Source organism: Tasmannia lanceolata, unplaced genomic scaffold (assembly GCF_043159265.1).
Source record: "Tasmannia lanceolata isolate RefF3 unplaced genomic scaffold, GAP_Taslan_0.1 ptg000011l, whole genome shotgun sequence".
In the NCBI taxonomy this organism is placed as follows: Eukaryota; Viridiplantae; Streptophyta; class Magnoliopsida; order Canellales; family Winteraceae; genus Tasmannia; species Tasmannia lanceolata.
Window position 1 is genome coordinate 18152705 of NW_027518688.1, and position 71279 is coordinate 18223983.

General features: G+C 43.0%; 4 protein-coding genes across 4 annotated transcripts; 1 reads left to right on the forward strand and 3 right to left on the reverse strand.

The window, feature by feature from the left end:
• Positions 1-376: 376 nt before the first annotated feature.
• On the reverse strand, positions 377-19954 carry LOC143886529 (uncharacterized). Its single transcript, XM_077390540.1, has 7 exons — positions 19551-19954; positions 5141-5275; positions 4861-4936; positions 3923-4017; positions 1357-1524; positions 1095-1258; positions 377-950 (listed from the first exon to the last, which is right to left on the reverse strand). Exons 1-6 carry the CDS (start codon positions 19849-19851, stop codon positions 1098-1100), a joined length of 936 nt encoding a protein of 311 aa, XP_077246655.1. The 5' UTR covers positions 19852-19954; the 3' UTR covers positions 377-950; positions 1095-1097.
• Positions 19955-26311: 6357 nt separating this feature from the next.
• On the forward strand, positions 26312-27097 carry LOC143885955 (uncharacterized). Its single transcript, XM_077389983.1, has one exon. The coding sequence runs from the start codon at positions 26312-26314 to the stop codon at positions 27095-27097; it is 786 nt and encodes a 261-aa protein (XP_077246098.1).
• A 13732-nt stretch (positions 27098-40829) lies between these two features.
• LOC143886198 (bZIP transcription factor 27-like) lies at positions 40830-42724 on the reverse strand. Its single transcript, XM_077390149.1, has 3 exons — positions 42073-42724; positions 41364-41441; positions 40830-41266 (listed from the first exon to the last, which is right to left on the reverse strand). Exons 1-3 carry the CDS (start codon positions 42532-42534, stop codon positions 41195-41197), a joined length of 612 nt encoding a protein of 203 aa, XP_077246264.1. The 5' UTR covers positions 42535-42724; the 3' UTR covers positions 40830-41194.
• Positions 42725-47807: 5083 nt separating this feature from the next.
• LOC143885956 (uncharacterized) lies at positions 47808-49626 on the reverse strand. Its single transcript, XM_077389984.1, has 5 exons — positions 49183-49626; positions 48612-48999; positions 48335-48526; positions 48099-48124; positions 47808-48047 (listed from the first exon to the last, which is right to left on the reverse strand). The coding sequence occupies exons 1-5, from the start codon at positions 49624-49626 to the stop codon at positions 47808-47810; spliced, it is 1290 nt and encodes a 429-aa protein (XP_077246099.1).
• Between the last annotated feature and the right edge of the window lie 21653 nt (positions 49627-71279).

Below are 71279 nucleotides of genomic sequence, written 5' to 3' on the forward strand. Positions count from 1 at the left end.
CAGTGGCTTTTCAAGATAAAGAGAATGTGAAGTGCTCATAGAAAAATAGATCAGAAACCAGGGATGCAAATAGCAGCTCCATAAACACACTGCATCAGCAAAAGGTCCCCTTATCTCTAACCAATCACTTCAAACTTGGGGAAAAAAATTGAAGCATTACAGAAAAACAAGACCTGGGAGTTGGGGAAATTAGCCGTTAAGTTGTTGGATGAAAATAGCTTTTCCAGGGTAAAGCGGGTCAGAGCACGTCTGGTATCCAAGGAGTAATGGGTAGACTATGAGGAAACATTTGCTCCGATTGCAAAAATGACCAATGTCAGATGCATTGTCCCCAACTGTACAATCCAGATCCTTCAATAAAGCAAATATAAGGAAATACAACTGTAAAATAGAAGAAATTTTCTATTAATGTGTCAATTTTAACAAACACTAACAGTGCTCAAATAAGCACTTACAGTTCCAGATAAACAAAGAAAAACATGATAAAGATAAACCTAATCTAAACTACTTGCCTAATCTAGCTAGTAGCCTAATCTAACCAAACTACCTCTCATCTAATCCTAATCCTAGATGATCCAAGGGTCACACTTCCCCATATATGATCTGACAAATCTTAACAACATTCAATTCAAATTCATCCTGTTTAAAGAACAGTATGCTGACAATGATCCACAAAAAATGATGTTTTGAGCTGACAATGATCCATACAATAGTTTCACCAAGCACACTAAAGAGATCATTAACCTTGCTTTTAGAGTTCATGCCAACCATTCAAAGCATTTTTTTAGAACCGATACTAAAAGGTCCTTTTTAAGGAGAAAGAGATTCAATGCATTCGTTGCTGAGTTCCACATAAAGAGTTTCCTGCTCAAGCTATAAAAGGGACTTCTGTATAATGTTATAATAATTAAAAACATCATTTATTTCCACAATGCTGTTGAGCCTTCGAACTGTGATCAAAATTCCAAAATTTCTCGAACAATGAATTTAGCAGGATTGTAGGAACGGCATGCATAAAAAAACATATCAGTACCCACCCCATAGTGATATCAATTCACCGAAACTAAAAGTGAAAAAGGAACGTAACTGCTTGCCTTTTAAGCCTTGATCCTTGATGACTCTCCAACGGCCGTTTCCATTCTTGTATACCATTCGCCAATGCGTGTGTTCTCAACCATGTCTCTACCAGCCCTGAGGTATCTAATTGGTCTTAAGACACCAAAGACAGCAAGGTCTGCTAAGTTAGGTTTAGAGCCACCTGTAGAGATGCAATAGGCCGACAGTTATGATACTGTCATGAAGGAAAGCTTAGGAGGATCTCATACTTAAATGGGCTAAAAGATGAGATAAATATACCAAGAAAATCCCTGCCGTTGAGAGCTCCAACCCATGTTTCTGCAGCTTCGTACAAAGCTGCACGCTCGTCAGTGATGTTATGCTTTTTCTTCAGCTTCTTAGACACAAAATACATAACTGCTGCTCCTGCATATTTCACTGCTAACCTCTCTGTGTAGCTGAAATTGCCTACACTTTGAAGAGGATTACAAGAGTGAGGATAAAGATGTTAGCTACAAAAAAATGGGAAGGGAAAAGCGTGATTCTATGGTTAGCAAAACGTGATTCGGCCAAAAAATGGGACGGGAAAAAATTGAGTTTAATACGGTATTGGCAATGTTTTGAAAATCGGAATCGAATCGTAAATCGTAATTGGGGTCGAATCGTATCGGATTGTAAATCGTATCGTAAATCGTAAGATTCATTCAAAAATATAAAAAAAATATGTATAATAAAAAATTATAAATAAATTAAAGAATAAAAATAGCCAATTATTCATTTTTCATCCAAATTCATTAATTCAAACAGAAACTACCATTCAATATCGTAATACAAATTGTTTCCTGACAAACTTGACACATACTAATCATCTAATTCTCATCCAAAACCATGAATCTTGGTTAATAATCTTAAAAAAAAGGCACATGATCATATCAATTCTCAAAGTCTCAAACATCAAATGAGAAATATCAATCATAAAAGACGGGAATCGATGTTGTCCTTATTATGGTAGTCTCCCACGTCGACTCCCACCTCGATGTGAGTAATGCCCTCAACAAATGCTCTGTGCTCGATTGGTTCGATTTGTTCGATGTCCTAATCCTCCTCTGTCTTCTTCCTTCTAATGAGAGGGATTTCAAAGGCTTCTTGTAATGTAGAAAGGAAATAAGGCCTTTTGAAAGAAAGACATATTTTCTTTTATACAAAACTTAATTTGGATAAATCGCATAAATCGTACGAATCGTACGATTTACGATCGAATCGTAAGATTCAATAAAAAATCGTAAGATTCATACAAATTAAGATTCATCATGGGATTCAAATCGTTTTGCCTAAGAATCGTAAATTGAACCGTAAATCGTAAGATTTTCAAAACAATGGGTATTGGTACAAAAAATGTAGTAAAAAATGGAAACAGAAAAACAAAACATTTCAAATTTTATCATTTACAAAATATAGCGGGGGTAAAGTTGGAAAGTTGGAAAAAATGCGTTTAAAGTTTCCCCCAAAAAACAGAGTTTTTTTTATTGTAAAACTTTTCAACAGAGTATTAAACGGCAAACCAATTAAACAAGTTATTTTCCGTTTAAAACGGAGTTTTGCGAACTATGGTTATCGTGATATATAGAAACATGGCAGCAATGCTGCTCACAATGCTGTATCTTCAATAACAGAAGTGATACTATAACATCCCCATGTTTTGACATTGGCAGCCCCATATTTTGAATCTCACTGGCCATTGACAGGTTGTTGGGAACTGTGACAGCCAAGGAGAGAAGCTTTAAAGTAAAGGAGGGCTGCCAAAATAAAAGTGGGTGACTGGGTGTGGAGTGTTTCTTAAACCTCAGGCCCGTATAAAAAAATTAAAGGGGGTGTGGACATCAGCTCCATTTCAAGAATTTGTAGAATGATACTGTCTCTTCTCTTGTTCCTCATCAATCATGTGTGGAGATCATATTACGATACTCTATTTTTCATCTCCATATTATATTATAGTATATACTGATAGTGCTTATAATTTATAAATCCACACTGACATGTCAGCATTTCATGTTTCTGGGTCTTGCCATAGCTTAACCCCCGTCCCCGTGCCAGTTACAACCCATATGCATACAGCCATGTTACATTTTGAGCTAACCCTTCTGATTCTTTGGTTTCTTACAAAATGGAGAATCCCTAAATACTCTTTAGGTTGTTACAGAAGTTCCACTGTTTTAGGTTGTTTCCCTGCAGAACTCTGACTTACCTAGCAAAAAATCCAACTCACGCTCGTTCTACTTACTCTCTCTGTGGGGTATGCTACTTCCCCTATTTTAGGGTAAAAGAGGGACAAGGTGGAAGCAACTTACCACTTTTAGAGGGGTAATTTCCCCCACTTACGGTCATCAAAACAAACATCATTTTTTGCATAAAGGGTAAACGAATGTTATATCCCTTATTTATCCTCCCTGGAACAGACCATTATTGAAAGACCTATTGCTAATCCAAATGATGGCCAGACTTAAGTAATCTTATTTGACTGGTTTGAAAAATCAATAACAGAATTCAATGTTAGTCTGTCGACTATCCCATTACATGAGATAGTTTGCATCACTATGTGGGAGATTATACTCCATCAAACATGTGATTTCCTTTGTGGAAAGAGCCCACCTAGAAAATGTGTCACCGCCCACGAATTTTCAACTAGAAAAATCATCAAACAAATTTGATAAGAAACTTATCTAGCTTCCACAATCACTAACAGGCAATAGACACATCATAACAAGAAATATAGAACTTGGCCAAAAACATAGAACAGAGAAGGTGTGGCACTTCAATGCTAGCAGTAAGTAGTAGTATGACTGAAATACAACAACCGAATTCTTACCATGGTTTGTGATATAGTCAAAAGATTCAAGAGCCTCAGAAGTATTCCGGTATATGTTTGGTGATAAGACATGGACCAAGTGATCATCGACCCACCTAAATATTGACAAAATGTATCAGTTTCTGATTATACCAATAGAGAATGTCTCACTTGGCAAGGGCAAAACAATAATAATGGGGAACTTCAGAAAATAATGTGGTACTTTCTGAAAAAATAAAAGGAATGTTAAATTGAAGGGCTACCTGGCAAAAACCAATTGGAAGGGCACCTTCATTGGATCCATGTCACCGTTATGCATTTATAATGGCACTGAACAATGTAAAAGTAAAGAAATAATATTGGTGATGTGGATCCAATGGAGGCACTCTTGTGGCTGTTTTTTGCAAGGGCAGCCTTCAGTTGGCATTCCTCTTGTGGTACTTCCGTACAATAATATCGAAAGTGCTTGAACATAAAAGCAGCAACATGTGCAATCACACGGAAAAAATGTGGTTCTCACCAAGTAGAGGCCCAACAATACTACCAGTCTATGCTCTGTTTTCTTTTGTTTGACCATCTCAGCCATTGGGCTTTTGCCTTTTTATTAATAAAATATCATCAATAAAGAAAGTAAATATGAACATAACATTATAATGACAAAAGGCAAAACAGGTTGAAAAGCGAAAGGGACAAGACACGATCAAGGTCTATTAAACGTCAAAATAGTACCATTAGCAATAGCCACAAAATCATAAAAAAGAGGGATTACTCAACAAAGGTATATATTCAGAAAGCTCAAGTTACGATGCCAACTAATTCCCAAAGATCAATAAGGATAAAGCGCTTCATATATTAGTTGGTCTAGTTTAAAAAGTGAAACCTAAACTACCCGTGTTTAATATAGAAATGTTATGTCTGAAATGTTACGCTAAAAAAGAACAAAGAGCAAGACACCAAACCTGCGCCACTTGTCTTCTTCATCATCAAGAACCGTTTCCACGGGATGGATCTTATGGTTTAACTTTACAATAATATCTGCATCATAACCATGAGCTTGTACTCTTTAGAGAAGAAATAATATAAAATAAAAGATGGCACATAATTTTTAGTGAGAAACTGCTTGAGGCAATGGGAAAACTTGGAATATATGCTTATCAACAATTCACTAAATAATTAAATATTAAAAGATAACAGTGATGCATCCACTTTTCTGTTTGAAAAAGATTTGATAATAAATACCTGATGAATCAACCAGCTGTTCACCATCCACTGTCAGTATTGGGACCTTCTTGTAGTCGGACCACTTGATTTCCTTCTTGCTAAGGGGGTTGACCTCCACAACTTGGTATGGTATATCATGATAGTCTAGGAATGCTGAAAACAAAGAAAAATAGTAAATTATGGTAAGTCAACCTATCAAATGAAACCATATTTTCAAGGTAACAATAAGAAAAATATCGATTCTCTTTATGCTTGTCCACACCCACACACCATAACACCATATCCCATCTTTTTGTGCCTTTAGTCTACCCATAGGTCTTTACTAGTGTCAAGACATAACGAAGCAAAATAATAAAGAAATTGATCTCGCGCGCGCACGCACACACAGACGCGCACACACACATGCGCACGCACATGCACACACACACACACGTGCGCGCGCACGCACACATATAGGGAAAACTGTTTCTGAGCTCTGTGCCCCTCTCAGCTACACTTAAAGAAAATTCTGCTGACCAGAAATAACTTAACAGAGAACAAAACCACTGAATAAGAAGCCCATCCAGGCCAACCCTGCAACTATCTCCCCTCATTAAGCCACTCAAGCAACCATAACTTCAGATTAGCAAGAACTTATAAGATGAACAGTAACCCAAGATAGCGAGTGCATGATTACAAGCATTAATCGGTGTTAATTCAGAATGTAGCATGACTGTCGCTCATCAAAGTATTCATGTGTGTGGAAATTCAACCTCAAAAATTCATACATAAACATAAATATAAGGATATAATGACAAAAAACTGAGAAATATAAAAAAACCAAAAGAAAAATTTTTGGAGAAAAAGTAACTGAACGAAAAATAGAAATTTGTCTGTTGGGAGATTAGCTGTACAAGTTATTTATTCATAGGTTGTACAAATGAATTGTCCCATTAAATAGATTCGCTTTTGTTGGGGTTCCACGCAAAAGCAAAATAGTCCCACATCGGACAAGTGGAATAGATGGGGATGGGTTATAAGGGAATGGGCACCCTCCCTCTAACAACTAGCTTTTAGGGGCGAGTTCTACTCGGTTAAATTCCCTACAAGTGGTATCGGAGCTCAGGTGGAGCGATCGTCAAGGCCGGGTGGAGTGATCGTGGGTGTTGTGGTTGGATCACAGTTAGAGCGATCTTTCAGAGTAGAAAGATTGTCCAAGAAAGATTCTCGTTCAAGGTGGAGCGCTACACCGTGAAGTGCGGAGTAATCTGAGAAGACGGTAAAATCAAGTTCTACTCAGTTCAACATTGACAAATTTGACGGAAATGGCAGTTTCACCCTATGGTAGATGAGGGTGAAGGACATCCTAGTTCAACAGGGCTTGGCTAACGCGTTGAAGGGAAAGGATGTGAAGCAGGAGAAGATGACGGATGCCGAGTGGGAAGACATAGAGTTGAAAGCGGTAAGCACGATTTGGCTATGTCTGGCAGATAGTGTTATGTTTAATGTTATGGAAGAAGAAGATGAGCCTACGTTATGGGATAAGTTGGAAAAGCTTTATATGTCAAAAAGCTTGGCCAACCGGCTGTATCTGAAGCGGCAATTATACGGGTTGAAGATGCAGGAAGGCGAGGATCTTCTAGAACACATTACAGTGTTCAACGGGCTTGTGGATCAACTCCACAAGGTTGATGAAAAGTTGAAGGAAGAAGACAAGGCCATATAACTTCTTACTTCACTTCCTGATTCGAATGACATCCTGGTGACGACTTTATTGTATGGTAAGGATACAATAAAGTTGGAGGAAGTCACGGCATCGCTCTTATCGAATGAGATGCGAAAGAAACCTGTTCTTAGTGAAAGTGAAGAGCACGGGTTGGTTGTTCATGGTGGGAATCAAAGAGGAAGGTCGTCTGACAAGTGATTAGGAAAATGCAGGTTTAGATCCAGGGTTGGCGGAAAGGGTGTACAATGTTACCGCTGCAAGGAATATGGCCACATCAAGTGGGATTGTCCAAAGCGAGATGACCAGGCGGGTAATGGTGCCACAAATACGACGGTGGAGGTAACAGATGAGCAGGGCGAAGAGTTTGGATACGTTCTCACAGTCTCTACAGGTAATTAGACTTCTCCTCATGATGAGTGGATTTTAGATTCGGGGTGCTCTGTTCATGTATGTTCTAGGAGAGAATATTTTGATACGTTCCAGGAGATAAGGGCGGATATAGTGTCCTTAGGTGACGGGTCTACTTGTGACGTCACTGGTGTTGGAACGGTGAAGATCAAAATGTTTGATGGAGTGGTTCGTACTTTGAGTGGTGTGTCTTATGTCCCAAAGCTACGGAAGAATCTAGTCTCTTAGCCGGTTGTACTCTAGGGGTTGCAGGTTTTCAGCTGTATGTGGAGCCATGAAAATCACACACGGCTGTATAGTTCTGATGAAGGGCGAGAAGTGTGGTAGATTATATCGTCTGGTCGGGGACACGGTGACTAGTGTTCCTAAGATCTCGATGGCTAGTTGGAAATGGTGTGAAAGTGCGTGCACTTGTACGGTCTCTTTCGCAGTTGGTGCAGAGAAGGGTTTTCCAGGTTGCAGACGATAGTGAGAGGATGACAGTACCTGCGTTGGGGAGGATGGATCGAGATCCCTCTCCAAAGTTGACTGGGTGAGTCAACGGGTTGGCAGCTACACATGTGCATTGGCCGTGTTGGTCGAATCGGGATGAGTCATAACCAAGATGATTCAAGGGAGTGTAGTTGGTACTTTAGAAGGCCAATGGTGGTTTGCGGTGAAAATGGACCGGTGGCGGCATCAACGGAAAATCTTCAGGTGGCTGGAAAATAAGCCAAGGTGGAGATTGTTGGAAAGTTGCCTTGTTTCCCACCCAGATGGATTGCTTGGGTGGGAAGGCAAAGCTAAAATAGGCAAGTAGCTTTGTATAGGTTTTCTTTTTTGGAAAACCTAAAACGACAAGTCTCTTTACACAGCAAGGTTGCGAGAAGTGTGGCTTGGGGCATGAGAGAGAGAGAGAGAGAGAGAGAGAGAGAGAGAGAGAAGGGAAGAGAGAGAGAGAGGAAGAAGAAAGTGTTTTCTTTGGGTTTTCTCTTGGGTACTTTCTATTGGGTTTTCTCGGGTTATCTCTTGGGTACGATCTTGGGTTTGAGAAGCGAGGAAAGGGTTGCGGATTTTGGTTAAATCCATTGTAATCCTTGTATATTGTTTTCTCATAGTGGAAGATTGTGTTTCTCGCCCGTGGAGGCTTTGCCGAACCACGTAAATCTTGGTGTTCATCTTGTGGCTTGATTTACTAGTTTTACTTTCTTATTTAATTTGTGCACGATTGGATTGGTTTTACCTGGCGGATTTTCTCAAGAAATGGTATCAGAGCCAGGGCGTGGTAACCCCAGTTTGCCTCTGAGGGCGAGAATGTCCCTCGGGGAAGATCTCGGAAACCCCAGTTTGCCTCCGAGGCCGGGAACGTCCCTCAGGGAAGATCTCAGAAACCCCGGTGTAGTATCTCGTGGTTCCCAAGTTACCACCGCGTGGAGGGGCGAGATTATCCACGTTGCCACCGCGTGGAGAGGGAGATTGTTGGGGTTCCATGCAAAAGCAAAATAGTCCCACATCGGATAAGCGGAATGGATGGGGATGGGTTATAAGGGAATGGGCACCCTCCCTCTAATAGCTAGCTTTTAGGGGTAAGTTCTACCTGGTTAAATTCCCTACACCTTTAAATATGGAAAAGGCCATTGAAAGAAAAAGGAAAGCATGCGATTGATGTTTTTATTACTTCGTTTTCGAAGATGGTGCTACATGTAATTTCCATGTAACCTAAATATTTGTATCAATGGTATTTTAGATCACCTCACTATTAAGATAGATGCTTGTCCAGCTCTCAGACCATGTAAAAGTTTATGAAGGAAAATTTGACAATAATTGTCCAACTCTATTCTCCATTAAAAAAAACGGTGCAATTCTGTTCTAGAAACCCTTGGCACTAAATACAATTTTATAATTTAAAATGGACTAAAATATCCCCAAGGATCTCAAAGAAATGACCCAAAATCCCTAAGTAATATAATCGTACAATGCATGCATAGCACAGAGGAAAGGAGAAAATAGAGTGTACAAAGCAAATAAATCATTTAACATCCACAATGTGCCCTGTTTTAGGAATTGTGGTTCAATCAAACATTGGTCCACTCCATGAATAAATGATGCAATAAAGCTAAAATTCGCCGATGATACTCTTCTTTTTAGCTCCCACGATGTGCTAAAAATAATGAATCTGAAAGCCATCCTTCGATGCTACGAATCAATTACCGGTCAAAGATCAAACTTTTCAAAATCTAAATCTTTTGGCATAAACTTAGAGGAGAATGAGCTTCTCGGTCTTGAAGGTATTCTTGGTTGTGACTTTGATAGTCTTCCTACACTTTATCTAGGCTTGCCTTTTAGGGCAGGTAGAGAAAATAAAAGAAGTTGGGATCACAAAGTGGAGAAGGTGGAGGGTACACTGGCTACGTGGAAAAGAAACCTGGTTTCAAGAGGTGGTAGGCTTACTTTGATAAAAGCGGCATTGGCCAATATCCCGATCTATCAAATGTCGATTTTCCGTTGTCCTATGAGTGTGGTAAAAAAGATTGAAATGATCCAAAGGAGGTTCTTATGGGGTTGGGGGGGGGGGGACGACCAAAGAAAAGAAAGGGTTTCCTTTAGTTAAGTGACAAGTTGTGGGTAAATCTTTCAAGAGTGTTGGCTTAGGTATCAGAAGAATTAAGGAAATGAACTTATCATTTCTAGGCAAGTGGCTATGGAGGTTTGGCAAGGAGAAGAATAACCTATGGGTGAGTCATTGAAGGGAAATATGGTGCTTTGGCCATTGGGCATCGGATGACAGATTCAGACGACCTGGGAAAACAGTATGGAAGGACATTCCAAGCATCAACACTAAGTTCGATGAAGGAATTAGATTCAGGGTATACGATGGATGCATAATCCGTTTCTGGTTAGGTAAGTGGTGCTCAAATTAGTCACTCAAAGCTATGTTTCCAGAGTTGTTCGCTATGGCTGTAAATAAGGAATGTTATGTTATGGATTTTATGGAGAAAAGAGAAGGAAGACAGTTTGGAATCTGATTTTTAGAAGGAACCTTTTTGATTGGGAGTTAGCATCAGTTGCAAAGCTCTTCGAGACTCTTGAAGAAGGCTACATCAAGCAAGACGGGGAAGACAAGAGGGTTTGGACCTGGAATTCGTCGGATGAGTTCACTGTAAAGTCTTTTTATCACCAATTGGTGGTATGCCCTGGGTTTGCAAAATTCGCTAAAGTGTGGTCAATCCAAGAGCCCCTACAGTTTGTGTATTTGGTTGGGCGGCCTCAGCAAGGCATGATTCAGACGGTCGACCTTTTGAGAAAGAGACATATGATTATTGTAGATCATTGTGCTCTCTGTGTTGAAGCAGGAATCTTCCAATCATCTCCTTCTTCATTGGAAAATGGCCAGGATGGTTTGGGGTAAGGTGCTCAACCGCTTTGGAATACACTAGGTCTTTCCTGAAACTTTAGTAGAGCTTCTGCATGGATAGTCGTTGGTTCCTTGGAAAAACAAAGGGAAGATTTTGTGGAATGTCTCTTTGCTAGCCACTATTTGGGTGTTGTGGAAAGAAAGAAATGCTAGATTATTTAGAGGAGTCTCGAGAGGACCCGACTATCTTTTCACCAAGATGATCACTCTTACTATATCCTGCGTAAAAACCCTTCCATCTTTTAGATTTGTCTCGGCTTATGACCTTTGGGAAGGATGGCAAGAGGTATTTAATGAGGCGATTAAGAAGCAAAACATACTCCAAAGTTAGGATCCACCCCCAACCGGCTTATTCAAACTAAATTTTGATGGTTCTAGCATGGGCAATCCGAGCCCGACTGGAATTGGGGGGTGCTAAGAAATGATCAAGGGGAAATTATATGGGCCTTTGCGGGGTCCATTGGAGTGGCGGATGCTTCGAAGGCAGAGGTGCGAGCGGCTCATCAAGGCATAAAACTTTTGGTGTTGAATAGAGTGAATAGAGTTGTTGTAGAAGGGGATTCCCTAAACGTCATAAAGTGGCTAAAAGGGTACCTAAAGAATCCTTCTAGGTTCGATGATTACTTTGACGAGATAGATGATTGCAAGAGATCAATGGAGCTTCAGTTTAATCATGTGCGTAGATCGGCAAATGAGGCCGCTGATAGCCTAGCTAGGTTGGGAGTGTCGGAAGAGCAATTGGCCTTATTTGACTCGCTTCCCCCATTTTTTTTGCTATTCTGTATAACATTTTCTATGTTTCCATTTCTCTTTGTATCTTTCTTCTTTCTTGTTCCTCGGCCATCTCGGTCTTTCTATTAATGAAATTGGCTCAACTCAACTCAACTAAGTAAGCCTTTGTCCCAAACTAAATGGAGTCGGCTAATGAATCCTTTAGAAAATTTTCATGAAGAAGATGAAAGGATCTACCCGGCTCAAACTGCTCAAACTGACCAAGTGACGTAGGGTAAGTCATGGAAGTGAATGCACTAGCTTGCAGGGGAAAATACTTTAAAGACTCTTCAACAAGATAGATTCACAAAATATAATTCAGCACTTATCATTTGCATATTCTTCTCTAAAGTTTCTCGGTAAGGAATTTTCCATGGAACCTAACAGACATTTCAACAAGCACTTGGAGTGAAAGCCATTAGGAAGTCAAGAAACTACACCGGGCCGATGATCGTGGATACCAAATGTGCTTGCTGTTAATCAACATTCCAATCACAATACAATGTTATAAGGAATAACCATGTTATAAGGAAATGGAGGTCAACACCATGGCTTGGAATTAAGAACTATTCCACGTGGATCCCTAAGCCCAAATTCCTTACATTAATACCTCGCATTAAGATTTTGATTCCAATAATTTCAAAGGCAGCAGAGACAATTTCAATCGTAATTCCTCAAGAGATACATGTAGAACCATGCCTTAGTGGATACAGCCATTTTCCAGTGAGAATTCAAGCAAGAGGGCTATTAAATGTTGAAAAAGATAGTTATTGATTCGGGAATTCCTTGCCCAACTGAGATTACTTTGGAGCATATATACAAAGCAAAACAACAAATCAACAAGACAGAGGGTATCACCCGCTTGCCTCAACAATAGAAATTGCAATTAGAAGGTAGGGCCTGAAGAAACCACCTGATTCTAATATGGACATGCACGAACAATGACGAGATGTTAATAGCTTCCATTCATGAGAGAAAGACCTGTAATGCTTAGGTTAGGCGAGGGGACACCCAAATTCGGTACAATTGAGATAACTCCTTGCAAGCTACAAGGCAAGAGATAGAAAGGAAGAAGAAGAGCTTGAATCCCAAGCCCTAAGGTTCTTCTTGCCTTAGACGATTCCAATAAGAAAGGGATTTCTCCCAACTTAGCAAAACCCTAAGTCTCCAATTCAATGTCATGTCAAAAGTCCCCTAACATGACAAAGCCCTCCCTATTTATACTAATCCCTACTACCATAAAAGGACAAAATTACCCCTTATATGGAATATTACATGGAAGTGGTGAAAAGAAAATAGTTTCCCTATGCGAAATAGTACCCACAATCTTTGGCAGGGACCCGCTTTACATCACCAAGTCTAATCCTGACACTAGTTGGGTTTGTCTATATGGATCATTTTCTTTTCTTCCATTCTCTCATATCCAAGGTCATGTTGTCTGTTAAGATCCACCATAATGAAATTGGCTACTAGTCAAAAAAAAAAAAAAAGCTTCACTAAAACATAGCGCATCAGCTTCATCAAACTGCAGCACCAACAAATGATACCCATTGACATATGATAATAAGGAAAGTTCACTTAGAACACAATCTTTAAGTAAAACAATCCACAAAACCAATAGATTTCTATTTTTGGTACTTTCTTAGAATATATCTCAATCCAATTCTCTCAAATGTCTCAAAATCACTAATTATGGTGGATCTTAGCAATCACAAGCAATATCGAATTAGATTCAACGATTGGATCTCAAGATCTACCCTTATTAGAAAAGTTGATGGCTGATATCAACCTGATCTGATTGTTAGATGACAGATCTGATCCACTCAGATTAATTAAAATAACACTCTTATGAAAACACTTAAATAACATCAATTAAAGAAGAACAAAACAACAATTAAAGAATCAGGAAAAAATGATGGATAGGTTATCTTTAAGTTCTAGAAAGAAGAAAAATGACGATTAGATAATACCTTGAAGATGAATAGAGGAAGAAGATAATTGATCGAAGGCCTTACACATTAGAATCCTAGGGCATGACATCGTAAGTCTATTGGGCATCACACCACAATCTATGGGGAACAAGAAGTTCTTCATAGCAAAAGCATGATTTTTAATTATCGTATTATGCCTTCTAAATGCCCTAAGGGATATTTCCCTCTTGACTGAATTTCTCATGATCATATAATAACTTTATTTTGAATGGCTAATCGTATCAAGGCTTCTAAATGCCCTAAGGGAGAACGACCTATTCCGTTCTCCTTTGCACAAGAAAGAGGTATTTCCCTCTTTACCAAATTATTAGGCATGGGTGAGCCCTATTTCATAACTTAAGTCAAAATGATTTATGTGAATTCTTTCGCAATGATCCACGTGTAATTTGACAATGATTGTCCTTTACAACGAGCTAGGAAATTCTGATATCTATCGCTCTTGATAGATACAATCTGGTCGTTGATCACATCTTCAATATCTTGAGTCTTGGTGCAAGGGATAGACGGATAGCTGGTTCCGTCTCTACAACAATGATTTCGCCGTCACCATTCAAACAAACAAACAAAAAAAAAAACAATGATTTTGCTGTTATGATAGTGTCAAATCCTCCACATTGAAAACTAGACTAATTCCCATGTCACTAGGCAACTCTAGGATAAGCATTTGCACTAATCTTTCTGACAATCATGTAGGGACTTACTCATTTAGGATCTATGGAGAAAAGACTAATACTTCACTCTGGTAATAATTGATGCAGGAGAGAAGGTTGATCAATGATAAAGGTCCTTGAAAGGTTCTTGAATGAGTTTATTGAATTCTAGAAAAGTTTCTTGATTTCTTAAAAAAAATAAATAAAAAAGATTCAAGAAAGTTAGATTTGTTAAAGTATAGGTAAAGAATGCAAAGAAATGGTAAATATGCATAAATATTGATTCAATGGGGGAAAGAAGTATAAAAATTGGTTCTTGAGTGGTTACTGGTTAGGGTTTATAGGTTGTGTAAGGGAAGAGATCGTGGGATGGTTTAGACTCTAAAAATATAGAAAGGGTAATGGGGAAGGTGGAAAGGGGATGTGGTAAGCAGTAAATGAAGAGTGAAACAGAATGTGGAAAAGGGGGAAAGGGAAGCTGGGTAAGGGTGTGGGCAGAGGGTTTAAGGCTAGATCTGGATTGAGGATTAATGTGATAGTGATAGGTGGTGACTTAGGAACTAAAGAAAAAATAATAATAATGGATGAAAGAAGAAAATGAAAAGGAAGGAAAAGATCTAGGGATAGAAAATAATCTGGCATCACATTAAGGTTTCCTAGACATAACACCATAGGATCTATGGCATCACACCCTAAGGCAAGAAGGCATCACCTATCTCAAAGTAAAAAAATTAATTTTATTCATCTTCCATAATAAGAAATAAGGCTATATATATATATATATATATATATATATATATATAGAGAGAGAGAGAGAGAGAGAGAGGGGGGGGGGGGAGGGAGAGAGAGTGCTTCTTCCGAAATTCAAGATTAGGGTAGACTTAGAACTCCTAAAACTCAACCATATCAAGTGGTAAACCTAAATTTCTATCCTACCTAGTAATCCTATGTACTTAAAGACTTTTCCATGGACTTTCCTTTTAAAAATAGACCTCCTAAAAGTACCAGGACTCACAAACTAACAAAGACTCCTATATAAACAAATAAACTAACTTTATTCAAGTACTGCAAATACAAGGACTCTCTTATGTTGCAATGTGGGCCATAGTAATCACTTAAGTAACATGATGTCGCCTTTTGTCATGTGGGCCCTTGCGGTCACTTAAAAGTTAAGTGAATTATAGATTTTCGTAATACACTTGTGGGCGACATTTTAAACACCTACAAGTTAAAGAAACCAAATGATATTGGTGGGAAAAAACCATGGTACCCGTACCCCTTGTAAAACTTAAGGGTCTTAAAAGACATTTGAATGACACAAAAATTTGAATATGGGTCCTAGGATGGTCCCCATTACTAGCACTTTCGAAATGTAATTTCTTGTGTTTGCCTTTGGAAAAACTCTCTGGCTTATGATGTAAAATTGTGGGGGTCTTATATGATTCGTTCGTTGTTTCAAAACGTTGATGCAGGTCAAAATGCGGCCAAAGCAAATCCTAGTCGACTCAGTACGATGCGGTCTAGTATTCGGTTGATGAGGTCATAAGTTGTATTGGATCCTTTGGTCTCCACCCAGACTCGATAAAAAAATTGGATCACTTATTATGGATTCGTTGAGAATGATTCTGATCTAGTTCATGAGTCAGAGGAGTTTTGATGAAAAGGCATAACAAAGACTCGGATAAGAATGCGGTCAATGTAAAAGAGAGTCAACTGGCGGCGTCCACAATGACGCGGGGGAGTTTTGAAACTATGGATTCATTGCTTAAGGTGATCTTCTTTAGAACCTCATCATTTAATTCGTTCATATGCATTGCGAATCCACGGGCTTCTTTAGGTGGTAGTGGTACCAAGTCCACGGGCTTCATCGGTTGCACTCCACTAACTGCCTCAAAAGGGCTTTTTCCAGTAGTACATTTGACGAAAAAGTTATAATTAGTATTGTTGCCGCTGGAATCTGGACTGAGGCTCTCGAATGGAGGACAATGCTAAGATGGCTCCCAGGACGAGGATCTACAACCTATGAGCAATGTAGAATCGTTAGAAAGCTGCTGGAGTTAAGACTCTGAGGAGGCTCTCCAATGCCTAAGCCAGAAAGGGCTACATGTACGAATTGAGTTCTTTGCGGGCTCGATGAAAGCAAGATAATGGAATTGGATCCATGCCTTTAGCATTAGTCCCACTTTTATAGAGCAGAATCCCCAGGCAATTAGGAAAGTTGCCTCTCTGAGCTCTCTCCTGATTGGTTGGTTTTCTTAGAATTCCGGTTTCCAAATTTATCTTTGGCGGCTGTGAAATTGGGCTATAGGTTAGGGTTTCTAGGGTTTCCAGCATTGCCATGAAGTTACCCCTTTACCCTAAAACCAGCCAAATCAAGCAAAAAAGAGAGAGACCCCTGTGGACCCTATTCCCGGAGTTTTTTTCCGCCAGAGATTCCACCTCCACCGGAGCTTGCCGTTGTCATTGCTTGCATCACCACCACCGGAGCCGGAGCACCACGGCCTCGTCCACCGTGTGTGGGGAGGACAAGTAACCAAAGACAGTTTCTCTGTTACGAGGAGAAGAAACCCAAAAGGGTTTCTCCGTTACGAACAGATAACAGAAAAAAAAGGGAGAAACCACCCCCCTGTTTTCCCTTTAAGAAAGACCAATTAGCCTCCCTATTTTACCCCTAGGCACCCCCCGCCCAAAAAAATCAGGAAAAAAAAGAAAAATCAGGAAAAAAAAGAGTATTTCCTTTTCTTCTCTACTACACTTTTCTCTCTCTAGTCTCTCTCTCCCCTCTCTCCCTAAATTCCTCTCTTCTAGTTGTAATTCTTCTCTTCTTCTTCTTCTTCTTCTTTCTTCGTCTTCTTCTATTTCTCTCCTCAGCCTACATCAAGGACTACCTCGGCTTTCAAGACAGTTCAAATCGGTTCGTCTAGGTCTGTCTTCAAACTAACCATTGGGATTTATCTGGTATTTTGGACTTGCGAGGTCGAATTTGGCTTCCTTCTACCTTAGCCAGTGTAGCACGGTCGAGGCTTCTAACTGGTGTAGTTTGGTCTTCGGAGGTGCTTCCTTCGGCCAGCCGATGTGGCCTTGGGGCCACCAACATCGGTCCATCTAGGTTGGCTCTTGAGATGACCGTTCACAAAGGTTTGTCTAGGTCTGTCTTTGGAACGACTACCTCAGCGTTTTGAATTTGCACCAAGATTCGTATGGCCTCGATCTTGTGAGGTCAGACTTGAATTCCTTTCCACCTCGGTCCATGTAGCTCAGACAGAGGTTTATTCTTTCACCTTGGGTTGTTTAGGTCGGTCGGTCTGACGTTTATGTTTCATGCCCCCTCAACCGGTCTCCTTAAGCTGGGTCTTGTTTTCACAGTAGATCGATTGAAGTAGTTCGGACTTAAGGAGGTCCAAGTTGCATGTACCAATCTGCTCCTTCATGTAGATCGATTGAAGTAGTTCGGACTTAAGGAGGTCCAAGTTGCATGTACCAATCTGCTCCTTCATGTATTTTGATTGGTGCCTCTTTGGTTTATACTACTTGGATTTAAGTGGATCCGAGCTAGACATGACGAGGTGTTCCTTGTACTGGATGAGTTGCTTTATCTGATCTGTTCTGGTTGAACAGCTTGGTTCATGTGTTTGGGTTTGTACGATCTAAGCTGAGGTGACTGAGCTGGAGTTCTATAACTTGTTGTAGCTTTGCGAATCTTTCATCGGCCTTTTCTGCTCATAAATTAAATTTTCCGAACTAGATTGGAATTTGGATACATTAGTCCGTCTGGGTTGTTCTTCAAGCCCGTCTGATCCATTCTAGCTCGACCAGCATGTGCATCACGCACATTAGTCTGTCTGGGTCGTTCTTCTAAGTGTTAGCTCTTCATTTCTTATTCCTTTTCTCTTTTCAACCAGCTTGATGATGTTTATTTTTTCCAAGTACTAGGGCCTTCCTCGGTTTCGGAGTGGTTTAGATCAGGCCGAGTAGGTCGGCCTTGGAGGCAATCAACCTAGGGTGGTCCCCCGATTTTAGATCGGCTCATCAAGGTTGGCATTCAGTTGCTCGATCAACCCGAGGTAGTCCCCAGGCTTCAACTTCTTCCATAGCTGGTCAATATCATGCAAGTTTTCTTTAAAGTGCCTAAGCTGCTCAGTTTTGGTGTGGTCCAGATCGGACGGAGTAGGTTGGTCTCGGAGGCGATTTACCTTGGGTACAGCCTACCATCCTCAAACTGATGGCCAAACTAAGGTGGTCAACTACTACTTACAAAATTACTTGCGTTGCTTCACAAGTGAATGACCCAAGGAGTGGGTCCATTGGTTGTCCTGGGCCGAGTGGTGGTATAACATGACTTATCACTCCACTACAAAGAGGAAACCTTTTGAAATTGTGTATGGGCATGCCTCACGTCTCATTACTTCTTAAACCCATGGGTCTTCTAATGTGCACCAAGTCAACTGTGACTTACGTGATAGAGGCCTCTCTACAGCTCCTTAAGGATAATGTACATGGTGCTCAAGCCCGCATGAAGCAACAAGCGGATAAACATCGAACTGAGCGAGAATTCCAAGTTGTTGATTGGGCAATCCTGCGCCTACAGCCTTATCGACAGTTATCAATCAATGTCCGCGCTTCCAGGAAATTTTCTCCCTGATTCTATGGGCCTTACAGGATGCTTAAGCGCACTGGACCTATTGTTTACCAGTTAGATCTATTAGAGGGTTAAAAAATACACCCTGTTTTCCACGTGTCATGCATGAAAAAAAATTGGGAGAGCATGAAATTGCTCAAAGTCATCTACCAGGCACGTCTCTAACAGGTGAAGTTAAAACCCAACCACAGGCGGATCGTCAAACATAATAATCGAGCAGTGACTAAGGTTCTTGCGCAGTGGAGAGATTTACTAGTCAAAGATGTATACAATTCCATCCAATATAAATTTCCAGAGTTTATTACTGATCAACCTCGAGGACACGGTTGAAATTAAGGGCGGAGGTATGTTACAATTGCTTTCCTTATTTATGTCATTTCCATATTATATTAGGTTTCCTTAATTTCGTTTCCCTATTTTGCAGATTTATGTTTCCTATTTTGTTTTCCCCAATTTCTATATGATGTAGATGCCTAATGGCTTCGCATTTAGTGCAGCTAGCACGTTGGAGGCTGATTTTCCTCAAATTAACCCACTGTCTTCTCCCTTTTTCCTCTCATTCTATCAATCTCCTTCTTCATTTTTTGCTCTGATAGAACAGTGTGTTCTGTCATAAACCTACCCAAATCCAAAAATCATTACGTAAATGAGAAAAACGCTTGTTCTCATTCTATGATAGAAATTCATCAAAACACATACATAATTTCGCAACAGAAACCCGGCAAGAAAACAATCAATTGGGAACAGAAATTTAAAGAACGAATTCGAAAATTATTGATGAGAGAGAGAGAGAGAGAGAGAGAGAGAGAGAGAGAGAGAGAGAGAGAGAGAGAGAGAGAGAGAGAGAGAGAGAGAGAGAGAGTAGGTTACCTTTAACCTTATTGCAGAAGGGGCATGCTTCATACTGATAGAGAACAACATCTTTGGGAAGGAAATCATGGGTAGGGGGTTCTTTGGCTTGGGCAAGAGAGGAAGCAGCAAAGGAGAATGAGAAGGCTCCGAAGAGGCCAAGAGAGAGAGCTTTGGAGGGTGATCCAAAACTGGGTTCGGTGAATCCCGACCCAGAAGAGATGCTACTGGTTCTGTAGGAGGGAATGGAGGTGAGGGTGTTGTGAGCAGGAAGGAGAGCTTGGCGCAGGAGAATAGAGGTCAGACCCTGAGCTCTTCTCATGCTTGAAAAATGGTAAAATACCTCTCTCTCTCTCTCTCTCCAACACTAATAGGAAGATCTGTTGGTTTGAATGTTAATCTTCATTCATTTATGCCCTCACCAAAATTTTGTATTCCAGTAATTAGATGATGTAGATTATTTCATGGGTGGGATTCAGGGCCCATTAGATGAAGGGTCGGGATCATTGTATATGTAGTAAGTGGGAGAAGAACCATTTTTGTCTCTAGAAGATGTGAGGAAAAGAATGTTTGGACGTAGGAGCCTAATGACCTAGTAAATGGAGTATTAAATTTCAAAATGGATCTATGATCTTGACCATAGTTAGCAAAACATGATACGGCAAAAATACGGGACGGGAAAAATTCGGGTTTAATGCGGCATTGGTTAAAAAAAATGAATAAAACGTGTTTAATACATTTTGGTTTAATAGAAAATCAATCCAACTATTGACTTGAATCAAAGATCCACACAAAGAGCCTCCTTGGTTTAGACTAAATCTCAAAATGATTTGTGGCAGATTGGTGATGTTGAGTAGTTCACAAATAACAGCCGGAGTTCGTTCTCTATGCAACCAAATAACATGCAATTGCAAAATGAAATCGACAACAGAAAGTTGTTTCATAAATGAACCTTTCCTGAACAGTGTCTTCTTATTTGCTCCGACTTCTGGGGAAAGTGGAAATTCCTTCCACGAGCTAAGCACAAGGAAGAAGCAATTGAGAGAATGATACTGAAATTTGGATGTAGATCACAGTAGTTGTTTAAATCCCTTAGTTAGGAGAATCTTCAGCCCACTTCAAATTCCACACAATTTAGCTTATTTAAAGATCATCATTACAAAAGGATCAAGGTCTGAGAATGATTTCACAAGAAATTCTCAGATCTGGTTCTGTATTGAAACCGAGAATATGAGTTTGAAGCCTTTCACTTTTATCAATCCAATTTCATGGCATTTGGTCATGTAAGAATCAACCTAGAAGAAACACTTACAGAAATAGAGGATTGTAAAGAATTGAGTCAAGACTATTACATTTCTGTCATGCTTTCAGCCATTTTAAAAAAAAAAAAAAAACGAACACATGAGGGAGCGATTATGCTATCCTCTTGTAAAAAAAACACAAAACCAAAACCAAACTATTTTTTTCTTCTTTTTCTTCTTCATTTCTTCTCGTACACTGTGGGATCCATTTTCCGGACGCCACATCCGCGGCGGTCGTGCCGCGGGGTATCGAAGGGAGTGTTAATGGGTGACTGTGTTCTCCGTGAACTTGGGACCGAGATTTGAAGTGCACGGAGAAGATAGTCTCAGAGTCGCCACTTAGGTTAGGGCTTAGGACCCATGTCTGCTTTTCCGATGAAATAGGGATAAAGATTTGAATTTCATTGGAGGAGTAGTAACCAAAGCTCTCCTTTAGGTCTGGGCCTAGAACTTGTTATTTTACTTTGTTCTTAAGGCAAGGTCTTTACAGAAATCTGAGTAAGAGATATGGTTACATTCAGGGAAGGTGTTAATCACCCCTCATGTATGGGTAAATTCGGTCTCTTGACTTGATTTGGCGGTTTTAAAGAACTTTATCGAAAAATCTTATCTTTTTATCCTTTATTATAATTAAGCTTAGTTCCTATATGGAAATGAAATGGATTTACAAAGAAATGAAAATAATAGGTTTAAGTGTTATCCGGATTAAGGGCGTGATCAGGATAACTAAAACGAAGAAAACGGAAATGACAAAACATAAATAAAAAATGGTAGGTTTTGATTTCCTCCATTTGTCCAACGCCATCAAAGTGCTAGGCTCTCACCTCTGTCTCTTTTGTCTATAGTGGGACCAGAGACGGGGTGGCGAGATAAAGAGAGGGAATGTAACCCTATTTACAAAGAGAGGTACGTGATTTACATTATAGGATCCGGGGCAAGCAGAACCCTGGATCCTATAACTACCCTATACCGAATTTTATATCATAAATACATAAAGCTGGAAAATAAATGTAATTTTACCGATGAAGTGAGAATGTCTTTCGAAAAGTCAGCGGTGTAACGACACTGATGGGGTCCGGACTCAGCACTGATGGGATCCGGACTCAGCACTGATGGGTCCGAACTCAGCATCCAATTGGCTGCTGGCACGTGGCCCTCACAAGGACCGTTGGAAGGCCAACACCTGTCCCTACTAGGTGTGACACCTGGACCAATCAGGGACTTCCACCTGCCCTCCTTAGGTATGAGACCTGGTCCATACAGAGGCCACCACCTGTCCTGGACAGGTGGCTCAGAACTACCACCTGTCCTAGACAGGTGGCTCAGAATCACTATAAATAGCCTTCACTTGTGCTAAGGTGAGGGATCTGAAAATCAAAACTCTAAGCTTTTGCTCTGACATTGCTCTGCACTCCTGCTCATACTGACTTGAGTGTCGAAGCGCCCGTCCGGAGTACCACTCCGGGTTGGTCCTCTGACCCTTTTCTTTCTTGTCTGTACCCTTGTGCAGCGCAGGACTCCACCAGCCCTTCAGCCGTGACTTGTTAGCCCGAACCATCTAGCCCTACCATAACCTGTTACCAATTTTAGACCTAACAGATTTGGCGCCATCCGTGGGACCCCGCAACAAAAAGCTGTTCGGAACCTCACTTAAGCAATGGTAGGAAAACACGGAAAGCATATGCCAACCTCCCGGACGACCCGGGCTACAGCCCCCCGCGAAGGGAGAAGCGAGCGATTGGCCTCGCAGATAGAGGTCGGGGCGCCAGGGGAGCGCAGTCCGACTCGCTCGGACCGTTCAGACCCTACCCCGACCCCAAGGGAGATGCGGGCCCTTTTTCAAGAGATGATTGCTGTAATTGCGCAGTTTAGAAATCCGGCCACCGCACTCCAGCAGCACCCAGCCGAAACCTCTCAGCCCGCCCAGGGGAGGGGAAGCTCCCGCCGAGAGCACACGCCTCCTCCCCGGGAGCAGACTCGCCACTCTACAAGACGAGATCACCTCTCCCGGGACAAGCATGTGCGTCCCGAGCCTCGCCTACATCACCGGTCACCATCTCCCTCCGTACAAAGGCATGGCAGCAAGAGAGACGCCACGCACAGAGAGGGCTCGCGGCACCGGCGAAGAAGTCCGGCCAGTCAGTCCGGATCGGCTATGAGCCCGCCAGCAAGGAGAGAGAGGCCCGTCCACCGGGCTGAGGAAAGAGAGGACCCGGTGTTGCGAAGGATCCAGCAGATCGACCACCGGATCGAAGAGCTCGCCAGAGAGCAGGGCCGACCTGCCTCCCGGATCTTCACAAGTGCTCAACCATTTTCAGACAGAGTGCTCAGCGCGGAGGCCCCCGCGGGCTGGAAGATGCCCCAGGTTCCGCAGTATGACGGGACCACCGACCCCGTGGACCACCTGGAGACTTTCAGGACCACAATGCTCCTCCACGGGGCGTCGGATGGATTCCTTTGCCAGGCATTCCCCACCACGTTAACCGGAGCAGCGCGGGACTGGTACTCGCGGCTTAAGCCCAGGTCCGTGGACAATTTTGATGATTTTGGAGATAACCTGGCCCGCCATTTCATGAGCAGCAGGAGACCCAGGAAGACGACCGCTTCGCTGATGGCCCTCAGGCAGGGAGATGATGAGGCCTTGAAAGTGTTCGTTGGTCGCTTTAACAGGGAAGCTCTCCAGGTCCCTAACCTGGATCCCTCCGCGGCCACGAATGCCCTTCTGGCCGGTGTCCGATCAACTAATTTCAGGCGAGCAGTGGCTCGGCGCAACCCGCAGTCTCTCGCGGACCTGATGGCCGGGGCGGAGGAGTACATCTCGGTGGAGGAAACTCTCGCCGCCCTGGACTCCGCTGGCAGGAGAAGGTCCGAGGAGAAGAACCCTACCAAGCAGCGTAGGGATGATAAGTCTCAGAAGAAGGAGAGAAGCCCTCCCCGCAGGGAGAGAAGCCCTTCTCGAAAGGGGAGAAGCCCCCAAGCGAGAGAGCATTACACGCGGCTGACCGCGTCCAGAGCACAAATCCTGGCAGCCATTCGGAAAGAGGACTTCATCCGTTGGCCGGAGAGGCAAAACTCATCGACGAAGAAAAACATGTCCCAGTACTGCAGGTTCCACAAGGACCACGGCCACGACACCAACGCGTGCCTTCATCTGAAGGAGGAGATCGAGCAGTTAATCAGCCGTGGGTACCTTGGAAGGTACTTGAAGAATGATGACAACAAAAGTGAACGCAAGGAAAAGCCGAAGCCCAGAGGCAGAAGCCCTCGCGGCGCTCAACCTCTAGGCGACCGCATTCAAGCTCCGGCCCCGGCCAGCCCCCCTCCTCATGTACCTCAACCTCAACCTCATGGTGTTATTGGTACCATTTCAGGAGGGCCGACCGCAGGAAGAACCTCTTCATTAGCCCGCAGGACATATGCCCGGCAGGTGAACGCCGTCCATACCTGCAGCAAGAAGGCCAGGCTAGAGAACGAGATATCTTTTTCAGATGCAGATCTCGATGGCCTGATCCTCCCGCATGATGATGCCCTGGTCATCACCATGCTGGTGGCCAATTGGGAAATGAAGAAGATCTTGGTCGACAACGGGAGTTCCGCAGACGTCCTCTATTATCACGCTTTCGAGCGGATGCTGATCGGAACCGACCGCCTGAAGCCGGCCAACTCGGATCTGTTCGGGTTCTCAGGAGAAGTTGTCAAAGTCGAAGGGCAGATCGAGCTTCCAGTTCTTATCGGGGAGCCGCCCTGCCAGTCCGTCGCCATGGTAAACTTCTTGGTGGTAAGGGCCAAGTCGGCCTACAATGCTATCTTGGGCCGCCCCGGCCAAAATCTCCTCCGAGCCGTTCCTTCCGCCTATCATCAGAAGATGAAGTTCAGTACACCAGGGGGTGTAGGGGAAGTCAGAGGGGACCAGCCCCAGTCGAGGCAGTGCTATGCAGCGGCGCTGAAAGGAAAGAATGCGTCTGAATCTCTGCCGATCGAGCTGTTTGATCTAAGGGAAGAAACCCAAATCACAGTAAACGAGCCGGCCGAGGACGTCATATCTGTCCCGTTATATAGCGATGACGACCAGAGGGTTGTTCAGATCGGCTCTGCCCTGCCAGAGGCCGCGCAGCAGGATCTTGCTCAGTTCCTCAGGGCCAATGCAGATGTCTTTGCCTGGGCTCCTTCAGACATGCCCGGAATCGACCCTGCAATTAGCACCCATGAGCTCGCGGTTGATCAGACCTGCAAGCCCGTGAAGCAGAAGAGGAGGCACTTTGCACCAGATAGGCGAAGGGCCATCAGAGAAGAGGTGGAAAGGCTTCTGAAGGCAGACTTCATTCGCGAGATCCAGTATCCGGACTAGCTCGCGAATGTTGTGATGGTGAAGAAGTCTAATGGGAAGTGGAGGACGTGCATAGATTTTACAGACCTGAACAAGGCCTGCCCGAAGGACAGCTACCCGCTCCCAAAGATTGATCAGCTCATCGACGCTACCGCAGGTCACGAGCTGTTAAGCTTCATGGACGCCTTCTCAGGATATAATCAGATCAGAATGCATGAGCCCGACATTCCGAAGACATCCTTTGTAACCGATCAGGGGACTTATTGCTATCGAGTTATGCCTTTCGGACTGAAGAACGCAGGAGCCACCTACCAGCGGCTTGTCAACAGGTTGTTCAAAGAGCAAATCGGCCGCAATATGGAAGTCTACGTGGACGATATGCTGGTCAAGAGCAGAGCTGCCTGTAATCATGTTGCCGACCTCGAAGAAGCATTTCAAGTCTTGAGGGAACACAACATGAAGCTTAATCCGACCAAGTGTACGTTCGGCGTCGGAGCGGGCAAGTTTTTGGGCTTCATGGTAAGCCAGAGAGGGATCGAAGCGAATCCTGAAAAAATCAAGGCGGTGATGGAGCTGACTCCATCCAGAACTATCAGAGAGGTACAGCGCCTGATCGGACTAGTGGCTGCCCTGGGGCAGTTCATCTCTAAGTCCGCAGAAAGATGTCTTCCGTTCTTCAACGCAGTCAAGGGTATAAAAACCGCGCCCTGGACTCCGGAGTGCCAAGCGGCGTTTGAGGAGCTGAAGCAGTACTTGTCCTCTCCACCGTTACTTTCGAAGCCAGAGCCAGGAGAAGAGCTGATTCTGTATCTCTCAGCGGGACTTTTGACAGTCGCAGCAGTACTGATCAGAGAGGAGTACCACCAACAAAAGCCAATCTACTACGTCAGTAAGGTCCTCCATGATACAGAGACAAGATATCAGCGGGTCGAGAAGCTCGTATACGCCCTCGTTATGGCGGCCAGAAAATTAAGGCCGTATTTCTAGGCGCATACGATCAAAGTCCTGACAGGACAGCCCCTGAGGCAGATCCTCCACCGCCCAGACACTTCAGGTCGTCTTGTGAAGTGGGCCGTGGAGCTCAGCGAGTTTGACATCAAATATCTGCCCAGGCCGGCAATCAAAGCCCAGGTTCTTGCGGATTTCATAGCTGAATGTACCATGCCAGATTCAAACCCGGGGCAGAAGCAACGCTTCCTACAGCAGCAGAACCGGCTATATCCGAGCATCAGGTCGAAGCCGAAGCGGTTCCGCTTACAGGGCCCGAGGATGCACCTCCTCTGACCAGTCCGCTTCCGTGTTCTGAAGAGCCGCTCTGGAAGGTGTATGTTGACGGATCTTCAAATAAAGGTGGCAGCGGCGCCGGGCTAATCCTCACAGGGCCAGATGATTTCGTCCTGAATTATGCCTTGAGGTTTGGATTCCGTGCATCAAACAATGAGGCAGAGTACGAAGCTCTCATCGCCGGAATGAACCTCGCCGCTCAGGCCCGCGCTCAGAAACTGAAAGCGTACTGTGATTCGCAGCTAGTCGTATGTCAGATTCAAGGAGTATATGAGGCCCGTGAAGAGCGAATGATCAAATATCTGCAAAGGGTCCGTGTCCTGGCCGGCAAGTTCGAAAGTTTTGAGCTCATCAGAGTCCCCCGGGCTGAAAATACAAAGGCTGATGTGCTCTCAAAGCTAGCGGCTTCAGGCTACACCGCTCTCAAAGAAATTCGTATGGAGTTCCTAAAGACCTCCAGTATTGATGACCAGCCCGTCGTTGTAATGCAGATCGACGACGAGCCGTGCTGGATGGATGAGATCTTCAGATATTTGCGCAGCGGAGAACTCCCTGGGGAGAAAAAAGAGGCCCGGAAAATCGTGCAGCGGGAAGCAAGGTTTTCATTTGACGGCGAGACTCTGTACAAGAGATCTTACACCCTCCCGTACTTGTAGTGTCTCCGGCCAACCGACGCCCTGTATGCCCTGCGAGAGACCCATGAGGGGATTTGCGGAGAACACCTTGGGGGCAAGGCCCTGGCCATCAAAGTCCTTCTAAGAGGCCTGTACTGGCCTACATTGAGACAAGATGCACTGAGCCTTGTGAAGAAGTGCGAGAAGTGTCAGAAATTTTCTCCCGCCGTTCACCAGCCTGCCGTGCCAATGGCTCCGATCATCAGCCCTCTCCCTTTTGCTATCTGGGGAATGGACATCTTAGGTCCTTTTCCGCCGGCCTCCGGAGGCCGCGAGTTCGTCGTTGTCGCCATCGACTACTTTACGAAGTGGGTAGAAGCTGAACCCTGGCCAAGATCACCGAGCAGAACGTCCAGAACTTTTTCTGGAAATTAGTGGTGTGCAGATTCGGGATACCCCGGGTCCTCATAACGGACAATGGCAAACAGTTCGACTCGAGGAATTTCAGAAAGTTTTGTGCGGATCTGAAGATTGAGCAAAGGTTCACTTCCGTGGCCCACCCTCAGACGAATGGGCAGACCGAAGTGACGAACAGGACTCTGCTGCAGGGGATAAAGAAGAGACTGGATGATAAGGCCGGACGCTGGGCTGACGAGCTGTACCATGTGCTCTGGGCATATCGGACTACCCCACGCACTGCAACGGGTGAGTCGCCTTTCAATCTCTCCTTCGGAACAGAGGCTGTGATCCCGGTTGACATCGGCGTTCCTTCCCCAAGAATTGTTCACTTCAATGAACAGCTTAATGGGGAGGGGCTCCGTGCCAACCTCGACTTGCTTGAAGAGGTCCGTGAGGAGTCACAGATCAGGGCCGCATCGTATAAGCAAAAGGTGTCTAGATACCATGACACGAAGATCCGACCAAGGGAGTTCCGCACAGGCGACCTAGTTTTGAGGAAAGCGGCCGTCTCCCAGCCAAGAAGGGTGGGCAAACTCTCCCCGACTTGGGAAGGGCCGTACCGAGTCAAAGAGGTCATCCGTCCAGGAAGCTACCGCCTAGATACACTTGACGAGCAGCTGCTGCCGCACGCCTGGAATTCCAGAAATCTTCGAATATATTATCAATAGTCTTTTTCTTTTGCCTTTGAAGGCCTGTAAAGAATCTCTGTAATGAAATTTCAAAAAGAAATAAAGTGGAGTTGTCACTAAACTATGTCCCTCACTTTTGAGTCACTAATATATGCCAACTCCTCCAAAAAGACTCTAAGTGTTTGCAGACTTAGCTCTCATTCTAAGTGTTTGCAGACTTAGAGAACAGCGGTGGAGCACTCCGGCGCGTTCAATTTGGTGTGGAGACCAGTTCTGACCACATGGACCCGCCCTAGTGAAGACCACCTCAAAAGACCTGCCCGGCCTAGCCGTCTACATCCGAAGCCGGCCAGGATATGGCGCAATCGCTAAACGCCAAAACACCTGTCCGCCCTAGCCGTCTACAGCATCTGCCGGACAGGATACGGCGCAAACGCCAGGCGCCAAAAGACTCTAAGTGTTTGCAGACTTAGCTCTCATTCTAAGTGTTTGCAGACTTAGAGAACAGCGGTGGAGCACTCCGGCGCGTCCAATTTGGTGTGGAGACCAGTTCCGACCACATGGACCCGCCCTAGTGAAGACCACCTCAAAAGACCTGCCCGGCCTAGCCGTCTACATCCGAAGCCGGCCAGGATATGGCGCAATCGCTAAACGCCAAAACACCTGTCCGGCCTAGCCGTCTACAGCATCTGCCGGACAGGATACGGCGTAAACGCCAGGCGCCAAAAAGACTCTAAGTGTTTGCAGACTTAGCTCTCATTCTAAGTGTTTGCAGACTTAGAGAACAGCGGTGGAGCACTCCGGCGCGTCCAATTTGGTGTGGAGACCAGTTCCGACCACATGGACCCGCCCTAGTGAAGACCACCTCAAAAGACCTGCCCGGCCTAGCCGTCTACATCCGAAGTCGGCCAGGATATGACGCAATCGCTAAACGCCAAAACACCTGTCCGGCCTAGCCGTCTACAGCATCTGCCGGACAGGATACGGCGCAAACGCCAGGCGCCAAAAAGACTCTAAGTGTTTGCAGACTTAGCTCTCATTCTAAGTGTTTGCAGACTTAGAGAACAGCGGTGGAGCACTCCGGCACGTCCAATTTGGTGTGGAGACCAGTTCCGACCACATGGACCCGCCCTAGTGAAGACCACCTCAAAAGACCTGCCCGGCCTAGCCGTCTACATCCGAAGCCGGCCAGGATATGGCGCAATCGCTAAACGCCAAAACACCTGTCCGGCCTAGCCGTCTACAGCATCTGCCGGACAGGATACGGCTCAAACGCCAGGCGCCAAAAAGACTCTAAGTGTTTGCAAACTCGGAGACAGAAGTGGATCAGTCCGGCTAATGACATCCGGTTGACCACTCCGGCTCGGCAGAGAAATGAGGAAGAAGCACAGACAACATACGTACAAAAACAAGATAGCCGTACACACAGTTAGACAAAAGTTGAATTTGTATTCGTATTACAAAAGTGCTCTTTTCGCCGAGCTGGCTTACAAAGATTGAGCCTCTCAGGCCATTACAAAAAATTTACAAAAAATAAGAACAGGAGTTCTGCCCGGCCACTCAAGCCTCCCCGTCGGCCACCTCGTCGGTGACCATCTCTGCAGTAAGGGCTGCATCCTGGCCGGCCTCGGCGGTTGGAGGGATGACCTCGGAAGCCAGAGCGACTTCCTGTTCTACCTCGTTGGGTTGGGAGGAGCCCACTTCACCTTCTTCCTCCTCGTCCTCTTCATCCTCTGGAGGTGCGTACGGGACGTCCAGTCCGTCCAGAGAGATGTCGGGGTAAGCCTTCTTAACCTGCTCAGAGCAGAGGAGGAACCCCGCCTTATAGGCTTGGAGGCCCAGGTTGAAGAACTGTGTGTCCTTCCTCTCTTCGACCTCCCGTACTGCCACTTTTACGGCAGCCTCGACAGCCGCCTTTTCCCTCTGGTCGGCTCTCTCCCTCGCAGTTAGGAGATCCTGTACGGCTTGGTTCTTGACCCTCTGCACCTCGTCCTTGAGACTGTTGCATTCGGCCTCTTTGACCTGGACGATTTCACTAAGTCCGTCCTTGTCCCTCTGGAGCTCGCCCTTCTCGGACTGTATCTGTGTGAGCGTGTCAGAGAAGAGATAACTCTTCTTTGCCATGTCTCTTGAGTATACTTGAAGCTGATAGAGGGCGGAGGCGATCGCCTCTGCGCAGATCTCCGGTGCCTCTTTCTCGACTTCTCGTCGGTCACTCGGGAGGACGCCCTGGAACATCAGTTATGTGGCCACCCGGCTATCACCCAGGCCGGTGTCCGTCTTTTGCACCGCCCAGTTTGGGCGAAAAACATTATCAGCCCTCGCCGCCGTGGCGGCGGGGATACCCAGCACTGGCCCGCTGTGCCGGGGCTCTGCCTCCCGTGCAGACCCTGAGCTCTGCCCGGTGAGGCTTGGCCGGCTCGGCTTGAATGCGAGCTTGTGAGTCGCTCGGCTACTTTTGAGGGGATTAGCCAGCGCGACCATCGCCGGGGTTGACTCCGGCGCCTTCCTTTTCTTGCCCTTAGGTTGGGGCTGCTCATGCGTTGGGGACGATTGGGAGCTCTGCCTTATTCTGTCCATCATGGACATCTGCTTCACCATTTCTGAACGTGAAAAACAGAACAGAGTTAGAACTACAAAAAGGGGGGGCGGGGCGAAGGAGTCAGAGAAAAAGAAAGGAACAATTCAAAATATAAGAGCTGGCCTAAGAACATTTACGTACGTGCCGGCGTCGCACGGCTGACACCGAGCTCCACCAGGACGGCCTCCTCGGAGAATTCCGAGCAGTTTGTTTGACCGCGCTTTAGCTCTTCTTTGATCAAAATAAAGGTCATGTAGTCGTAGCCTTTGAGGACCGGCTTTCGACTAAGACTCTTGGTGTCCGGCGTTCTCCACTCCAACGAGAACGGCCATTGGGAGCTCTGCTCGGTGTCCCAAGCATAGAAAAACCTGTTCTTCCATGTGTGAATGGAAGTAGGTATGCCAATGATCATTTTCACTTCGGGCCGTTGGCTGATGTAGATCCAACCGCCATCCTTATGCCTCTTCAGATGCGCACACATTCTGAAGACGGGCAGGGTGGGGTTCCTACGGACACGGACTCCCAAGAGGTGCAGGAAGCCGACCAGCGTCCTCCAAGAGTTCGGCACGACCTGTGTGACCGCCAGCCCGTAATAATTCAGCACCTCAACAAAAAATGGATGCAAGGGAAGTCTGAGCCCAGCCCGTAAGGCTTCTTCGTATAGGCATAGATCTGCACTATCGTTGCTGGCCCGGTCCCCTTCAACGGCCGCCCTCAAAGGGTACCGGTCAGGAATACAGTATTTCCCTCGGATGGCCTGAAGTTTGCCCGGGCCTAGATGATTCACCTCGTACAGAGCCCCAACGTTGTACTGCGGGTTGGCCTCCATCCGTGCCTCTGCTATTATCTCTACGGGTGCGCGCGGCAAGCGAGGAACTTCAATATGTTCTTCGTCGTCGCTGGTTTCTACCCGGTGCGGTCCGTCCCCACGGACCGGGATTGTGTCTAAGTCCACAATCTCTTCCTCTCCGCTCTCCTCGTCTACTACAATTATTACCTCCTCGTCCTCAACACCAGCCTCCGCAGGAGAGGCCGGTCCCGTCCTCTCCGACGCCCCGGACCCACTACTACTACTAGTCGAGCCGGACTCCTTTGAGCCGGAGTCCGACTCGGAACTAGTGCTAGACATTAAAAAGGAACAAAAGAAAAGCTAAAAGAAATTACCGAACTGAGGTGCTGACTGAAGATCTCCGGGCTCACTGATCCGTGACGGGCAGAAAATCGACTAGCCGAACAGTAGAGAAGGAGAGGAGAATGTAAAAAGTGAAAAATGAGGAGTAAAAATTCTGGTATATATAGGCTTGGAAGAGCGGGAAAAATCCCGCCCTTTTCCCACCAGCCGGAGTGCGCCACGTCGCCTGCCGCATTAAATGCGCCGCTTGCATTAAATGCGCCGCTCCGCATTAAATGCAAGGTACAAGTTCCAAAGCGCTAAGTGATGACGCCTGGAAGACAACATATCTGTCCGCCCTGGCCGTTCAACGCCGAAGCCGGACAGGATATGGCACAATCGCAACACGACAAAATACCTGCCCGACTTTGCCGCCCAGAAGGCTTAGCCGGACAGGATATGACGAGTTGGCTGGAAGGCAACATATCTGTCCGGCCTGGCCGTTCAACGCCGAAGCCGGACAGGATATGGCGCAATCGCAACACGACAAAATACCTGCCCGACTTTGCCGCCCAGAAGGCTTAGCCGGACACGATATGACGCGTTGGCTGGAAGGCAACATATCTGTCCGGCCTGGCCGTTCAACGCCGAAGCCGGACAGAATATGGCGCAATCGCTACGCGACAAAACACCAGCCCGACTTTGCCGCCAGAAGGCTTAGCCGGACAGGATATGATGCGTCCGCTAGACAACAGAGAAGCTGTCCGGCCTAGCCGCCCCGTCCAGGAGATCTGCCCGGCAACGACGCCCAGAGAATTTCGCCGGCCAGACTTCTGGTTCGAATTTTGATCAGACTGGATTGCACAGGGGCTCCTGTCTGGCCGTGCTCCTTCAGGCCAGGCCACAAAACCGGACCAGGCCGCCCAGAGGCCCCTGGCCACTGCAGTTCTTCTGGCCCCCAGATGAGGCCGGCCTCAGATGCCCAGAGGCCTCAAGGCCGGCCAGATGCTGTTTTAACCCTCTTTTTGCTTCCCCTGGCCGCTGTCACGACTCGGAGAACCAGGGGGCAACTGATGGGGTCCGGACTCAGCACTGATGGGATCCGGACTCAGCACTGATGGGTCCGAACTCAGCATCCAATTGGCTGCTGGCACGTGGCCCTCACAAGGACCGTTGGAAGGCCAACACCTGTCCCTACTAGGTGTGACACCTGGACCAATCAGGGACTTCCACCTGCCCTCCTTAGGTATGAGACCTGGTCCATACAGAGGCCACCACCTGTCCTGGACAGGTGGCTCAGAACTACCACCTGTCCTAGACAGGTGGCTCAGAATCACTATAAATAGCCTTCACTTGTGCTAAGGTGAGGGATCTGAAAATCAAAACTCTAAGCTTTTGCTCTGACATTGCTCTGCACTCCTGCTCATACTGACTTGAGTGTCGAAGCGCCCGTCCGGAGTACCACTCCGGGTTGGTCCTCTGACCCTTTTCTTTCTTGTCTGTACCCTTGTGCAGCGCAGGACTCCACCAGCCCTTCAGCCGTGACTTGTTAGCCCGGACCATCCAGCCCTACCATAACCTGTTACCAATTTTAGACCTAACAGACACTATTCGGATGGTGTAGCTCTGAGTCCTCCAAAAATTCGGCAGAACAACAACGCTAGGTGAGTAGGGTAGCTCCAAGTTCACCGACATTCGGCAGAACAACGACACTAGTTGAGTGATGTCGCTTTGAGTCCTCGAAAATCCGGCAGAATACATACGCCTAGTGTGAGCTCCCTAAGTATTTCTCTACTTTCTCTCTTTCTGACAAAGAAACTAGGATTTTTGGAGAGTACTTTCTCGAAAATAACGGAAAACGGAGGAAATAGAGGTTTTCTACTGAAAATTAACTTCAGAATCATTTAAAATCTCTCTGGTTGATTTAAAATCTGATTTTTACACTTACCCCCCTCTCTATATATAGGGCTCAGGTCCTAAATCCCAACCCGCAATTTTAAAATACAAGGTACGATTTTAAATTGCATGTTGCTATTTTAAAATCGCCTGGTGCGATTTAGGGGACCTCTCTAGGTCGGTTGAGGGTATTTTTGGTATTTTAGGGAGTTTCGACGGGCCGCAACTCTTTCGTTTGGACTCCGAATTGCGCGCGGCCAGATCCGTTTGACTGCTTGCTGCAAGGAGAATCCAATGAACCTTATTTCATACTTTGAAGTGGCATAGGCAATTTCGGTGTGTTTGAAATCAGGTTTCTAGGTTTTTCGGGTGTTTCGAGAACTTTTAAAGACCATAACTCCTTTGTTTGGACCCCAAATCGTGCGTGGTTAGATCCGTTGGACTCCTTGCGGTGAGGAGAATCTAATAAACCTAGTTACACGCTTTGAAATTGTGTACGCAATTTTGCACGTCTTTTTACTCCAAATTAAGTTTAGGCAAATGCTGTGTGAAAAAGAGCTTATTTGGTTGTGCTGTTAAAGGCGGGTGCCGTGTGAAAAAGGGCTTTTGGGTTTTAATTTTGGGACAAATTCATTCTTGAGAAGTATTTCTTGTTTCGCGAACCAGAGAAAGATCTAGAGAAAGAGAACAGGGGCCTTGGGTTTGGAGAGAGAAGAAGATAGGACTGATGGCATTTTTATAATTAGGAAAGGGCAAAGGGGTAAATTTGGAAAATTTGAAAAAAATGCTTTTTGCACGTTTAAATCGCATTTTAAACGATCTCTCTCAATTCCACCGTTTTAGTGCGTGTTTGGCGTACCGTTTAAAACGCCGTTTGGCGTTTGAAACACCGTTTTGGGGCCAAATGGCCGTTTGGGAGTGTTTGGGTGCGCAGCCTCCGTTTGAAACGCCGTTTGAAACACCGTTTTGAACCCTCAAAACGGTGTTTTGCAAACGGAGGGGGAGAGGTCCGTTTGCAAAACGCCGTTTTGAACGGAGTTTTGGATTTTGGGTTTTTACATGTTTACCCTCACCAAACCCATTTTTACACCTTTGTTTTTTTGGAAGAGCTTACATTACACCGTACAAAATCTCTGATTATGATTAATTTGGAAGGATATTATCATAAATTGTAAGTCTCTCTAAACAAAATTTGAATTGGGTTTGTTCCGATTATCTTTTTTTCAAGCCTAAAAAAAGTAAGAAATTTTAGAAATATTTTTCCTTCCCTAACTTTTCCACAAAATTCTTGCCATACAAATATGACCATAGGGGCCTTCTATACATGCATAATTCTTTGAAAAAAGACCTCTCTTTTACTGGATTACACGTCTCGTAATGGCTCCGTGGAAGATAGGCAGTGGGCGGAACCAGAGTTTATCGGCCGAACCACCGACAAATAATCTGGATGTGAAAGATAGTGGGGCCACCTGCAAAATTATGAGGATATCGTGTATTTATGAGTCAAAAGGTGGGTCCCACTTTTTTAAGATATGATAGTGGGACCCACTAGTCCACTACCCTACCCATCACCATGTGAGAAACTTGTATGTTTTTTCCTGAATTGAAAATGATTTCCCACCTCCTCTTTAGCATACCCTATACCTTTTGTTTTGTATTTTTTTGGCAATGATGTTTAATTTTAGTAGTGTTTGAATGAGATCCTAATGACCTTTTAATATTTGGCCTAATGAGAGAGTAGTTGAGTTACATTGAGGCCAACCAAACAATGCCCTTTTTGGTCATTTTACCACTAAAACTCTGTTTTGTGGCATTTGCAACCAAACACACAATACCTCCGTTTGCCGTTTAATATGCCGTTTTGATCTGGCCAACCAAACATGAAAACGCCGTTTGGCAAAACACCGTTTTGAACCAAAACACCGTTTTGCAAAACGGCGTTTTAAACGCTATTTCAAACGGTACGCCAAACACACCCTTAAACGGCATCAAGCATTTCAAACGTCGTTATATTCGGCTAGCCATTAATACGTTCGGCTAGCCATTAATATGAGTTTTGTTTGAAAAAAAGAAAACGCCGTTCTGCTAACTATAATCTTGACCGCCATATTGACTTAGGACACTACGTTATTAGTTATTTTTTATTTTTTTATACTTTTATGGAAAGTCGGTGATGGGATTAAGATTTTGTTTCCGTAGGATTGGTGTCGTTCTTTCTTTTCTTTTCTTTTCATTAGGATTAGTATCTTGTTTTTTCTTCTTAAGTTGGAAGTTTTACATTTTTTATAGCATTAGTTTCCTGTTTTTGTTGGTCTCTTAAGTCAACAATAGTTATAAATTGGCTACAGTTAGTTGATTTGGTTGGATTCAGTTTCTTTTATTTTTTCTATAATAGCATGTATGTACATGAAAAGGTTGTGAATATTGAAGAAAGAAAGAACCTCTCTCTCTCTCTATCTTCTTCCGTAATAGATTCAAAGGCGTATTTTCAGATAGCATGCTTCTACTACAATTTTCATTTGATCTGCTGTGTTAGTTGGTATCAGAGTAGGGATTTACCTAGGCTGAAGGAAACTCGAAATGGAGAGAACAATTCTAACGACGTTGATCGTGGAGAAGTCCTTATGATGGCCGAATTTCTTGAGTTCCAATATGAAAATCAACGAGTGCTACAATGTTTGGAGGCAGCAATTGAGAGGCTCATGGCGGGATCGCAGCAACGGCAGATCTTGTGCCAACAAAGGGGCTCACAAGAAGTCTGTTCGAGGGCGCATTCCTGAGCATGTTCCTACTCCGATTAGGCCTTAGACCTATGAGAACTCCAATGAGGATGATAAATATGCTGAAGGAGTGTTTGTGAGATAAGGCGGCAATGGAGGTTATCACGAAGATGGAGATCGGAATACGAGAGATTTTCGTATGAAGATTGGCCTTCCCACTTTCAATGGTGATCTTCATATTGAAGATTTCTTGGATTGTCAAGAAAAGGTCCAGCAGTTCTTTGATTGTATGGGGATTCCAGAGGAGAAAAAGTTAAGCTTGTAGCCTACGAGCTTGAGGGTGGAGCCTCAGCATGATGGGAACAATTACAACTTTTCCGGCGCAGCAAGGAAAGGCACTTGTGCAAACATAGATGGAGATGAAGAAGTTGTTGAGAGCGAGATTCGTACGGCCAGACTATGAGCAAATATTATTTCAGCAGTATCAGAATTGCAGCTAGGGGGAATCGTACTATGCAGATCTATACAGAATAATTTCATAGACTCTCATCGCATAACGATTTAATGGAATCTGAAGGATGGCCAAGGCATTTCACATGTGATTCAATGGAGCTCTTCTCTGATTTTGTCGAGTAGCTAGCATGACTGGTAGGATGATCAGCAAGGACCACCTTGCAAGGCTAATGACTCATGAACTGGATATGGGACAGGCTAGAGCAAACAAAAGACCTCTAATTCTGATGTAGCCGCCTTTTGGACATGGGATCACAGGGATGATGCGTTCACCCCACATCATACAGAACTAAAACATTATGGAGTTGAAACGATGCTTCCAATCCTTTGCCCATTGACAGAGCTCCTTTAGGGCTCCATCATCTTTGACACGTGGAGTTGAAGTTTAGACTGGGCTCACTGATCTCTTTTGCAGAGTCAGTGATTGAATTATAGGGTACCATTTGGGGTGGACTGTAAGATCCCACATCAGAAAGGGAGAGAAAGATCTTGGGCTACATATGTGAATCCTCTTCCTCCCTTTGTAGATGTGATTTCAGCATCTTCAAAGGGCGGGCTCCGTGGAGTGGGTTGGGCACTGTTATGGTATTTGAAAACAAAATCGGGGAGAGTGGAAAAGCCTAGAACCGAACAATATTTACATAGCAAGGTTGGGGCGTGACAGTTGCCAAATTATATTTTCAAAAGCCATGATGTCTAAAGATTGTCGGCTTACGTGGTGTGCTTGTTCACTCCTCCAAAATCCAAGCAAAATTCCCCCAAATCTAGAGAATTTGCAAGGAAATTGCCCCTTCCCTCCCTGGCCCCCTACACGTAGCGGAAAAACCTCGCTCTACCACACGAAAAACCAAGGGTGGAAAAACCCTCATATCCAATAGCCTTCGTTTGGAAAGACATCTGCACTTCACTCATCTCCAGTGATCGGAAGCCTTCACTCATCCACCATAATCGCTGAAAAAACCAAAGGGGAAGAGAGACCTTATAGCGGAAAAAACAAAGGAAAAGGAAGGGCAAATGAAGCACAATAGAATAAAACAACAATATAATATGTTGGGGGCGCGAGGGGGGCGCGCAAGGAATACGAGTTTCGTTTGACAGTTTGTTTACTTTTTAATTTTTTTCTACAATTTTTATTCTTTATTTCTCTTTTCTGAGTAACCAACATAAATTCCGGGGTTTTAATTCCCATCTCCTCCCTGGAATCTACTAACCCCACTACATACATCCAACAGGCTTTATTGTTTCCATGTATATGGGCTCTGATCATGTTAGGCCCATAAATATCACTTTTCTAAGCTTTAATTTTAATCTAAGTAAAGATGTCTGGAATACAAGTTTCTTTTGAGAGTTTGTTTACTTTTTCATTTTTTTTCTACATTTTTTACTCTTTACTTCTCTTTCCCGAGTAACCACTAGAAACCTCGATCAATTACGGGGTTTCTAATTCTCGACTCCTTGGAATCTACTGACCCCACTACTTACACACATCCAAACATGCTTTATTGTTTCCATGTGTATGTGGCCTTATCACTTTTATAAATTTTTTAATCCAAGTAAAGATGTCTCTTGGTCGTGGCTCCATTAGTCAAATGTCACGCCCCAAACCCACCATGGGACGTGACAGCGCCACACATGCAAGATAAATCCCACAAGCATACAAAGCTACAAAGCAATAATAGAAATAAACCTAGCATTCCATAACTAAAATATCAAATTCTAAAATAATGTGGACCCAACATAGCCAAATCAAATCTCAACTCTCCCATGAACTAAAAATAAATAAGCATAGATGTAGTCTTACACATTGTCTGAAACAAAAGAAAATAAGCTAAATAACATCTCCAAGCTCATACAGTTCCGAAACTAAGCTTCTTCTTCCTCGTTCTCCTCATGAGGATCAAACTCTGAAAATATTAATATAAACCATAGTCAGCTGAAAAGCCCAGTACATAATAATGCACTACAAAAGTGGGGTCAAAAGCATGCTATATAGAGGGTCAATAGGTAAACAAAAATAATATCAAGTACACACAAAGTGGCTAATACAAATGCAATAATTGAAAAACAAAGTCCACAAAGTCATTTTTCAAAGGGTCACTTCAAAGAGCGTCCCAACGAAGGGAAACTAGTCTCGAGAGATTAATAAAAGAAATCAATGGTACAAATCCACCCAAAGGTCATCGGCTTAGCCCAAAAAACAAGTTATTTTACTCGACTGCCCGCGATTCGAAACTAGTTTCTAAGTTCATATACCTGTCGACAGGGTTAACAAATAGCACCCACTGACGAGACCCAAAAGCCAACATATAACCCCCATTGGTGCGAGCCTTTGTAATTCACATATAAACCTAAGCCTCCACAAAAAGTGTCCACATATACAAAATCTCCAAAGATACCTACAAAGTTTCAAAGATTGTGGTTCATATTGGTTCCACAAGATTTTTCAAAATAATTAGGTATACAATGATAAAAAAGTTCTTATGTTAGTAAGGATTACATATTCAATATGAAATTCATAGGTAGCCAATGAGTACAAAATTCAATAGATCGTGTTTCAATAAAAGATAAGCATGCAAGACCCAAATCAAAGACTAAGATTATCAAAGGTTTCATATATTCAAAGATACTAGAGAGTTACAAATCACAAGGGTATATTATCGAATGACGAATCATATCACTAAAGTACTACGAAATTACGTACTTCCAATGACGAATACTTTCCTTTTCAAATTCATCTTAATTACCTACAATCAAGAACATGAATAATCTTCATGAGTTTCATCATTAATTTCACTCATATTAGGCAATATATCCTCCTACTGACACAAGATACCCTTTGATGCCTCTTCGAAAAATAATCGATAAACCGTTTTAGGGTTCTTTTTAGTATTTTGAAATTATCATCATTATAGAGTCTCTAAAAATTCTTGAAACTATTTTTAACGGAAAGTATACATTTCCGACATATTCGTAGAGTACAAAAGCGTAGAAAACGGACAAAAAACGAAAAAGTGAATTTTTGAAGTTTCACAAAAAAATTTGTGATTATTCTAGATTCGTTCCCAATTTTACCAAAACTTTTACAGACTATAATTTTATCGTTTTAAATCCGATTCGCGAGTGGTCAGATCCGTTGACTTCGTATCGACGAGAGAAATCCATCTAATCTAATTTCACACTAGAATTTGACACATAATTATTGTAAAAATAATCCAAATTTTTAGGTTCAATCCTTCAAGACAAACTTTTCTAAAAATCAAAATGACTCAATCTTAGGCTCGTTAGGGACTCCATAACAAAGCGAATCCTAAGGACCCCGAGATCAGTCCTAAAGTATATCTTAAACGAAATCAAACATTCGCTTTCATCTTTTTAAGACCTCAGAATTCTTGTTTTAGGCTTTCTTATAGCATAAATCGATAAAGAATATAATTATTCCCTTGATCTTCACTCTCTTAATTCCAAAACTTGGTTTTTTTCTTTTCCCATACAAAAATCTTCTCTTAGAGCTGTAGAAAACGTGTTTAGGATTTTAATCAACACAAGGGATGTATCTATAGGCTTTCTTTGAGAAGCCTCAATTAAATAAAAAAACAAGGACAAAAACGCCCCTTCCCCAAAGGCAAAAACGAATTTTCTTTTGAGGTTTTTTGGGGTAAATTATCCGACAATCTTCCAAGAAGTGGGCATGAAACTGCCTTCAGAATCGTGGAGTCAAACAGCAGATCATAAAGCAATCAAATTCCATGGAGACAATCAAATGAGAAAGTAAAAAAAAGACAAAGATATGATGATACCAATAGACAAGATACACTCTAAATCTTTTCAGCTAACAAATGGTCTTTGGATCTTTCTTCGAGCAATAGTGAAAAAGAAGGAAAGAAGGAAAGAATACAAACATACCGATAGAAAACATCGACCTATTTACTGTAAATGGTCTTTGGGTCTTTCTTTGTTCCATTTCTTGGAAAACGCTTGAGAGAAATTAGGGCAAAAAGCAGGAGATAAAAAGCTAAAAAGAGCACCAACTTTCTTGCCAGATGGGAAAATACATTCCAAAGCTCCGGTTCTTCACTTTCAAACACTCAGAATACAACCACCAACACCCATGGGAGAGTTTTCCTTGACAAGAAAACTCAAATACCAAAACTTTTTTATCATTTTCAACTGCCTGTACAAGATAAAGAAAGATATAGAAAAACCCAAGAGAAAGGGCAGTCCAAATACTTCTCAAAGTGGGGCTGTTGATGTTCTATATAGCCTCTGCTTTGTGGGAGGTTGGGCTGATGCTGCTGAACATAACTGCCACTTGAAATCCAAAGCAAAAGCATCAACTAAACAGCATAATAAAATTGGCAAGATGGGTTTTCCAAAATGGGTCTTTCTTAGTTGTTCTTACCTTCTGCTGCTGTTTTCTTAACTTGGCATTTTCCTCCCTCAAATGGGCTACTTCAAGCTCTAACTCATTAGTATAAGCCTATAGAACAAAAACACATTCAAGTAAAACCATATATGATGGAGAAAAACAAGAACCCATTTCATTTTAATGACGCCGGGGGGGGGGGGGGGGGGGGGGGGTGTGGAGAAGACTCGCAATCCCCTAATGTTTTCCACTAACCAATGCCCAGAGCGCACTAGTTAAGGAGCGTTGGAAACTGAATTTTACACATGTTTTGATAAAAAAGACTAAATATGTGTAGAAGTCTGAAAATGTGCTAAATGAATGCAAAATTTAGTTTCCAATGCACCTTAACCAATGCCTACTACTCATCTGGTTAAGGAGCATTGGAAACTGAATTTTACACATGTTTTGATAAAAAAGACTAAACACATTTGTATTAGTCTGAAAATGTGTTAAATGATTGCAAAATTCAGTTTCCGATGCACCTTAACCAATGCCTAATACTCAACTCAATTAAGCCTTTGTCCCAAACTAGTTGAGGTTGTGGCTAATGAATCTTTTAGAAAATTTTCATGAGGAAGGTGATTAACCATTGCCAGTGGGTGCGTACATGTGTTTGGGATCATCACCATCACAGATCTCTGATCAGTGACTGATGGCCACATGATCCAACAGAAAGCAGTGCAAAAGGAAGAGAAACCCATGCCTGTCTTCTGGCTCTAGATCGAGCAGCTGATTCCCTGTTCTTGATCATGCGCTTGTAGCGTTGATCGGTGCTGTTATTCTCAGATTCCGGCACTCTCTTCTTGCACAAAGAAGACAAGCCTAATGACGATCCAATGGCGTCGAAGGGAGAATTAGAGAGAGTAGATATATCAGCATTGGCGGAAAAACATTGTGATTTGAGAGGGAGAGAATTTGCATATTGATGAATGCCCGTGGAGTCCAGATATTGAAAATCAGGGGAGGAATTCAAGCTCAAAGAGGTGGCGGGTGGCGATGTAGGTGAAGGGAAGAGACTGATGTCAAGGTCAGGGGATTCTTTGAAGGGTCTTGGAAGGAATTCTTGGAGGATTGTTCTTCTAAAGGTGTTCTTTGGACTATTATTTTCTCTGTTGGGCTTGTCTTGGAGGCTGTTTAGACTCATGTCTTTCCACACTTCTTCCATGGTTTTTTGTGGGGAGGATTATGAAGGAGAAAGGGGAAGGAGAAGAAGGTGGTTTGGACTTTGGAAGAGGAGGATGAAACCCTGATCACATGGTTGTTGCAAGAAAGGTGATGGAAAGGAGGGGTTTTTAATGATTTATAGTAGTCTTATAGCACTGAATATGTTCCAGAAAACGGTTCAGATTACAGCAGGCCTGAGAGAGGGAGAAAGAGAGAGAGAGACAGAGATGGGTTCAAGGTTTCGAAGGGTCTTATAGCACTGATGTTGGCACTACCATGTTTTAATAATGGAACTATCAGCTTGTCTTTTCTCACTCAAACAGCTGTCAAATGTTACTACAGTTCCCAAAAAGATCTCACTAGCCAATTGAAACAGAAAATACGATCTGAGTTAGTGCAATTATTAAAACATTGTAGTGCCAATATGAGTAGCCATATATTCAATTTCAAGTACAAATGTACATCCACACACGCTTACGCATTAACAGTATCCTGCTAAAGTATAAAAGATAAATAACACCTTTCTCCAACAGCTTAAGCTTTTGGAGAAGTTGGTAAGTTAACATGATATCAGAGCCAAAGGTCTCTAGTTCTAACCTTCCGAATAGCAAAAATCAACATGCGATAGTCGGCCCAAAGTGGGACCACATGTGCCACGTGTTTACCAAGTGGGCCATACGTGCAGGCGAGTGTTAAAGTATAAAAGATAAATAACGCATTTCTCCAACAGCTTAAGCTTTTGGAGAAGTTGGTAAGTTAACAGTATCCAACACACGTTGAAAAAGATAGGAAATTTGGTCAAACGATACCTCAAAATATCTGAAATAGTGAGATGGACCTCTTGAATTTCAAACTTGTCAAAGGGTTCAATTTTGCTTTTCCTGACAAGGTTTTTGACCGAAATACCCTTCCACCCTGAAAATACATGTTAAGCCATAAAAAAAGGGATAAAAAAGTGTTCCCTTCTTTTTCTATCAACTCTTTACCTTCCCCAATCCCCATTAAAGCCCGGAACAAAAAAAAAGGAGAAAAATGTGAGTTTTATTTTTGTCTTCTTAGGGTTTGTGCTTGTAACCCCTAATATCTCATTTAATGTATTTGATAACTCTGTCTTTTTATGATGGTGTATAAGGGTGTCTTAATGTAGACACCCCATTTTGACCGGGCCCTAAACCTCTTTATGTAAATAGAAAAGCAACCCAAACCATTGTTTTAAAGGCCCAAATTGCACCCTAAGCTAAGTTAGGGTCCCACCAAGGTCTCTGCAAAATTTTGTCGAAATCCAAACATGTTTGCCTAACGAACGAGCCGAGATAAGTGTCGTAGTGTAAATGTAGAAGGGGGGGTGCATTATCCTGTACAATGCAAATCTAGGAGCAGAAAAGACACGATGGATCGTGCGCTTATCACTCTTTTTCGTGCATCCGTGCACTCATCAAAAAATAGTTGTGCCGATATCAACTCTTCAGTTTGCCTATAAATAGCAACTAACCCTCTCATTTAGGGGAAAAATTAGGAAAAATTGGAGAGAGAGAGAGAGAGAGAGAGAGAGAGAGAGAGAGCTTTTGCATAAACCCTAATTTCTTGATCTTCTTCTTCGTTAAATCCATCTCGCCGGAAAGGATGCCGGAGCTCCGGCCAGAATTCTTGCCGTCTTTTTGTTTGATAGCTCACATCTTCATCTTGCTCTATATCTGAAACTTTTTTTTTTATCACAAACACTAACTCCGAGCAGGTTTTGAGAGTGATTTCAAATCTGAGAAATTAGAGGATAAAGAAGAAATAAGATAGAGAAAAGAGAATTGAGAGAGAGCGCGCGCTTTAGATCGGAAGCTTGAGGAAGACATTAATTCTGACAAATTCGCCTCTGGATTTTACGCATTTCGAGAAGGCAAGCAAGGAGGTAAATTCGTTCCTTACATTCTTCTTTATCGTGTATTCTTGTGTGTATGATCTGCAATTGTTCTTCTTTTATGTCCATTCTGGTTTCTCGATATTATGTTCTCTGAGTTTCATTTATATTGATTTTCTTTCACCAAATTGACACGTTTCACCATGAATTGAGATAGATGTGTATAAAAAAAAAGACAACAGGGTTAAATTTTGACTTGTAAATTGATGGATCCAGCCTCATTGGAAGGAAAATCCTTCATTGGTATGCTAGCTATTATCCAAAGACACCTGTAGACATTCAATCTTGCTTCAATATCTTTTTTCTTACAGATCATATAATTTCTTTTAGTCATTTTCTCTAATATGTAAATGTGATCATGGTCAATGAGGAGTAGATGAAGAATTTTGGGACTGGAATGTGCATGTTATTTGTATTGTTTTCTTTGAAAGAAGAATGCAAAAGAACATAAAAAATTGACTCTGTTTTGATGCACAAACATAGTTTTTTAGTAAAAAATCTATGTGAAACAATAGGAAGACAATTTCATAATAGAGTCGCAGTATGAGTTTGGAGAATAGAGTTATTACTTCCTTATGATACATGTTGATTCAACTTGTCTGAGTATTTGGAGAAACCACAAATATTTTCTCATAGTGAATGAGTCCAAGTTATGGGGATATTTTCAAGCTAACTGAGTTTCTTCTTGTTGACATGTCTGGGTGTGTAGCTTGGGTTTTATTTCTTTCATGGTGTAGTTGAGTTCATGTCATTGAGGCATTTTCAAAGTAGTTGATTTTCTTTATGGCTCTGTTTGGATGTGGGACTTACGTTGGGGGGGGGGGGGGGAAGGTAAGAAGTCAAAGAGGCTTTGGCTGGAATGGGAGTCAAAGAGAAGAAAAGTTGCATTATTAATTGTGTTGTTTGGTTGATCTGGGAGTTTGGGGGGAAATGACATCTTTTTGTCATTTGGTTGCAGGAATATGTTGAGGACTTTTGCTGGAAAGTTGAAAAATAGCCATTTGGTTGCAGGAGAATTTGTCACAATTTGCTGCCCTACAAATTTTTAAAAATGGACGGATGTAAAATAAAAAAATGGACAGTTGTAAACACACTACAAACCACTGACCCATTAGCTCGTAAAAATGGTCGGTTGTAAAAATGGACGGTTGTAAATACACTACAAACCACTACAAAAAAAATGGACGATTGTAAATGCACGATAGGAAATCCAATTGGATAATTACTGCGTTAATATTCGACGATGGCCATACGATGAGAAGCCATTATCAAACTATGGCAGGCCCACTGCGATCGGTTGGATTAATCCCTGTAAATTTGAATAAGTTCATTTTATTTTAAATGGTCTGTAAATTTGAATAAGTTCATGGCCACCCACTATAATATTCACCTCCTATTTTTTAGAATGGACTGTACAGGGTACACCATGGTATTATCCAAACCGTCCATTAGTTCGCCACAATGTAGATAGCTTGTGCTGCAACAAATTTGGGTCTAAATGGCTTGATCGTAGGCATTAGATCTATAGAGAAAACATCATAAAATAAAACATCCTATAGATCGGACGGGAAGGACCATCGCATGTAATTTTTTACGGCGCAAGCTATCTACTTTGTGGCCCATCAGGGTGTTTGGATCATGCTATGGCCGGGGCTGTTTGGATCATGCTATGAAATAAAGCCCACACGGCATGGAATGCATGTTATATTCATTCGGACCGCATTTGACCTCCTTCAATAGATGTGAACCTATACCCCATATCTCCAACTTTCGAGTATCATTTAGTCGAGCCACTGACATACCATAACACCATCTGCACATACATTATATAGTAATAGATGGAACAAAGAAAAGCACAGAAATTCAACTACAAAGGAAAAACGATCCTTTTGTAACAAACAACACGGTTACACCTAAGTGGAAGAGGAACTGGTCACAGCAGAACTTGTCGAGGCTTGGAAATCCGCAGGAATGTCCGTGTCTTCTTTTATATCTTTCGGAGGGCCACTAATGCCATGGAAAAATTCATTAAGGTCAGCTTCTGCCTCCTCCCTACTCCTATAGGAACGAAAGCACGCTCCACTAAACCCATTAACTTGAACATGACAGTGTTGCCAACTGTTTTTCGCCATTAACCTGCAGTAAGACAAATAAAAGTAACTACATAATATATAAACAAGTTCCATGGCATAGTACCTACGAGTTCAATACTACAGAACAAATAAAAGTAGCCCCAAACACAACATGGAATGGGGCGTACAACAAATACGAAGCAAATCCATGTAATACATAAACAAGTTCCACGGCATAGTACCTACGAGCCCCAAGCACGAAGGAGGTTAGGGGCGTACAGCAAATTAAAAGCAAATCCACATAATGCAGAAACAAGTTCGATGGCATAGTACCAACGACTACGAGGAACACAACATATCCAAACAAACAAAGCATGATAAACAACAACTAGTGATAATAGCAGCATCAGAGGCCATAGTCGGAGGAATGGCGGGCAGTAGAGCGACGATGAAGGAACTTGTTGACAAATAACACACGCATGTCCTTCGGGTGGTTCAGATACCCATGACACTCTTTCCCGTTTACAACCAAGTAGTCATAAATGTCACATATGTCATCACGGTCAAGGCCCTCTATCTCCTGTAATGCTTCCATCAGCTTCTGGCATTGGAAGCCATGTCCTTGACGCTTTGAGTGAAATCTAGTACACACTCCTTCATGTCAGACACACCTCTCTTCTTCCTCTTAGAAGAAGCAATAGATCGACTTCCACCTGCAGCAGCACTTGTTTCCATTGGAGTAGGTGTCGGAGTGCGTTGCGACCGCTCACCGACCTCGGGTGGCGAAGTCGTACGAGGGGAAGGTACCTGAGGCATTTCTTGGGTCGGAAAATCACTCGGCATGTAGTCGTACTGAGACCCAGTACCCATAAAATCATATTGAGACGATGTGTGTTGAGTGTACTCATTCTCGTCATTGCCCACGTTGATGACGTAGCCTCCTCCTCACAAGGCCGCGGAAGATTCTTATTGGTTTTTTTGTAGGTTCCATGTGCATATTCATCTCCAAATACTTCAGCCATCTCCTCAAAAAATTCATGACGTTGAGTGAAATACCTCTTCCTGTTTGGGTAAGACTAGGAACAAAACAAAAGAAGATCAGTTGACTGTTTGCTGACTGTTTGTTGTAACTATATAACTTAGAAAACCATGGATATGCTTCTAATTAATACCTTCAAGTACTCCATGGGAACGTCCCTTGTAACTACAATTTTCTTTTTCTCTTCATCCCATCCAAACCCACTTGTGGCAAGCATCTCAGCCACAATTCTGTAGTTGCCTTTCATTGTCTTAACATGGTTTCACTTGTTCAAATGTCAAATCGATACCGCATGCCTGATTAATTTGAAGTAGTGCATACTTATACGCACTCTTCTTGAAGCCGTTGGGAATTTTGCCCCCCTCTATGGCCTCATGCCTCAGGGCCTGTAATAACACAAGGTCCATCTCAGATGTCCAAGACACATTTTTTCCCTTCCCTTCATCAGCCACATATTTTTCCTTCCCATCATCAGCCGATGTTTCCATTCCCTGCCTCATGTAACAATATCATATCATAATCCATAACAACATTCATATTACCTCAAAGAAACACATAAAACCTTGCACTGAAACAATAAAAACAACATGCATGAAATCCCATTACAGTACTATAAGTAATAAGATAAAACCTAGACAACCACAACAATTTAGAGTTTACAGGATCATAACAGTACTTCACTTAAGAGTATCAAATTAACTACACAATCCAGATTTCAAAACAAGAGAAACAGTTCGACATTAGTGGGCCGCGCGGTAATCATTCCACATGTCACTACAGATCTGCTCCCGAATCCGATTTCCTTCCCTGGCATCGGCTATTCGGCCCAATCGTGGTGCACTTTCGCTTTCTTCTGCCTCTGAATCATCTTCATCGGGAGCTTCTCGGTGGCGGCGGCGGGCACGTCTAGCTTCTACTTCAGCTAGTTTCCTATCAACCTCAGCAATATATGCATCATTCGGCATCATGCCTAACAATGTCAACTTGCCTTTCATAGGCGTACATTTGTTCGCATGTTAGGATGGGGAAACGCTTCTTCAAAACACCAAAAGTACGCTCAATAACATTTCGGGCTGAGGAATGCCTGTAATTGAAAAGCTCTTTCTTTGTCCGGGGTGTGCGACCTCTCTGTTCACTAAGATGGTACCTTGTAACGTGGTAAAGAGTGATAAAATTGTTTAGTAACGGAAAGCCTGCGTCTGCAAGGTAAAACTTCCCAGAGTGGCGGGTAATTCCGAAATCGTCAACGATGGCGTCCCCTAATATCCTAGAGTCTGATGCAGACCCTTCCCATCCCGCGACAACAAATGTGAATTTCATGTCAAAGTCGCACGCGGCGAGTACATTTTGCGTTGGGTGGCCCTTACGACCAATATATCGCTTCTTTATTTCGGCCGGTAGTTTTGCAGGGATGTGTGTCCCATCTATCGCGCCGATGCAGTCCTAAATAATTACAATTAACGGTGTTAGTATTATGTGTTACACTAAAAATGACAGAAAATTTTAACGGAATGAGGTTACCTTAAAATAAGGGTACCATCATGGATTTTCAGCAATCTGCCTAGGTGTTTCCGAAGAAGGTGGTATTATAAATTGGTCTACAATAGACAGAATGGCACGGAGAACCTTATTGAAGTAACGGCTTATGGTTTCTCCAGACCTTCGACAATACACTTTCACGCAACGGTTCCTCAGGTTGTGTGCAACTGTGTGTAGGAAAATCGCAACTTGTTCGTCGAAACTGTAGTGGACAGTGTCCTTTAGGGTGTCGCTCTCCTTAAAAATATTCACGAATCGTCTAAAGCATTCGACGTTCATCCTAAGGAGATTATGACAGTGCTCATTGCTCTCTACTACATATTTCACGAAATTGCGATCAGTGAGATAGTGGTTCTGGTAAGAATCCCTTTCTATGAAAAGGCCTTCTTCGTCCATTAGCGTCATTAGAAATAAACATGCACCGACACAAACAACTGAGGCTACTTCATCAACCAAATCATCTTCATCATCACTGTCTCCACTTCCCTCGACATAATCATCACTAACTATTTCCCAGTCATGCTCCTCCATCCCAATAACAGTTGGATCAAGTCTAACATAAATAATTCCGTCAAAATTAGTTTCGTGTTAGTAACCCTTTCATGAGTCCAAATTCGAACCCAACATAACCGTGTCAGTAACCCTTTTTCATGAGTCCAAATAATTCCGTCAAAATTAGTTGCAATAATCAGAAAACCACAAAGCAAACCGATTTGGTTATTAGGGTTCAACAAATGCAACAAAATGTACTAAAAATACCAGCAAAGCCCAAATCAACAAATTGCATTTCATCATTAGGTTTAATAGGCGGAAAAAATCTGAGAAACCAACCCTATAACCACAAAGCAAACTGAAATGCGAAAAAAATTTAGTAACAAATACCAGTAACGCCCAAATTAAAATCTCCATTTCATCAGTAGTTCGACATTTAGGCAGAAAAAACCCATCAAACCAACTGATGTCGTCATTTGGGTTTCAAAAAAATTAAAGAAGACTGAAACCCCGAAAAAACCTTCTCGAAATTTACATGCAAAGCAAAACCCCCAAATACAAGAAACCCAACAAACTGATTTCAAGGGTTTCTTAGTTTGTTTACCTTACCTAAGAAAACCCCCAAAAAAGAGATGCAATCACTTCACAATACATGATTAAAACCAAGAAAATAAGGCATGCAACAGAGTGTTGAGCTTGAGGAAGAGATGGTGGTTATGGAAACCCCAAACACTCTTCAATTCAAAAAGGAAGGAAAAAAAACCCAACAGTAGAAAGATTTGATTCAAAAAGAAGGAAAAAAAAACCCAAAATACGAACTTACCGGGGTCGCCTTCCTCTTTCTGCTGCGTAGCTTCGCCGATGAGGGGAAGGAGGATGAGCTTGAGGAAGAGATGGTGGTTGTGGCCATGTATTTTTTTCTTTCACATGTACACTGTTTTTCTGCCCTCATATGTCTTCTCAAAATGCCTCGGGCGGATTTGAGAATATTTGGGTCGTTTCAAAAGCCCACTTCCATTCCATTCCACATAAAAAACACCGTTTTCTGGGTTTGCCATTCGGCGCTAAAGAGACAGCCACGTGGGCCAACAGGGACCCGACAACTCCAGTGGTCAAAGGGAATTTTAGCCCAAAAATCTCATCCAAACAGTGTGTGGAACTTGATATTCTACCGAAATCCCATTCCCATTCCCCATTTAGATGCATCCAAATAGAGCCTATGAGTTTAAAGTACGTAGTTTAGAGAACATTTTCTTTTGGTGGAGCGAGTACAAACAATATTGCTTAAGATAGTTTTCTAATATGGATTTACAAAGTGTGTTTACATGGTCAGCATACATGACTATTTTGTGTAGGGAGAGTTGTAAAAAGAGTACAAAGAGAGGAAGAGGGTTTGATCTCCATTTATTTCTCTTGTTGATTTGTGTATGAAATAAAACTCTTTCATTTTCGTTTGGGGATGGAGAGTATACTAGCAAAGAAGAAGAAGGTCATTATCTGGCCATCTGATACCATCGCTATATCTCTCATAACGAGCCGCGTTGTTGCCTCATTTTGTCTGCGAATCCACCATTGGTAATGGACTTCCTAAAGGACTAAGGAGCTGCTGTCCAGGGTATTAACCCACTGTAAGTAAAGGTGGTTCCATCAAGTTTTTCATGTCTTATGGTGTTTTGATGTTCATGTTGCTGCTCCTATGATGGTGCTGTGATTCTCATGCGTTTTGTGTTGACTTTTAGTAAGAAAACACTGTGCTGATAGAGAGTTTCCAATGAAATTTTCTAATTCAGTCTTCTCTGATTTACCCTTTACAATTGGCCTCACCAACAGCAGCCATCTCTATTATAAGATTCATCCATCATAATTCATTATCTTTACTACCTTTGCTTCAGTCACACCTGTAAAATCAGCAACTCAACTTCAACATTAACAATCGCAGAATAAGGTGTAGATAGGCTTTCTTTCCGTGGTTGCAGCTTGGTGGTCTATGAATTTTTGTTCAAATATATTGTGTTTGGTACGGGGGATGACTGGGTAATTGAACTCTTATGCATTCAGTCCTTTTTGCTCATTCCTCATTTCAGTTTTGTGTCACTGCTGTCATATTCATATAAAATGGTTGTTATCTATGTCATTGGAATTTCCCTCATCATTCTTAGGAGCTGTACAATTAGACTTATCTTGTTTAGCCTTTATCACTTGAGATTTTCAAGATGATTATTTTTTTATGTGAATTAGCATGGTTAAATGACAAGTGTATATAACCAGTTGCTTTTAATATGTCACTTTGTCTACCTTAATCCAAAAAGGTTACTTGGGTTTGTTTGATTGATTTCGCTTAAACTAGGTTTCTTATATGGTTCTAAAGGATGAATAATATTACATTTTAGAGTAAACTTGATGTGATTGTAATGGTCTTATTTTTACAGGTCTTTGAATTCTTTAGCTATAGTTGTACCCATTTTGTTTTTATTATATATTAGAAAATATAAAGAGGTTGAAATGGGGAGTTGTTTGGATGTGTTATTCTCAGTGTTATCTTGGTATTTCTCTCGCATTAAAATTAATTTCTTGATGACCTTGCTTTAATTCTCGGGAGAGGAGAGAGAGGTTAAGTTAGTAGTGCTATTTCACTATTGTGGGAGATGAAGGCGTTAGCCCAAACCCATCCTTAGAGGGACTCACCATGTCATGGTAGTACCCTCTTTCTTCTTTCTCCTTCTTCTTTAGGTTGAGAGTTGTTTAGACCCTTGAACATTAGTAGTCTGATCATTGCAAGGGCGATGAAGGCGTTAGCCCAAGCCCATCCTTAGAGGCACTCACCATATCATGGTAGTACCCTCTTTCTTCCTCCTCCTTCTTTAGGTAGAGAGTTGTTTAGACCCTTAAACATTAGTAAGCCCTATCATTGCAAGGGCAATGAAGGCGTTAGTCCAAGCCCATCATTAGGGGACTTGCTCATTCTAAGTAGCACTCTCCTCTTTTATTTAAAAGACTTGCCCAGTCTTTTAGATGTGTATCCCTTAAACCATAGGTATTCCATTCATTGTAAGGGCAATGAAAGATTTATCTGGAGCACCTCTTAGGAGACGAGCTATGTATCGGCAGAAAAGTTACACCCTTGAGAGACAAGCTTTGTCTCACTAGTGAGTTACATATAGAAGACTATCCAAGTCTCAGAAATAGAACCCCTTTTTAGGTTAAGGACCGACTTGGTCTGTTAGTTGCCCTTATCCTTATGTATCATTGCATGGGCAATGATAAGGTTACTTAGAGCCCACCTCCGTGTCTAAGAGACTTACCCAGTCTCACTAACACCCTTCTTTATCTCTTCTTCTTCCAGAAGATATGTTTTGTATTGTTAGCATTAGCTTTTCCTCATAGGAGACAGGCCTTGTCTCATTTGCCCCAGTTATCCTCTTCTTCTAAGAGACATGCCTTGTCTTTTTAGTACTCTTCTTAGAGTCAATAGATTAGGTAGCTGTCTGGTAGTTTTAGGAGTATGTCCTTAGTCAGAGAGTCAATCTTGTAGGAGTCTGTCCTACCATCATAAGGAGCTAGGATTTTGTCTAATCTTTCATCAAATCATGTGATTCTGTCCAATCCTTGCAAGGCATAGGATTCTGTCCAATCCTTGCAAGGCATAGGATTCTGTCCAACCCTTGCAGAGTCGTGATTCTGTCTAACCCTTCGCAAAGTATAGGATTCTGTCTAACCTTTGCGAGATATCAGGAGTCCGTCCTACCCTTATGATGATAGGATTCTGTCATCTCGAGTCAAAAACAACAAAAACACTTGAAAAATATTTAGAAAACATAAAAATATTTAAAATTCTTGAGTCATTAAGAGTAGTTAGGAAAGTCTGTTATGAACTACGTTGGCTTGATCCCTTTCCACAGGATACGTAGGCAGCTTGGGATTCTTATCCCAAGTCCAGTCAAACCTTCAAAAATAAACATTTCAAACCTTCCAAAAATACAAAAAATTCTTCAAAATCTTTTTCAAAAAGATCTTCCCCTAAAGTTAGGAGTTTGTCCTGATTGAGTTTGATCAAGAGTTAGGAGTTTGTCCTAGCTAGGAGTATATTATGCCTCTGTCCGGTCAGTTGGCGATCCACATCGCCGACTGATGACTAGACTAGGATGCGCTAGTGATCCCATTGTTTCTCTTAGGAATACAACCTAGTTATACATATGATATAGGGCCCACTTGCATTAGACTAGGTTAATTTGCATATACTTAGGGCATATAGGGAGTCCTAAAAATTTACAATTCAATTGAATCTAAATAATCGCAAAAGAATCATTAACAACAGGTCAAGTCTTCTAGGTCGAGTCTAGGATAGCAGTCATAGACGGGTTAGGCATCATAGTTTATAATAGGACGAAAAACTACGTCGCCTTGATTCTTGTAAGAGGCGGGGATACATAAGCTTCTTTGGATGAATATCAGATCATCTAAAGACTCGGGCTTAAGCATTAGAGTCTTAGGGTCTGTTGTTAGCATTTTAGGGTTTGTGTTTGTATATTGATGATGATTTTTGCATAGGATCATGATAGTGTGTGTTCATTTCTTTGCTTACTTACATGCTTAGCGGTAGCATTTATCTGCTTATTTGTTTTACCTACATGCTTACCTGTAGCAGTTACCTGCTTTGATTATCAGTTAGCTGTAGCGCTTTACTGCTTACTGCTTATCATATCTGTCATTTACTACTTTCTATATGGGATGTGTTAGGATTTTATATTATATTAGGCGCTATGTGTTCGCCCTAATGTAGATATGCGCTATGTGTTCGCCTTAGGTTTTTATTTCATTATTGCTTATCCCATTTGTCATTTACTGCTTTCTAAATGGGATGTGTTAGGATCTTATATTATATTAGATGCTGTGTGTTCGCCCTAATGTAGATAGACGCTATGTGTTCGCCCTAGGTTTTATTTTATTATTGCTTATCCTATCTCTCATTTGCTGCTTTCTAGATGGGATGTGTTAGGATCTTATATTATATTAGGCGCAATGTATTCGCCCTAATGTAGGTAGGCGCTATGTGTTCGTCCTAGCTTTTATTTCATTATTCTTTTATCTGCCTGTCAATTTGTTTATTCTTTATTTCATTTACTGTATTCTTAATTTATTTCATGATTAACCGCAAGTTTTAGATTTCTCATCATGTGCAGACCTTATTCCTTTAGCTATAACATGTATGTGTTTGCCCATCAGAACTTAGACACCAATTAGGCATGACCCTAAAATTCCAAGGGTGGTCCCGAATTGGCAACTAATGAGGAGGTAAAATTAGGTTGCTAATAAGTTTTAGACTTTTGAAAAACTCAAACCCAATTTCGAAGATTAAGAGATCAAGAATTAAATTCAAGCACACAAGTTAAATCTAAAGGTGCAATGCAAATGTAAAGCAAGAGATTAAGAGAGAATGCACCCGAGATTTAAAGTGGTTCGGTCCTCCAACGCGAGGCCTACTCCACTCCACCAACCAAACCCATTGATGGCTTCACTATGTGATCTTCTTAACTTCAGCGGAGATCAATGCCGATTACAATTCCGATCGCCTTTAACCTTGGTGGCAATCTTCACCACGGAGAGTGGGCTCTGCTTCTCCGAACACTCGCCCAATACAAGTTTCTTGAATAAGAAAGAAAGAACAAAAACCCCCTCACAAGGGTTTACAAGATTTGTAGAAGATGTACAAATTGAGCCTAATGATCCAAATCCTAATCTCAGAGGATGAGAGGCATAAACAAGCTTTGATTCACTCTTGGGATATTCAAGTAGAGTTTTAGAGTGTTAGGATTGATAATTGGGAAGGTGGGAAAACCCATATATATAGAAAAACCCAAATATGACCGTTTGGTGGCATTGTCGTAAATCTGGCCAAGTTACCAACGACTATTTTTCTTCCCGTTATAGTGGTCTCGGAGTTTCGGGAATACAAACAGAAGTTGAAAAATTTCTACTGGACCAAATCTCAGAGCTCCGAGGATTTCTCGGAGTTCCGAGCTCGGAGCTCCGAGAAGCCTATCAGCAGCAGATTTTTCAATTCTGTTTTTGGGCTTCAAACTTTACACCAAGTTTGGGATTGTAAATGAGGGTTCCAAAGTGTTGGAACACCACAAGGACAATCACATAAGTATTTAGGGTGTGTGATTATTTACTTATTTTATGCTTTTCAAAATCTAATACTAAGATTGGATCTTATACATTCTAATAGACTTCGATCTTCAATAGATTATTCAAGTCTTCATTCGACTTGGATCTCCAATGACTTTGGCCTTCATAAGTGGTCTAATGAGAGCTTCTTGGCCTCAATCCAAGCAATCTTGTCTTTAATGCAATCATGATCTACAACTTAGACAAGCAAACACATTAGTGATCTTAAATCACTTGTGTATTGGAATCATCAAAATAAGATGGGAATGCCAAGGTGGGAACCATTGGGCTTACAATCTCCTCCTTTTTTATAATGACAAGCACAAGAGATTTTCAATAAAAGCATGCATAAATTTCCTTACATTAGATTTCTCTCCCCCTTTGGCATCTATAAAAAAGATGGGGTAAAAGAAAAATAAAGGGATAAAATTTTCAATCAAGCTCCCCCTTTTCAAGGAAAAAAATAAACATAGAACTCCCCCTATTTGGAATACAAATTTAATACAAGAGGGGATTTTAAAAATCAAAGATAAAGATATACAGATAATTAAGCTCAAGCCCCTAATCTAAGCACATATGAAGAGAATCATATGGGGGCTTTGGGAACCCAAGATTTCTTGATTCCACCACAATCCCTAATCTTAGATGCACATTGGAATTGGTAATGACCATTAATTCCACAATAATGGCATCTAACATGAGGGTTAGATAGACTAGTCCTATCATAAAATGCATGATTAGGTCTATGACTAGTCTTCTTCAAGATTATGTCTATAATTTTGTTACCATTTAGGAATCCATGGAGACATAATCTTAACCTTTCATTTTCATTATGAAGATGTGTTATTTGATTTAAAGAATCATTAAATTCATCTTCATAAGATTTGGAAGAGCTTGCCACATTTTGAAATTGTGCTAATTGGCAAGTTTTCTCATCCAAACAACCCTTAAGGGTTTCAATCTCAAGTTTAAAATTTTCAAGTTGTGCTTGAGATTTAGATATGGAAGAGGATGACTCAATTTTCAAAAAATCAAGTTCATTTTCTAATATTGAAATAGATTTTTTAAGAACTTTATTTTTAGAAATTTGAGAATGCAAGGTATTGCACAATTCATCATAAGATATATTTCCACTATCACTATTTGATGAATTACAGGAGGAGTTAGAGTTTACTTCAACTTCATGGGAGAGTGCCATGAGGCAAAGGTCATCTTTATTTTCTTTCCCTTCACTTGAGCTCTTACCCGAGGTGCTAGTGGCAACCCAACTGGCTACAAGAGCCTTGTTCTTCTTCCAATCCTTCTTTCCCTTGTACTTTGAGGAAGATGACTTGAGAAGTGGACAATCCGGTCTTTTGTGTCCAATCTTCTTGCAATTGTAGCATCTTAAAGCTCCCTCAACTTCACTTTCTTCTTCTTTTTATCCTTTTTATGCTTCTTTCTCCATAAGCTTTTAAATTTCTTTTACGCTTCTTCCTCATCGCTATCCGCATCACTTGATGATGAGTCTGTTTTGGAGGCCTTTAGAGCTAGAGATCGACTTTCTCTCTCTTTCTCTTTCGGCTTCTTCTCTTCTTGACGGCTAGTGAGGAGCATCTCATGAGTGATAAGAGATCCTACAAGCTCCTCCATAGTTAGCGTCTTGAGATTCTTTGATTCTTGGATGGCTGTGACTTTTGGGTCCCAATAAGGAGGAAGTGACCTAAGCAATTTACTCACAAGCTCATCAGTAGGATAAGATTTACCAAGATTTGCTAATTCATTAGAAATTTTAGAAAATCAGGTATACATTTCGGAAATACTTTCATTTTGATCCATTCTAAACATTTCATATTTGCTCTTTAACAAGTTTATTTTGGAATCTTTGACTTGTGATGTTCCCTCATGGGTAACGGCAAGTGTATCCCAAATAAGCTTGGCGGAATAAAAAAGAGCTACTCTATTAAACTCCTCCGTAGATAAGGCGCAAAACAAAGAGTTTATAGCTTTGTAATTTAAATTTGCATGCCTTTTATCTTCTACATTTCATTCTTCAAAAGGCTTGGACGGCAAAATGTATCCATTTTCAACAATATGCCAAAGTTCCACATCTATCGAAAGAAGATAGATGCGCATCCTTGTCTTCCAATGTCCATAGTTGGACCCATTAAAGAAAGGAGGTCTAGTTGTGGAATGGCCTTCCGAAAGTCCGGTTCCATTTATATTTGCCATTTCACAAATAGAAAGTTGCCAAAGATCTTATGATCTTTCCCTTGTTTGAAATTTTAAAGAAAAATTTACCAAAGATTTTTAGAAAAGAAAATCTTTTAAGAGCCTTTGCTCTGATACCAACTGAAATTCCAAGGGTGGTCCCGAATTGACAACTAATGAGGAGGTAAAATTAGGTTGCTAACAAGTTTTAGACTTTTGAAAAACTCAAACCCAATTTCGAAGATTAAGAGATCAAGAATTAAATTCAAGCACACAAGTTAAATCTAAAGGTGCAATGCAAATGTAAAGCAAGAAATTAAGAGAGAATGCACCCGAGATTTAAAGTGGTTCGGTCCTCCAACGCGAGGCCTACTCCACTCCACCAACCAAACCCGTTGATGGCTTCACTATGTGATCTTCTTAACTTCAGCGAAGATCAATGCCGATTACAATTCCGATCGCCTTTAACCTTGGTGGCAATCTTCACCACGGAGAGTGGGCTCTGCTTCTCCGAACACTCGCCCAATACAAGTTTCTTGAATAAGAAAGAAAGAACAAAAACCCCCTCACAAGGGTTTACAAGATTTGTAGAAGATGTACAAATTGAGCCTAATGATCCAAATCCTAATATCAGAGGATGAGAGGCATAAACAAGCTTTGATTCACTCTTGGGATATTCAAGTAGAGTTTTAGAGTGTTAGGATTGATAATTGGGAAGGTGGGAAAACCCATATATATAGAAAAACCCAAATATGACCGTTTGGTGGCATTGTCGTAAATCTGGCAAAGTTACCAACGGCTATTTTTCTTTCCGTTATAGTGGTCTCGGAGTTCCGGGAATATAAACAGAAGTTGAAAAATTTCTACTGGACCAAATCTCGGAGCTCCGAGGATTTCTCGGAGTTCCGAGCTCGGTGCTCCGAGAATTCTCTCGGAGTTCTGAGAAGCCTATCAGCAGCAGATTTTTCAATTTTGTTTTTGGGCTTCCAACTTTACACCAAGTTTGGGATTGTAAATGAGGGTTCCAAAGTGTTGGAACACCACAAGGACAATCACATAAGTATTTAGGGTGTGTGATTATTTACTTATTTTATGCCTTTCAAAATCTAATACTAAGAATGGATCTTATACATTCTAATAGACTTCGATCTTCAATAGATTATTCAAGTCTTCATTAGACTTGGATCTCCAATGACTTTGGCCTTCATAAGTGGTCTAATGAGAGCTTCTTGGCCTCAATCCAAGCAATCTTGTCTTTAATGCAATCATGATCTACAACTTAGACAAGCAAACACATTAGTGATCTTAAATCACTTGTGTATTGTAATCATCAAAATAAGATGGGAATGCCAAGGTGGGAACCATTGGTCATAACCTAGCTATTCTTAGGTGACATTTCTTTCATTTCTTTTGTGTGTGCTTATTATTCATCTCCGAGACATGCATGATTAAATAGACGTCTTCTTGGAGATATATGTTCCCATTTCACATAATTTTCGCCCAAAACTCTTCAAAATTAATAAATAAATGGCATAAGAGACCAGGTGCTTGCACTTGGACGGATGAGATGCTCTTCGAACCTTCCAAATTCGTAACAAGCAAAAACTTTTTGTATCTCTGGTTATCCATTGCAACAGAGCATAGTATGGGTTCCAGGGCCGACTTCCCTGGATGGTGACTATTCTTTGTTTAAGGTACGCCTCGAATCCGGGTTAGTCCCCGAATCGAGAGGTATCTTATTTTACATCGCTAGTCATGCTGTGAGGGGCACTCTTTCGAGAGTTCCTTGGTAGAGCTCTCCTTCACGTGTAGAGATCTCAGAGGATCGATGGGGATCTCGTGTCCTCGCCACCATCCTTCGGATCGGGGCCCACACTTAATGGTGTATTAAGGGTTCATAAGTGTTATTAATGTTTGATGGCCCTACCATTGAGTTGAATCCTTGCTATGTATTTCATAAATGCCGTTATTAGGGTTGTCTAAGGGTTTATAAGGGTTCATAAGTGTTATTAATGTTTGATGGCCCTACCAATGAGTTGAACCCTTGCTAGGTATTTCATAACTGTCGTGATTATAATCCCTTATTTTTTGGCTTTGATAATCCCATAGAAAACCTCCATTTAGATACTGGAAACCACCTTTTAGTCCATGACCCTATTTTATTCCAATCTGTCCAATTGAAAACACCCTAGATAAGCTCCATTAAGCCACAACTTTATAGCCCATTTTAGAGTCTTGAAGTTTATGTTAGAGAGTTTTAGAACCCTTGTGTAAAATTATAGAAAATGCCCAAATCAATGGTTTCTCTTCTTTTACATTATGATGGACATTTGAATGATGACGTTTCTTGGGACTATGTCGAAGGGAGGAAGACAATGTGATCGGTTTCCCGCCGAATTAATTTTGATGAATTTCAAAGTGCAATTCAAAGAAGAATTGGTATAACAGAAAGGAATGTTTTACTATCGATCAAATGTTGATACATTGTTGATCCATATATAATCGCTTTAATCGATGTTGATGATGATGATGTCCTTCAAACAATGTTGAGGATGTTTGACAGAGACATGTTCAATTCTATGATGATATACATAACGAAAACCATAAGTGAGAACGATATTAATTCATTGAATTCGTCAATGCTTCCCCTAAACAATATTTGTATTAGTAGAACCTCTATTAATCCTAACATTCCATCTACTTCGATTCCGCTCCAAGAACGTGCATGCCAACGGAATAATGTCAAACTTCGCCCGCATTTTGAAGTGGACTTGCGAAAAGACTACGAAAGTGAATTTGTAAGTGAAGAGATCCTTGATACCAGTATAGGAGGTAATCCAGGAGAACGCAGCAAAGGTATTTTTGTTCTTTGGTAATCTTTCAAGACTTCCATAGTTCAAATTATGAATTAATCATATGGATTGAGGTTGATTATATATTTTTCGAATTATACAGGTCTCAATTTGACTTAAATGAAACACTGGCAAGTGGTTTGCATGCTAACCATGTTACCGGAGGTATAGATGAGTTACAAAATATTGGAGATCAACACAGCATAAGGTAATTTTGTTCTTTGGTAATTTTTCAAGACTTCCATAGTTCAAATTATGAATTAATCATATGGATTGAGGCTAATTAATTATTTTCGATCTATACAGATCTCGATTTGACTTAAATGAAACATTGGCAAGTGATTTGCATACTAATCATGTTACTGGAGGTATAGATGAGTTACAAAATGTTGGAGATCATGAAGTGGACGTCAATAATGTTTTTGAAAATGATTTCTGTGTAAGGGGTTTAGATTATGAAGAAGAAGGAAATGATGATAATGATGATGATGATGATGATGATGATTATGAGGGAGAGGAGGAGGCGGCAGTGAAGGACGAGGAGGATGATCATCATGAAAACATCGTTGTTAGTCCAACCGCTTAGCCTATCAACGGAGGCTTTCCTATAAGAGGGGGTACTCCTATCAAAGGTGGTACTCAATCGGTTCTGAGTGACGGTAGTGGGCCAATGGAAGTAGATGGCATGTTTGTTGGAGCCCAAGAGATTGAAGCTGATACATTAAAATTTGACCAGTTAACAGTTGGGGCAATGCTTTATGACATGAGACACTTCAAGAAGGTTGTTTGAGAATATGCTATTTAACAGAGATTCATCTTTAAGAAGGCAAAGTCATCAAGCAAAAAGTAATCCGTTCGATACAAGGAAAATGATTGCAAATGGCGTATAACGAGTGTGAATCATATGACTTTTGTGGTAGTGAAATCGTTTGTTGAAGACCATATGTGTACAGCTAAAATAAGGGGCAATGATCACCCTCTCATTACAGCAGCTTGAGTAGCTGAGGCATGCTTACGTTTATTCGCTTGTTCAGAGGACGTCTGTACAAGGATCATAAGAGAATATATCAAGATGCATTGGGTTATAACTATTAGCTATTGGAAAGCATACAATGCGATGAACATCATACTTGAGATTAAGTGTGGGAATGTCGAGGACTCTTACCGCATATTGCCCACATTTGCAGTTGAGATAATGGGCAGGAATCCTAGAAGCTACATGTGTGTTTTTCGACATAGAGATTTACGTCCAAGAGGAGATGATAAATTTGCTCGCTTATTCTGGACATTTGGTCCCTGCATACGTTCTTTTCGAACTTTTACTTGAGAGACTGTTCTGAAGAGCCGCAAGGACATTGAGGGATAGTGTTTTCAAAGAAACAATGGAGAAGACTAAGGTAAAGAACGAACACGCGCATAAGTGGATAAGTAACATTCCGAAGGAAAACTGGGCTAGTTTTTATTTCAAGGAGGATATGTATGATGTATTGACTACGAATAGATCGGAGTGTTTCAACGCTGTTTTGAAGGATGTCAGAAAATTGCTGATTGCATCATTGGTAGAGCACACTCGACAACAGACTACCCAGTTCATTCAGAAGCATCAGAAATTAGGTAGTAGTTGGCACACAAAGTTGACTCATTACGCAGAAGAACATATGGAGTCATCACTGAGGGAGACCTGCCAATATACAGCTTATCGAGCAAGGACTCATGAATTCGAAGTAAAGTCCCTTGAAACTACATATTTCGTCGACTTGATAACTCGAACGTGTAGTTGTCGTGCCTTCCAAACATATGGACTTCCGTGCGGACATGCAATTGCAGCCATTAACATCACAGAATTCGATCTGTATGATTGCTGCGATGAGTGTTTTGATGCAGAGAGGTATCGGGATACATACACTGAGTTTGTACACGCAACACTAGATCTGACACAATGGCATAAAAGTCCCGAACCGTTGGTGTCAATATTACCACCGCTTGCAAAGCGACCGCCTGGAAGGCCACGTACGAGAAGAACGGATCGCGAGTTGAAAGGGGATTACATTACAAGTGCACCCGATGCCGACAACTTGGTCACAATAGAAGAAGTTGCAAAGAACCTCCCGTTGTCAGACCGAACCTCGACGAAACTGCTATTGGACTTTCTGCACCAATACTCACGAGGTCAGGCGTACCTTGTCAAGCTCTTTTCTTTGCGTAAGGGTGTGGGTTTTTTTGAGGAGAAGTTTTATATGATTTTTTTGTTATTTTGTAAACAGTGGCTGTATTCAGATACACTTAATTTTTTTTTTGGAGTAGAAGTCACCCTATTTTTGAAAAAGTAACGGATCGATTGCTGAGTTACTACAGTGGATCCCACAGTTTGGCATAACTCGGCCTGATATGGTCAAGTAATAATAGAGGTCCCCGCCATCCCTAGTAATTTCTAAATTTTCATATGTTCTAAATTTTCATATGTGATACTCACATTTCATCTCTTGGTCACCCCATTTTCATATGTGATACTCCCATTTTCCTTGACCTGGTAATCCCTTCCAGACCCAACAGACATGAACCAAATTTTTTTCAGGTGTGATAACCCCTTTCATCTCTTGGTCACCCCATTTTCATATGTGATACCCCCATTTTTCTTGACCTAGTAACCCCTTCCAGGCCCAACAGAGAGATATTTTTAAAATAAACAAAACCGCCTGAGGGTTATTTAGGTAAAAAAACATGTCAGAAAAAGTAAAATGGACCCATTTCACAAATTTAGAATGTAGGGGTACCATTTCACTATTTCTGCTATTTTTGGACCCTTTTGCACCGAATTTCAAAAAAGATATAACTCATAACTAATCTAAGACTAGTCTATATCTCTTCTCCTTTTGGTAAGTTAAAAATATCCGACACACGCTGAAAAAGATATAACACATAACTACTCTTAGACTCTAGTCTATATCTTTTCTCCTTTGCATCGTTTTGTTGTCTTTACCGTATCTACCAAACCCTCATTTTTTATTTATTTCAAAACACAAGATTCAGTCATGGGCTTCAAATTCACCTGCGCCTTTTCTTCCTATGTCTCGTCATTCATATGAGAGAGAGAGAGAGGGACCCACTTGTTTTGTAATCAAAATGGCCGCCCTGTAATAGCTTTGACTGATTTGATAAGAAAGAAAGAGAGGAGTTCGTACTCAGTGAGCTGTCAACACTGTATGCCGCCACTGAATGCATTATTATAGTATTCAAGTACCTGAAGAGATTCTCGATTCTCGATTCTCAAATCTTTTCCATCTCCCCAAAATTCAACATCCAAACACATTCCTTCCTAGTAGGAAGACCTATTTCCACAATAGGTATTTAAACTTCTCATCTTTTTCTCTTCCTTTATTGTAAACAAGTCCTCTCACAATTCAATGTACATTGGGTAAGACTAGAGACCACACTTTCTCTCTTGGGTTTGTAAAAATGCTATTATTCTGAAAATACCTAAACAGTCATGGGTTCTAGTGGGTCCCACCTGACACTGAGAGAGTTAGTGAACAGCCGAACAGGTCTCTCAAAACACCTGCCACCTGTCCAAGTTACAGTATACAAGAGGCCCTCAGACACAAGTCACATGGCCCTCTTAGTGGGTCCCCACATGGAATAAAGGCATTTAATTGGTTTGTTGTTCTGTTATAAAGTGGAGGGAAGGGGGAAAAAGCATAATACTTGCTAAGAATGACATTTTTCCATTAGAAGTTTGATATGATCCATGTGTTCAGTTCTTCAAATGGAGAGTTTTGTTTGAGGAATATGGTAAACAAATTCAATACATGGTACTCCTATTAGTAGTAAACTAACTGTATCCTATATTTGAAAGCTCCTACCGCTCTCCAAATCAATGTGAATGGTTGTTTTCTTAATTATAGTCTTAGGCAATGGAAGCTACCATCCTACCCAAATGGAAGATTTTGGAAGTAGGACTTGTTTGGAAGTGTGATGATGATAAATATGGTTTATGCCCTCCATTTTGCTTCACCTCTTCTTTGTACTCACACCCCAGTGATATTGGGGGCTACTGTTCAGTTTGGGAAACTTCAACCTTTTTTGTGATCGACCTTTCATTGAGTGCTAGTCTGAGGCAATAAGAAACCCACGTGGGCTAGGAGTGACAGATGTTGGAAAGTAATTCAATATGGCGAATTTGCATGTGAGCCCACACAAGTCTAGGTAAGTCGGTTTTAACTTTTAACGTTATTCTAGAGTCGGTGGTGTAAGACTAAGAGTCTTGTTTCATGCGTATTCTTATCTATTAGAAAGTAAATGAGCAGCTATTTTATAGGGACAGGTGTTTATCTTTTAGAGTCAAGTTAAGTTTTAAGATTTGACTAGGTTCGTGAAACATGAAATTGTGCACTTACTGTTGAACGTATGCAAGATCTATTTAAAGGGCCGACTGTCATTACTTTGGTGTGAGAAGAATGAATTAAAAAAAGAAAGAGTGAAACCTCCTCTGTTATTCTTTGTTGTCCGAAGTGCTTTTATATTTGGGTCACATAGCTTGGATAACATTTTATCTTGAACCTTAATTTGGGTCCGAAGACCTTGAACAATGGTTTTAGAAATACATATCTCAGTCTTGTTATAACTTGGATTTTCGCCAAATAGTCATTCTAAAGTCCATAATGATCTTATTGACGACTGTGTTAGGCCTAAAATCGGTAACAGGTTATGGTAGGGCTGGGTGGTCCGAACTAACGAGCCACGACTGAGGGGCTGGTTGAGTCCTGCGCTGCACAAGAGTACTGACAAGAAAGAAAAGGGTCATAGGACCAACCCGGAGTGATACTCCGGACGGGCGCTTCGACACTCAAGTCAGTATGAGCAGGAGTGCAGAGCAATGTCAGAGCAAAAAGCTTAGAGTTTTTGTTCTCAGATTTTCAGGACCCTCACCTTAGCACAAGTGAAGGCTATTTATAGTGATTCTGAGCCACCTGTCTAGGACAGGTGGTAGTTCTGAGCCAGGTGGTGGCCTCTGTATGGACCAGGTTTCATACCTAAGGAGGGCAGGTGGAGGTCCCTGATTGGTCCAGGTGCCACACCTAGTGGAGACAGGTGTTGGCCTTCCAACGGTCCTTGTGAGGGCCACGTGCCAGCAGCTAATTGGATGCTGAGTTCGGACCCCTCAGTGCTGAGTCCGGATTCCCTCAGTGCTGAGTCCGGATTCCCTCAGTGCTGAGTCCGGACCCTATCAGTTGCCCCCTGGTTCTTCAAGCCATGAAAGTGGCTAGAAGAAGCAAAGAGAAGGTAAAGACAGCGTCGGGCCGGCCTTAAGACCTCCAGGCAGCTTAGGCCGGGCTCAGACTCAGCTAGGAGAAATAGTGGCCGGACAGGAGACTCCGGGCGCCCTGGCCTGGCCTTGGCGTTTGGCCTGAAGGAGTACGGCCGGGCAGAAGGCATTCGGCTATCCAGCACGGCTAAATTTTTGACCAGAGGTCTGGGCGGCCAGGCTTCCTGGACGTCCTTGGTTCAGGAGGTTATGTGGTCCTGTTCGGCTAAGGCTGTTAACGGCCAGCCGGGCAGGTCTTTGCTGGTAAAGCTTTTGTCGCCTAACGCTTTTGTCGTCTAGCGAACGCGTCATACCCTGTCCGGACAGCCGGACAGGTCTTTTGTCGCCTAGCGCTTTTGTCGTCTAGCGAACGCGCCATATCCTGTCCGGACAGCCGGACAGGTCTTTTGTCGTCTGAATTACCCTGTCCGGACAGCCAGACAGGTCTTTTGTCGCCTAGCGCTTTTGTCGTCTAGCGAACGCGCCATATCCTGTCCGGACAGCCGGACAGGTCTTTTGTCTTCTGAATGCGCCATATCCTGTCCGGACAGCCGGACAGGTCTTTTGTCGTCTAGCGCTTTTGTCGTCTAGCGAACGCGCCATATCCTGTCCGGACAGCCGGACAGGTCTTTTGTCTTCTAGCATTTTTGTCGTCTAGCGAACGCGCCATATCCTGTCCGGACAGCCGGACATGTCTTTTGTCTTCTAGCGAACGCGCCATATCCTGTCCGGACAGCCGGACAGGTCTTTTGTCGTCTAGCGCTTTTGTCGTCTAGCGAACGCGCCATATCCTGTCCGGACAGCCGGACAGGTCTTTTGTCCTCTAGCGCTTTGGGACCTGTGCCTTGTATTTAATGCAGGCGGCGAATTTAATGCGGACGGCGCATTTAATGCGAACGGCGCATTTAATGCGGAAGGCGACGTGGCGCACTCCGGCTGGCGGAAAGGGGCGGGATTTTTCCCGCTCTTCCCAGCTTCTCTATAAATACTGAAGTTTACTCTTCATTTCTTACTTTTCATCTTTTACTCTCCTCCTCTTCTGTTCGGCTACTCAAGTTTTCTGCCCGCTTCGGATCAGTGAGCCCGGAGGTCCAACACTTCAGTTCGGTAATCTTTTTTAGCTTTTAGCTTTTCTTTTCTTCCTTTTTTATGTCTAGCACTAGTTCGGAGACGGACTCCAGTTCAAAGGAGTCCGGTTCGACCAGTACCACCACGGGGTCCGGGGCGTCGGAGAGGGCGGTTCCGGCCTCACCTATAGTGGAGGCCGGTGTTGAGGGCGAAGAGCTAGTGATCATAATAGACGAGGAGAGCGGTGAGGAAATGAGTGTGGACTTAGACACAATCCCGGCCTGTGGGGACGGACTGGACCGGGTAGAAACCAGCGACGATGATGAGGACGTCGAAGCGGCAGTTCCTCAATCGTCGCGTATGCCAGTCGAGGTGATAGCGGAGGCACAGATGGAAGCCAACCCACAGTATAACATCGGGGCCCTATACGAGGTGAACCATCTATGGCCGAACAGGCTTCAGATCGTCAGGGACAAATACTGTATTCCTAGCCGGTACATTCTGAGGGCGGCTGTCGAAGGGGATCGGGCCAGCAACGATAGCGCAGACCTCTGCGTATATGAAGAGGCCTTACGGGCCGGGCTTAGGCTCCCCTTCCACCCCTTTTTTGCGGACGTACTGAATTATTACGGGCTGGCAGTTACACAGGTCGTCCCAAACTCTTGGAGAACGCTGATCGGCTTCTTGTACCTTCTTGAAGTCCGGCTCCGTAGGAACCCCACCGTGCCCGTCTTCAGGATGTGTGCGCACCTGAAGAGGCATAAGGACGGCGGCTGGATCTACATTAGCCAGAGGCCTGAAATGAAAATGATCACTGGGATACCTTCTTCCATTCACACATGGAAGAACAGGTTCTTCTATGTAAAGGACACCGTGCCGGGCTCGCACTGGCCGTTCTCATTACAATGGAGAACGCCGGACACTCGCCGCCTTAGTAAGAAACCAGCCCTCGAGGACTATGACCATATGACCTTCGCTCTGATCAAAGAAGAGCTCAAGCGAGGTCCAATACACTGCTCAGAGTTCGAAGAAGAGGCCGAGCTGGTCGCACTCGGGGTCAGTCGTGCGACGCCGGCACGTACGTAGATCTTTTAGGATAACATTTTGTTTTTCTGAAGTGTTCTTCAATTTTCATATTTCTGACTGCGCTCCGTTCTCTTTTACAGAAATGGTGAAGCAGATGTCCCTTTTGGACAGAATCAAGCAGACCTCGGGCGCGTCCCCAGCGCAGAAGCAGCCCCAAACAAAGGGCAAGAAGAGGAAGGTGCCGGAGTCGACTCCGCCGATGGTCGCACTGGCTAAGCCTCTGAAAAGCAGCCGGGCGACGCATAAGCTTGCCCTATCGAGCCGGGCGACGCATAAGCTTGCCCTATCGAGCCGGGCAGATACCACGGGTCAGAGCTCCAAGTCTGGAGCGGCGACAGGGCCAAAACACGGCGGGGCAGTACTGGGTATTCCGGCCGCCGCATCAGTTGGAGGCGACAACGTCTTCCGCCCGAACTGGGCCGTGCAGAAAACGGACACCGGTCTGGGGGATACCCGGGTGGCCACAGAGTTGATGTACCAGGGCGTCCTCCCACGCGACCGGTTAGAAGTCGAAAAGGAGGTGCCGGAGACCTGCGAAGCGGCAATCAGCTCCGCCCTCTATCAACTCCAGGTCTACTCAAGGGATATGGCTAAGAAGCGATATCTCTTCTCTGAGACGATCACAAGGATCGAGTCTGAAAAGGCCCAGCTCCAGAAGGAGAACGGCGAGCTCAATGAAGCCGTCCAGATCAAAGAGGCCGAACTCAACAGCTTACAGGACGAACTGCAGAGGGTCAAAAACCAGGCCGTGCAGGATCTCCTAAGTTCGGCAGAGAGGGCCGGAAGGAAGGAGAAGGCGGCCGTGGAGAAGGCCGTGAAGGAAACTGAGGAGAGGAAGGAGGCCCAGCACTTCGACTTAGGCCTCCAGGCTTACAGGGCGGGTTTCCTTCTCTGCTCCGAGCAGGTGAAGAGACTTCACCCCGGCATCTCCTTGGACGGGCTAACCGTTCCGTATGCACCTCCGGAGGAGGAGGAAGATGAGGAGGAAGACGAACCGGACTCCTCCCGGCCTATTGAGGTAGATGCGGAGGTGACTGTGGCCGCCGTCTCCTCTGCGGAGGGCGGCGAACTTGCAGCCCTCACTCCCACAGAGATCGTCACCGAGGTGGTGGCAGACGAGGAGGCCTGAGCAGCAGCCTTCTTTCTTTTTGGTGATACGTTTTTTTTACACAGTTTGTAATGCCCATTCTTTGTAAGCCAGCTCGGCGAAGAGAGCAATTTTGTAATACGAATACTGAATACAAATACATTTTTGTTCAACTGTCTGTACAGCATTCTTATTTTTGTACGCATTACTCAAACACTTAGGAAATATTTGAAGGTGGTTTCCACTGCGGGCGTCCTGGCTGGAACTGATCTCCAAGCCACTAGGATGAGCCGGAGTGCACCACTGCTGCTCGTCCTAAGTCTGCGAGAACCGAGCTGGAAGCTTGGTACTCAAACACTTAGGAAATATTTGAAGGTGGTTTCCACTGCGGGCGTCCTGGCTGGAACTGATCTCCAAGCCACTAGGATGAGCCGGAGTGCACCACTGCTGCTCGTCCTAAGTCTGCGAGAACCGAGCTGGAAGCTTGGTACTCAAACACTTAGGAAATATTTGAAGGTGGTTTCCACTGCGGGCGTCCTGGCTGGAACTGATCTCCAAGCCACTAGGATGAGCCGGAGTGCACCACTGCTGCTCGTCCTAAGTCTGCGAGAACCGAGCTGGAAGCTTGGTACTCAAACACTTAGGAAATATTTGAAGGTGGTTTCCACTGCGGGCGTCCTGGCTGGAACTGATCTCCAAGCCACTAGGATGAGCCGGAGTGCACCACTGCTGCTCGTCCTAAGTCTGCGAGAACCGAGCTGGAAGCTTGGTACTCAAACACTTAGGAAATATTTGAAGGTGGTTTCCACTGCGGGCGTCCTGGCTGGAACTGATCTCCAAGCCACTAGGATGAGCCGGAGTGCACCACTGCTGCTCGTCCTAAGTCTGCGAGAACCGAGCTGGAAGCTTGGTACTCAAACACTTAGGAAATATTTGAAGGTGGTTTCCACTGCGGGCGTCCTGGCTGGAACTGATCTCCAAGCCACTAGGATGAGCCGGAGTGCACCACTGCTGCTCGTCCTAAGTCTGCGAGAACCGAGCTGGAAGCTTGGTACTCAAACACTTAGGAAATATTTGAAGGTGGTTTCCATTGCGGGCGTCCTGGCTGGAACTGATCTCCAAGCCACTAGGATGAGCCGGAGTGCACCACTGCTGCTCGTCCTAAGTCTGCGAGAACCGAGCTGGAAGCTTGGTACTCAAACACTTAGGAAATATTTGAAGGTGGTTTCCACTGCGGGCGTCCTGGCTGGAACTGATCTCCAAGCCACTAGGATGAGCCGGAGTGCACCACTGCTGCTCGTCCTAAGTCTGCGAGAACCGAGCTGGAAGCTTGGTACTCAAACACTTAGGAAATATTTGAAGGTGGTTTCCACTGCGGGCGTCCTGGCTGGAACTGATCTCCAAGCCACTAGGATGAGCCGGAGTGCACCACTGCTGTTATATGCTGATGTCTACATAAGTTACTCAAAGAGGGACACTTGTTCGGGAAACTTATTTTATTCATTCCAAAACTTGGATGATTACAGCAGTTCTTTACAAGCCTATGAAGGCAAACAAAATTACTGATAGTAGATCCGAAGATTTCTAGAATTCCAGGCGTGTGGTAGCATCTGTTCGTCGAGGGACTCTAACCGATAGCTTCCTGGGCGGATGACTTCTTTGATTCGGTATGGTCCTTCCCAAGTCGGAGAGAGCTTGCCCACGCTTCTTGGCTGGGAAACGGAGGCTTTCCTCAGGACTAGGTGGCCGGCACGGAATTCTCTTGGTCGGATCTTGACGTCGTGATATCTGGATACTTTCTGCTTATAGGCCGCCGACCTGATCTGAGATTCCTCACGGACTTCTTCAAGCAAGTCAAGGTTGGCACGGAGTCCGTCCCCGTTGAGCTGCTAACTGAAATGGACGATCCTTGGGGAGGGGACGCCGATGTCAACCGGGA

What these genes read in the sequence shown, in the direction of transcription:
- LOC143885956 (XM_077389984.1), bottom strand. Translation starts at nt 49,626, where the DNA reads ATGGAGGAGCATGACTGGGAAATAGTTAGTGATGATTATGTCGAGGGA. An exon ending in AGCCCGAAATGTTATTGAGC is followed by an intron (nt 48,527 to 48,611) that starts GTACTTTTGGTG and finishes TGACATTGTTAG; the next exon opens with GCATGATGCCGAATGATGCA. An exon ending in TCGGATTCGGGAGCAGATCT is followed by an intron (nt 48,125 to 48,334) that starts GTAGTGACATGT and finishes TTATTGTTTCAG; the next exon opens with TGCAAGGTTTTATGTGTTTC.
- LOC143886198 (XM_077390149.1), bottom strand. Translation starts at nt 42,534, where the DNA reads ATGGAAGAAGTGTGGAAAGACATGAGTCTAAACAGCCTCCAAGACAAG. An exon ending in GATCTAGAGCCAGAAGACAG is followed by an intron (nt 41,442 to 42,072) that starts GCATGGGTTTCT and finishes TTTGTTCTATAG; the next exon opens with GCTTATACTAATGAGTTAGA. An exon ending in TAAGAAAACAGCAGCAGAAG is followed by an intron (nt 41,267 to 41,363) that starts GTAAGAACAACT and finishes TTCAAGTGGCAG; the next exon opens with TTATGTTCAGCAGCATCAGC.
- LOC143886529 (XM_077390540.1), bottom strand. Translation starts at nt 19,851, where the DNA reads ATGAGAAGAGCTCAGGGTCTGACCTCTATTCTCCTGCGCCAAGCTCTC. An exon ending in CTTCTGCAATAAGGTTAAAG is followed by an intron (nt 5,276 to 19,550) that starts GTAACCTACTCT and finishes CTTTGTTTTCAG; the next exon opens with CATTCCTAGACTATCATGAT. An exon ending in GAAGAAGACAAGTGGCGCAG is followed by an intron (nt 4,018 to 4,860) that starts GTTTGGTGTCTT and finishes GTCAATATTTAG; the next exon opens with GTGGGTCGATGATCACTTGG.
- LOC143885955 (XM_077389983.1), top strand. Translation starts at nt 26,312, where the DNA reads ATGTACCATGCCAGATTCAAACCCGGGGCAGAAGCAACGCTTCCTACA.